The sequence below is a fragment of the Diadema antillarum genome, unplaced genomic scaffold (genome assembly GCF_040938485.1).
Source record: "Diadema antillarum isolate AM-2024a unplaced genomic scaffold, OU_Dant_1.0 seq00001432_RagTag, whole genome shotgun sequence".
In the NCBI taxonomy this organism is placed as follows: domain Eukaryota; kingdom Metazoa; phylum Echinodermata; class Echinoidea; order Diadematoida; family Diadematidae; genus Diadema; species Diadema antillarum.
The window spans coordinates 129235-182608 of record NW_027272183.1 but is presented as its reverse complement, the minus strand read 5'-3'; the positions used below and the strand labels follow the sequence as shown (position 1 = coordinate 182608).

Genomic DNA, 53374 nt, shown 5'->3' with positions numbered 1-53374 from the left:
TGTTGTTGTTGTTAAACTTTTGAGAAACTTTTCAATCCAACTCTTAACGGAACTATCCCCAAGATTGGCACATTTAACGTCATGCTTTTTTTTTTTTATATATGAAAAGCATGTAAGATCTGATTCGATCTTCTGTATAATCTATAATCAACGTAAACTTCAACTGAGTGAATATAGCACAATGCACTGTACCAGTTCAAATCTTATTTTACGTTGATATGACGGGATAAATTGGAATTTGTTTTAATTTCATGGGAATAGGTATTTGTTAAAGTATACATAATCCACATCTGGGTTCGATAATAGCTCAGGCCTGGTTGGTCGGGGCCACTATGGGTTCGATACTAGCTCAGGCCTGGTGGGCCGGGGCCACTAAAATTGATGTTGGGCCACCAAATTTCCAAAAGGCTCTTTTGGTGGCTCGATCGGGCAGCTTTTATTGAATTTCAAAATCAAATTTTATGCCACTGTACATTCCTTTTTCGGTCCACCAACATTTCAGATTCAAAGATCTCAGCAGCCCAAACGGACAACCAGAGATAACGACTAGTGTCGAGCCCTGCATACAATTTTATGATGTAAATACATTCTGTTACATTATATATTCAAGAGTTCTCTTCTGAAGTATATGATACCGAAAAAAAAATGCATGTATATCATCGACATTAATGATGTAAATGGTATGTTTTCAAGTCTTCAACAAAAGAATAAAGAGTGTATTGCAAAAGTGTGCATAATCGTAATCGAGACCACTTAAATTTCACTAACTTAACAAAAAGCATGTGGTTATGTACTTTCTATAATCATGATCAACTAAATAAATGTGGTTTAGAGTCTCACAAATTTTCTGCTCACTTTGATATGGACTCTATATCTTCATTTGTAATCCACATGTTGGTCAAATAATGTCATCGATAATAGAAAAGAACTAAAAAATAGGCACTAATTATGCTGTCAATACCAAAACTTTAGCAAAGGGCAAAGAGCCCGAAAATGTGTTATAAGATGTTCTTAAAATAAACTGGTGGTATTGACAGCATGATTCATGCTCATTTCTGGAGTTCTGTTTTATCATTGATTATATATATATATATATATATATATATATACATATATTATACATATATATATATCTAATCATATCTATGTATTCATATCACATATATATACATAATTATATATATATATATATATATATATACACATGTGTGTGTGTGTGTGTGTGTGTGTGTGTGTATGGGTCTAATATAATTTGGAGAAGAAATCGAGTTAGAAGATACTCTTCCCTCTAGTCAAGCTTTCGGCCTGTCATGATCTACCAAAAGAACACGTTACACTATTGTCTAGATGACATTATGTGGCATAATGTAATAAGTGCAATATTATATAGTGAAATATCGTATCACAAATACTCTGAAATATACCTTTCAACAATGAATCAATCATACTTTATCACAAAAATGCATCTAACATAACAACTCATTAACGGAAACGTATTGTGTATCAGACAAAATAGAAAATAGGTTCAATTCCTGTTTCATATTCCGAGATTATGATATACTTTGCCATCATTTTAAAAACATAAAATATGTGTGGTGGTTATTCACACACATGCATATATATATCATATATATATGTATATATATATATATATATATATATATATATATATACACATATATATTGAAACAAGGAAGGGAAAACTGACCAGAAACAATATTGTAATAATAAATAGCGAAAACTTTGAGCAAAGAAAATGGGTTTTCATCGGGATTTGAACCCGAGACCTCCGGATTACTAGACTGGTGCTCTACAGACTGAGCTATTGAAAGCCCTTATCCAGGTCTCGGGTTCGAATCCCGATGAAAACCCATTTTCTTTGCTCAAAGTTTTCGCTATACATCTTGGTACCTACATCAACACATACATATTCATTACGTATAGGCTTATTATGCATATATTATGCACGCTTATACATGCATAAGAAAATAATAAATTTAGCGCGTGTTTTTTTTTTTGGGGGGGATATGTATTTGTAAGTCCAATATTATCATGCAGACGTGGCTAATGCGTAAAAAAACAAAAACAAAACAAAACAAAACTTCTTCCACTGAAAATATTCCAAACGAAATGAATACGCACATTCAATAAAGGCACATTAAGGGCTGTGCAAGCATCTTTAAATGCCGTAGCAGGAGAACAAAAGGGGGGAATGTTTTCGTTCCTCCCTCCTTCGTTATTGTCCATGTTTTTGCTCGCTGCGGGAGTCCAAGTCTACAAGTTTCCGATTTTTTTTTCTTTTTTTTTGGGGGGGGGGTTTCTCAACATTATTGTAGTTTTCAGGGCGAATTCCACCCCATGACGTCATCAGAAAAAACACATTATCTCTGAACGATAGGGAGATGAGCGAATCACTGAAAATGGTACAAAAAACTTTTCTTCTTTTATTTTGTTTTATTATGGTCGAAGTGAAAGTGAGAACACAAAAACATTCACAGTCATCTAGAATCAATAATGTCGTGGAGATTAGAATTCCATTGGTGTGTCTTGTTTGTTAAAAATATGTGGTCTTTCCTCTAATTTTTGATCACTGTGACCGACGTTTGTAGCCCACAGAGTACAGTGTATAGAGCCTACCAGTGCCGTGTTTACGGCACTGGAGCCTAGTGTACTGAGTACTTTGTCCGTAGTGTTGCCAATCGAGACACGGAGATACGTTGCTAATTTACCATTATTTATCAAAACCCAATCGCTTAATCAAAATCAATGTCAAACTTCATAGAAATTCGTATCTGAAAAAAAAAAATCCTGATAGAAATATCTGAAGACAAGATGCCATGGATACCTCGAGTGTCACCAAAATGCTACAAGAACTTAATTGGACCACTCTGGAACAGCGCAGAGAAAATGACAGGCTAATTATGATGTACAAAATACACAATAATCTCACTCCTCTTTCAGCACAGGACTATATCATCAAACAGGCTACTCAGTTAACGAGAGCCTCGCAACCACACTCCTATCAGGTACCATATTCGAGAACTGAATCGCATCGCCATTCGTTCTTCCCAAGAACTGTAAGGAACTGGAATTCCCTGTCGTCAGAAATTGTTTCAGCGCCATCTGTGGGATCATTTCGAAACCGTCTAACGGTTGATCACAGTGGCTAGTATTTTCGTCAAATTTTCTATGTGCTTGTAAATATCTGTAAATAAATTGTATTATAATGTAAATAGCACCAGTCTGCAAGAATCTTCAGTCTATTGAAGGAGGCAGACTTAATCAGAAGAAGAAGAAGATAAAGAATGTTTTCTTTTATACACCGTCTAAATTCTGATTGGCAACTCCGCGCAGACGCATCTTACGCGCTCTTCTCTTATTGCGTCTATTAAATGCGCGTTAAACGTCAATGTGCAACGCAAGTTGTTCATTGCATTACGCGCATATGCGCAAGGTATACATCCTGTATGCGCGTTGACTTGCCAACATGTCCATTGCACCAAGGTAACGGCGGTCGGTACGATACGGTAAACACAAGTCAGCATTTCTGTGTGCTGATTTCGATCGGAAGTGTTTTGCCACGGAGTTTTCCGATAGTTTCCTACTTTATTGCGCTCAGAGAGACAATAAATCGTAGTTTGTCAGGTCAGTGATTATTTACACTCTATTTAGTGGGTGTGTGTAATTTAGAATTAATTTGTCAGACAAATTTTCATGATTTTCAAGTTTAAATGTAGTCGATGGTCTACTAACTATCAGTAATGTCATGCATAGTGAAGTAGTGCTACACAAAGTAATGTTGAAGCTCAAAGTCGATTGAAGGTCATGAATCAGTTTTAATACCGTGCTCACATAAGCCATGTCTACACCTATCCAAAAACTTGTAGTTATACTAACTACGAGCGCAAAAATGCGTTCCCCTAACCACGACAAAACTTCGATGCCGTTCACACCTACATGCAGTTAGCAATACCTCGAGGTAAAGATAACTACGATAGAAAATAAAGGGCGCCTAGTTTGCCCATAGGGTTGCGCACTATTGTGGAAAAAACTGAGCGTCGTGGTTAACAAAACTCCGTTCACATCTGTCATAGTTTAAGCGCGCTGCCACAGTGCGCTTAAACTACGCGCTTAAACCACGACAACACCCTAAGAAATCTTGTGGTGTTGTCGTGGTGTCTTCGCCTTAAGGTTTTGTCGTGGTTTTCTAAACTACATGCGTCTACATCTACGCTAACTTGGAGTTTAGTGCCTCGTGGTTTACAAAACCTCGAGGTTTAGAAAACCTTAAGGTAAAGGGACCTAGGTGTGAACCTCACTACTGAATCTAGTCATAGAGCATACAAAATCAATGACATGTAACATTACACCACGATCATTGACTCAAGGTAATCTTTAATCTTATTTGTGTAGATACTCAGATCTAGTCTGACAGAGGATAAATGGAGATGTTTTCCGTGTCCCAAATTCATGTTCCCGTGCCATGGGAGTTACAGCGGAGGGCACGATGTGAACCGTGGGTCGGGGCTGGCGCAGCGTCACCCGCGTACAGCCCGGCAGATGTAAGCACGACCAACCCCTGTGGCTGTAATTCACGTTAGGCTGTATTCAGTGTGACATTTTACGTCATCAAAAATACAGTATTTAAAACATTTATATTAAACTCAGGTTGAAATAAATAAATAAAAGTCGACTCTGGTAAGGCCATACACGGTTTGGGGGGGGGGGGGGGAATTGTGTCCCAAAACTTGGGTAGGCTGATTGCAATGCCATTTAAACACAGTTATAGGCGACATTATTGACAATTAAACCGTAGATTACTAGATCTATCGTATTTTGATTTTTTTTTTCAAATATGAAATTGTAGTGGAGTTAATTGAATACTGTATTTGGTAGGCAAAGGTTACCTACACTCTAACGTTACATGAATAATTCAAATAAGAATAAGATGAATACCATGGTAAGCTTATGACTCCGGTACAACGTCTCCATATGTGAACAAAATAGATTTTGATATAACTTTGTGTTTTTTTGATACTGAGTAGGCTATCTAGATTCTATATGATATTGGGTTTGGATATGGGAGAAATCAGCCGAATGTAAGTGTAAAGATTGCTAAATAAGCACATTACCGGTACTGGGGTGGTGTTTATAATGTTGAAAATTCTGTCACGTTTAGTTTCATCGGACGTTTGCAAACTTTGTAGTAATTGTACATAATACAATCCGGTTCCAACAGAATGTAGATCTATACGAGTCGAAAATTTCTCATCTTATTCTTATCTTGTATGTCAAGCTGGTTGAGACAGCCCGCCGCCAAGTTCCAGTGCCGCCATTGCATCTGGCAGGGAACCTCCTTCTGCAATGGTTGCAGGATTCCACCAAGACCAAGCAGCTGGAGGAACAGATTGGAGTACGTCTTGCGTCATATTTCCCCTTTTTTGTGAATTTAAATGAGTGTTATCAATTTGCATAATGAGCATAAAGGGATCGAGTAAACCTGTTCGCAAATTGAAAGTTTTAGAATCGCTGAAAACATGAAATACACTACAACATGAGAGTATGTTTGATTGATGTTCAATCGTATAGGGCCTACTGTTTGATTATCTTTCACATATTCTTGTCATGTTGATTTTATACAAAAAAATAGATACAAACACAAACATACAGGCCTAATTAAAAAAAAACAAGAATACCAGGTACACAGTTAAAACGTAGACAGATCGCTGTAAGGTCTATGTCGCCAATGTTATATATCCAAACTCAAAAAGTACGAGCATTCGTTGCCAACAAATGTTTGTCATGTCTCCTCAATTTTGACAGGCTTTAGTCAGCAAATTACATCAAGCTGAAAAGAAGGCGATGCGGGCCAAGCATACGGCAAGTCTCGTGGGAGGAATGGCTAGCCACTCCCTCCTGCAGGTGGCTCACGCCCAGGAGAAGTCTCGGCTTGCCGAGATTCGAGTAAGCCGGGAAGAAGAGAGGGCGCGACAGGCAGAAGATCGTGCTTGTCATGCCGAGGAATGGGCAAGGTTGGCTGAGGAACGGACAACAGCTATGAGGAAGGCTTGAGAGTTGCCGAGGAGCGAGCGAGACAAGCTGAAGAGGAGGTTAACATCGCCAAAGGGAAAGAGAAGCACGCCGAGGAGCGAGCGAGACAGGCTGAAGAGGAGGCTATCATCGCTAAAGGGAGAGAGAACAAGGCCGAGGAGAAGGCAAGGATGTTGAAGAACAAGTATCTTGACGCGGCATCAGAGATTCAGGTCTTGAAGATGGAGCTGGCTTTGGCCAAACGTAAGAAAGATGCTACGAGGAGCCGTCTTCAGGTGAGTGTAGTATCATACTACACTATGCATTGAGAAAACAAATCGAAGAACACAATAAATAATCAAAGTGGGTTGATTGCTGTTTTGATGAGTCTCTGTGAAATCCATTGAAGACTAGTCCTGATTATACTCGGACAGGTGTCTATGGGAAAGGCAATGTTACATTGAAATCAGCTCGTCCTCAACGGGTTAAATCAGCCACCTACCTGTATTTACTCAATAAAACAATATCAAACTACCATAAAGAAAATTATTAATATCTTATCTCTAAAGCATGACAATCCGAAATAATAAAAGAACAAGCAGGAAAAGAATAGATAGAGTTAAATAAGAGCACAACTCTCAAGGGAAAACTTGTTCAGAGAGAAATGAAATTAAAGAAGAATATTTTTTTCTTTCTTTCTTTTTTCGCCTACCAGGATCGTCAGGGTGTCGTCACTGCCTCCTCCTCGGGTATTTCTCCCTCTCCTAGTCTGCCTGGATGGTGAGAAGTCTTTTATTTTCGTCTTAATCCGTAATCAATGCATTGACAAAGAATTTTAGTGCAAAATCAAAGTCTGCAAATGTGAACATGCTTCATTTCATTTCATTTAGTTTCCACACAAATTACACAGTGTTGTATTTGCGACATCCATCCATGACAATGTAAAATAACACGTAAATTATAAATTCAGTATCTATATAAAGACTATAATAACATTTACATAACACAAAATCAATTGAAATCAATCTCAAGTACATTACATTCACGATGGATTAATAAAATTGTGTGAGATGTTAACGTACATAGAAGCAGCAGCTACTGCTTGTGAGAGTAAAAAAACACAGGCAGTTACACTCACACACACTCTGTATGCACTTGCGTGCGTGCAGAATGTTGACTCAACTGTGTAAAAGTGTTTAAAAAAGTGTTACAAAATCTGCATCAAAGTACAAATATGTTTCATGTTAATATGCTGAAATTGAGTTCTCCAATACCCTAGCGGGGTGACATGAGAATAAATTACTGTCATATCTGTCATTACACGCTATCAACTACGAACATGGTGTGATATAAACTGCAACAACACTAAAAGATGCAGAAGGGGCAAAGAAGTAATTCTTCCTGGTTTCTTTCAGTTCTTCTGTAAAGGCATCGTAAGAAAGTATATGATTTTAAGTTCTCACCGCTTCCGTGAACATTCCACGGCGAGATAGTGTTGGCAAACTCTCCCTCACGACTTCTTCCTTGATACTCTCTTTAATAACAGTACACCAAATCAGGCCGCAGCCTCGGCACCTCCTAACACCCCTCCACGCCCAACCTTACACGGTTCAGTCGGTATCGCTGGTTATCCGGCACCGAGCACCTCTCGCGTCTCAAACTCCCCATCCCTTGTGTAAGAATATACTCTAAATCTTAATGATTTTATTGGAGTTCTTACTTCTTTCTTAATGCAACACATTTCATCTGTACAATAACGAATAACTTCTCTGATAAATTGTTTAACATGACCGTTGTCAATTGTAGGCCGTCGATGAATCTATCTCACGAATGGGAAAGAAGAAAGGTCACATAAAACATGCAGGATGGGAAAAGATTGTAGCTTGGTACACTCGTGTTGATGATGGTAATGATGATAATGAGGAGGATGATGCTGATGATGATGACAGTAAACGTCAAGACTATTTTTTTCTCTCACTCTTCTTGCAGACATATGCCCCACACATCCAAACCACCATCTTCCAGCAAGACATCGGCAAGCCTCACTCCTCGGTAAGAACGATAACCATGTGCACTAATAATGTAATGATCACATACACTGTACTTGGTTTACGAACATTGTTATCATGGTTCGTTAGAGTTCAATTGATTCTGAAAGAGAAGCCTTCAATATGTTGTAAAACTCCAGGATCGTTTGAATACTTCTCTTTGGCAGGCCTACCATCACTCCATCTCCGGTGGGTGCGACTGGTGGGGCTGTCGCCCAACGCAGCACCGCGGTGAGAGCTCCAAGCCCCCGTGGTGCTGCTGCATCGTCATCCTGTACCAGCTCTTACGTGTGGACCATCTCGGACCTGAAGACCTTTGACCCCTCCAGAGGATCCATCGTCCTGGGTAAGGGGTCATACGGCACTGTCTATCTTTGCCGTCATCGTGTTACCAACCAACCGATTGCCGTCAAGACGTTCACGCTGCCCTCCTGCGTTCAGCAGATGACTAAGAAGGTAACCTTCCTCGTCTCAATCCTTATTTCAATCTTTCAGTACAGTATATTATGACAGTTTTTTTCGGATATCTTATTTTCTACTTTAAACCGCAAGCAATAAATTAAGCAATTTTGATTATTACAATGATAACATTAAGAATAAAAACTGCTCAAACCATCAACCAAAAATAAGGGGACAATGATACACGGTTAGACGTGAATATCATCGTTTACGTTCTCCATCTATTTTTAACTCGTTTCAAACTTTAGGTAGCTGAGATCCAAGAGGAGGCAGCCCTGCTAGACTTGTTTGGCAGGGAGGAGTGCTTCCCGACGTATCTTGGATGTCTTGAAGTCGGCACCGGTTGTGTTGGCCTTGCGATGGAGTTCATCGGTAAGTTATCTACAGGAAATGCACATTTTTCTAATACAGTAGTTGAGTATTGATGGATGATATTTACAAATGAGTACAAAGGAAACGACTGTCATGTATTCGCATTTTTAGATTATAAAACATCAAGGCGCCTCGTAAAAAAAAAGTAATAATAATACATTTAAGAATCCAGAATATCCATACATTCATCTTGCATTCATCTGCTATGATTGACGAGTATATGGGAGAAAATATTCCTATCATACTGTATTGTAAAAAATGACAAGACCGAATCACAATTCTCAATGATAGGAAAATTATGTTTATACTTTTTTCAATCTCGCATTTATCTAAAAATGCTATATTCTATGTATCTTTTCACACAATAGCAAATTGTCTTGATAACTGACATGCTGTATAAAGGACGAATGTGAAAACGAATAGTCTAAACCAGCATCGTGTATCATACTTACCAGGTGACGCGATAACGGGAGAGACCGTGACTCTCCACGAGGCCATCCGGGGCGCGGTCCCTGCCATCACCCGCTCCAACTGGCTCCATCTGGCATTGGACATCTGCCGAGGTCTTGAGCTCATTCATCAGAGAGGATATCTGATGAATGACTTAAAAGAGGACAATGTCTTGTTAGACAAGTCCTCTTCAGGTGAGTTCTATAATTCTTCAAAGCAAAATATACCTGCCAAACACACCCTCTTCCCTAGCCTTCGAGAAGAGTACGAAGAAATTTCATTTGAATTCTAGTGGCACACCCGACACCTCTGTGACGGACAGCTGATGATTCAAAGGGTAGGCGAGTCTTTAGATTGCTGGGAAAAAAACCACCGGAACTAGATTGTAAAAGTGTGGTTTTATTGGCATTGACGTCATTCATTTGATTAGGAAAATTTGTTTTCACAATCCATGCTAGTTTTGTGTTGTCGTTAAAGCATAATTAGCTTAATTTATCCATCTTTTCAACTGTATCTCTAACCATCATTAACAACCCTCAACACTCCTCTCTGCCCCCTTTTTTTTTCCGGCCCTCCTACGAATCGTCCATCAATTTCCTGTCATTTATTTCTTTTTTAAAACTCCAGGTCGTTGGCGGGCCAGAGTCATCGATCTAGGCATGGTCTCCCGTCAGTCGTCTTCTTCCCCCTATTATTTCACCTCCGAGGAGAAGGCACGATACCTTCGAGGGGAGTTATATCAGCATATCGCCCCTGAGGTCGCCCTTCAAGACCAGGCGACCGACGTCATCAGCGATGTCTATCAGGTGGGTCGACTGATGAACATGATGGGGCAAGCTGCAGGCGACGGGAGATTGACGCTCATCGGTACGCTCTGCGGAAATGTCTGCCGAGCTTCTCGGCCCGCTGTGAGAGATGTCGTCCACGAGCTGGAAAGGATGATATAGATGTGATGCACCGGAGTCCGAAAAGATCTCATAAGCTCTCTTTCAGGAAAATTAAAACTTGACTAAGTATGCATTGTGGTTCATCAATCGCAGCAATCAGATGCAAGCAAAGACAAATCCAAGTGGATTATGTAGCACCAATTTGAATCGCCAAATAAGGATAATAAATAATAAAAATAAACCCGTTTAAAAAACAAAAATAAACAAAACGTGAAATGATGATGGAATAGATGTGATTTTACGTCGAATTAATGTTTCAATATCAAGGGTTAGCATAACACGGGAAAAATAGGATGTTCTCAACACATAATCTAAATTCATAGTTTGCTGTTTTTAACATTTTAGTCATCGCTGAGGTTTCTCAGTCGAAATACTAGTAAATCATGACATCTTTTTGGACTTTGGTGCAGAGGTAAGTATGTCTGTACATATTTGTTATCATTGTTACACTCTTAGACTTGTAATATAGCTATATTTCAGCAACAATAGTGCCACCACAAACAAAAAGTGCACAAGGCATGGGATACAAATGGCTCGTAATATTTACTGGCTTGAATAGCCCATGATAATGCAGAGACAACCAGCTTCTTGGCTATTGCCAATGAATGGAAATTGTTTTGTTGTGGTATAGACCGGAACGCTGTATACTGTCCTATATAGTCTCAGTCTACAATGTCTCACTGACAAAGAATGGATTAAAAAACAAACAAATAAACAAACAAACAAACCGTTAACAAAACAAAGAAGGATTGGTTTTTCTTTAATGCCGTCCATTTACAAAAGCTCTGGGCGAAATGGTGATTCAGTGAAATCCAGTGACGATGACGTTACCTCAAGTTGACAAATATTTCGTCCTCGCCCTTTCTGGCGTATTATATGCACATCTTGCTGCAACCATGCATTCTGACATCCAATGCTTTAAATGAACGGAGATGGAACCTGATCCAACCTTGTACATCACAGTTAGAAAAAAGGTGGGGCTATTCGCAAAGCAAAAGGAGAAAAATCAGCAACAAAACAGCAGATAAGTTATAGGGAGATGGAATACTAGTAGGTTGTCCATCACAGTGTAGAGCGAGGTGGGGCTCTTCACAAAGAACAACAAATCGCAACAACTAAAACGTCAGGTAAGATGCATGAAGATGGACAGTTCAGAAGTTTTATCGATTGTCAAACAGTAAGACCCAGGAAACTTGGAGATGGCATTATTAGCAGGTTGTCAATCGGTGAAGACAAAACAACAAAAAACAAACCAAAGCAACAGGTAAGTTGTAAGGAAATGGAATACAAAGAGGTTGTCCATCACAGTGTCGAGCGAGGTGGGGCTCTTCACAAAACAACAATAACAACAAGAAAGCAGTTAAGTGTAAACGAGACGGAATACTAAAAGGTTGTCCATCGCATTTTCTAGAGCGAGGTGAGGTATCTTCGCAAACCGATAATAACAACAACATAACAACGGGTAAGTTGTGATTCGGAGATGGAATACTAAAGAAGGTTGTCCATCACGGTGTAGAGCGAGGTGGAGCTCTTCTCAAAAAACAACGTTCCGAAACTGTACAAGTAAGAGGATGTATGAAGCAACTAAATCAACCAAACAACAGGTCGGTCGTATGAAGGGTAGCTGATATTGAGAGCTTCTCCAGCAGTAAATCAACAGACAAGAAACTTTGAAGAAGATGGAATATTGATAGGAGCATATTTTTTACAGTGATGAGCAATTTGGGGCTCTTCATAAAACAACAGCAACGAAAACAACAAAACAGCAGATAAGTTATAGGGAGATGAAATATTAGTAGGTCGTCCATCACAGTGTAGAGCGAGGTGGGGCTCTTCACAAAGAACAACAAATTGCAACAACTAAAACTTCAGGTAAGTTGCATGGAAGATGGACAGTTCAGAAGTTTTATCGGTTGTCCAACAGTAAAACCCAGAAAACTTTGAAGGAGATAGCATTATTAGCAGGTTGTCAATCGGTGAAGAACGATCCAACTGGAGTTTGCACTCGACAAAACGAAATACAAACTAAGCAACAGGTAAGCTGTAAGGAGATGGAATACAATGAGGTTGTCCATCACAGTGTAGAGCGAGGTGGGGCTCTTCACACAGCAACAAACCGCAACGTTACAACTTTAAGAGGAAGGTTATTCATCACGGTGTAGAGCGAGGTGGGGCTCTTCACAAAGCAACAAACCGCAACAATTGTAAGATTGTAAGAAGCAACTATAACAACCAAACGACAGCTCAAATGTAAGAAGGTGACTGATACTGAGAGATTCTCCAGTAATATATCAAAAGACAACAAACTTCGAAGGAGATGGAATATTGATAGGAGGAAATCTTTTACAGTGGTGAGCAACTTGGGACTCCTCATAAAAAACAACAGCAACGACGACGACAACAAAAACTACAGAGACCTTTTGTACGGACTCCTATATGTCAAAAATTCCTTCTGGTTATGAAACACCCTGCCAGAAGAACTAGTCACCACCACCTATTTTTTTTTTTATTTATTGTCTTCTTTATAAAAGCAGGGTAGTCCCATTCAAGCCGAAAGGCCTGCTTTCCAAGGGAGCCCTGCTGTAACAAATCACATTTATGATACAATAAAATGTATACATAACAATCATATGCAAACATACACAATAATACATTTCATAAAAGTGGAGATCCTCTGTAGATAGATAAAGCGAGAGAGAGAGAGAGAGAGAGAGAAAGAAAGAGAGGGGGAGAGAGAGAGAAAGAAAGGTGACAGAAAGAATACATGTGTACAACTTTCAAAGAAACGAGAAATTAGCTACTGCTGGTAACCACCTGGATGTTGCGGACATTGCGTTTAAATAGGGGCAGTGAGGTGGAGGATTTGATAAACACAGGTAGTGAGTTAAATAGCTTCGTTGCTGTGTATGAAAAAGACTGTTTTTTATACTCGGTCTTAGGTTTAGCTAGATACAGTTAGTGCATGGAGACTGATCTTGTAGAGTATGGATTAGCTCGTTGTGGTAAAACTCGTCTTAGATATTCAGGAGCAAGGCCATTCAGAATTTTGTACATAAATACATTATAATTATATTCCAGTCTATGTTTAACGGATTGTAATTTCAATGAATCTAACATAATTTGAACAGGGGTATAATAAGGTGCATTTAAAACTAAACGACAATATTTGTTTTGACACCTCTGTAGCCTCATTAAGTTTTTCTTCGACAGTGAGCCCCACACAGTTGAACAATAATCAATATAAGGAAGTATCAAAGTGAAATATAAATGAAGGAGTACTGGTTTCGTCAGGCAGTGCTTAATTCTTCGCATACATGTAAGAGAGTTCATAATTTTCTTAACAATATCATTGATCTGAAAAGACCAATCTATATAGATTCTGATTTACAATAACACCTAGATACTTAAATTTGGTTACATTTTCTAACAATTTGTCTTCCATTCTAATTTGTAATTTAATTGGATTTTTCTTCCTTCTACCAAAAATTAACATAACTTTAGTTTTATCGGTATTAACAATTAATCCATTCTCATTCAACCATTTACATAAAACATTAATATCATTCTGTAACTGTGTTTGAACAGCCTGTACTCCATATCCTGAAGAAAAAACGGTTGTGTCGTCTGCGTACAATGAAATATTCGTACTCATATGAAAAGGTAAATTGCTTATGTCATTAATGTACATACAAAATAAAAGCGGGCCCAGTATTGAGCCCTGTGGTACACCGGAAGATACTGGAAGAAAATCACTTCTTACACCTTTGTATGACACCAATTGCTTTCTTCCCAATAAATATGATTCAAACCATGATAATTCAATACCGTCAATACAAAAAAAAAAAAAAAACTCAGTTTCTTAATAAGAAGATCATGTGGAATGATATCAAACGCTTTCCTCAGGTCTAAGAAGACAGCACCAGTAAATCGACCTTTGTCAAGGTTATCGTATAACATTTCACAAATTTCCATTAAACACGTTGAGGTGGAGTGTTTACTCCTGAAACCAGACTGCCGATCACTCAACAATTCTTCTTTATGTAGGTATCCCATCAGTTGAGAATGAACTGCTCTTTCTAACACTTTGGAAACAATTGACAAAAGGGAAATAAGACGAAAGTTATTTAGTTCTTGACTTGCTTTTGCTTTGGGAACAGGGACTACTTTAGCCATTTTAAAATCATCAGGGAGACGCCCAGATTCTAGTGATTGATTGAGAATGCGCACAATAGGAGTTGCAACCAATTCAGCACTAAGCTTCAGCAGTCGAGGGTGGAGGTCATCAAGCCCTGCAGATTTCGAACAATCTAGGTTAGCTAATTCTTTTTTAACAAATTCAAAGGTGATCTTGTCAAATACAAAGCATGATTGTGCTTTATTAAGTCGTTTAGTAGCATCCATGCTGTTGTGGTTGTGTCTCACTTCACCGGAGTCTTCTTTTCCATGAATTAACTCAGCGACTTTACTAAACATATCATTGAACTCCGTTGCTATTTTTAAAGGATCAGATACAATTTTCCCATCGATGACAACATGTGAAGATGCGTTACATTTACTATCAGGCAAACGCCCTTTTACTATATTCCAAGTTGTTTTCATATCATTACTTTCCTCGATCCTACTGCGGAAATAAGCCCTTTTCAACTTCTTGTTCAAAATATTAGCTTTGTTTCTCAATGAAATACATTTCTCCCACAAAACAACAATTTTTCTTTCATCACAAATATTCTCATGTTTCATCTTATCATATTGACGTTTATAATAATCCCTATTCCTTGCTACTTCTTTATAAGCTGAATTTATCCATGGGGAACCTTTAAGTTTCTTATACGCACTGATATACATAAGGTGCATGTTTGTCAGACAATATCAGAAAAACCTATGCAAACCTCTTCAAGCAGGAGGTGCAGAGCATTATGCTTCGTTAATAGAGGAATATTGTTTTTAGCTGCTCGTAGCATGATGTAGAAATGTTTGTAAAAGTCACCGAACTCTACATAACCACACCAGACCTGCCAAATAGTACGAGTATACCCCGTTGGTGGACTGTACTGTCTAAAAAGAAGAAGAAGGATCGTGGAGAAGAAGAAAGAAAGGACGATAGAAAGAAAAAGAACAACAACAACAACGACGACAACGACGACAACGACAAGAAACCAACGACAACAAGCAAGTAGCAAGGAGATTGAGGAAAAGTCCTACATTGTCAGTCACAGCAGTCTAGACCAAGGTGGGAATCTTTTGAAGCAACACTACCACAAGCAGAAAAGTTTCCGCCATTGGCTCATTCTTCTTCTGGTTGAATGTACAACGCCCTTGGACCAAAACTGATCTAAAAAAATGTAACAATGCCAAGACTCAGAACAGTTCACCTCTCCTTTTTGGTTTGAAAGAAGTGAAAGACAAATAGCAAAGGGAGAGAGTGGACTTCCAGTATCGGAGACAATGTGATTAACTGTAATCGGGCTTGGGACGCTTCTAGATTGTAGGATCATAAACTATACGGAAGCTACATGAGCCTCCTATAGAAGGCGAGATTTGAAATGTCGTCCTCTCAACTTCTCTTCGATCCGCAGAGGGGAGAAGACTCGGAGTCGTATACTAGTAGTCTTCTAGATATCTTAGGTCCGATATCTCGGGGCCGAGATGTTGAGAAGGCGCTATATCTATTGCAATCTCGTCTTCTTGTCTTCTCAAATCCAAGGATTCCTTTATTCATTTATTTCCATTTCAAAACATAACATTTGCAAAAATAAAAATACAACTGCCTTGCTACAATTTGTACACATTGAATGGAGGGATCATAAAAAGTACACAAGAGGCTTGTTTGAAATGATCCCCTATAAGCAATCATTATATTTCAACTGAGCAATATAATCAGACAAATTCAAATGATATAAAACAAAGGTGGAAAATGCAATGAAAAGAGAAACTAGAAATGTCCCTATGGCCACTGGTATGCCTCCGCCATAATGCATGATTCTCCTAATAGGTCTATAGTACATGTGGACAATGTGTGATTACATTTTCACAAAATTGGCAAAATATTAAAATGACATGTTTGTCACAAATGTATTGAATGTTTACCTTCCTTGACCTATGTTTAATTGGATGAATAGGAGAGCATGCATTTGGGGATTTAAGAAATTTAACTTGACTTTGACCCTTTCATAAGTTTATGCACTGAGTAATTTTCAAGGTATGTATAAAAAGTGCAATTTCTGTATTGAACGGTAAATTGTTATCATTTTCATCTGGCCTTTGATTTATAAGAGAATCACTGTCAGGCAGAACATACATAAATATGTACTAAGTTTCAAGATAACTTGAGCCACTTCCGAGATATGGAGAAAGAAGTAAGTTCAGCACTTTCGCTTGATCTTTGACCTTTTGACCTTTGACCTTCTTGGCGAAAAAAAAAATCCCAGAGAATCTCTATTGGGTTATACATGCACACATCAAGTTAAAAAAAAAATAATCCTGCTGGCATTGCATAAATATAAGGAAAATAGTAAAATTTTGAAGTATTGCCCTTGACCCTTGACCCTTGACCCTGACCTTTGACCCCATGAACCCTAAATTCCCTAGATAACCACTGCCAGTCAGTACATGCATATATACTATGTTCCATGAAGATAACTTGAACAATTTCCAAGATACAGAGAAAAAAGTGAAATTTTAACATTTTACTTGACCTTTTGACCTTTGACCTTTGACCTCATCACCCCAAACTTTCACCAGAGAATCTTAATTGGGTAATACATGTATACACTAAGTTTCAAGAAAATATCTTCTGGCATTGCATAGATATGGGGGAAATAGTGAAATTTTAAGCATTTGACCTTGACCTTTTTGACCTTTGACCTTGAGCATGTGCACCCAAAAGTTGATAGGCACAACTTCACCCCCTAATACACATACATGCCAAGTTTCATTAGGATACCTCAAAAGGTTTTGGTAGTTACCCTGTCCACAAAATTCATTACGGACGGACGGACGGACGGACGGACGGACGGACGGACGGACGGACGGACGGAAACCCGAAAACATAATGCCTCCGGCATCACTTCGTGGCGGAGGCATAAAAAAGAGGCAGAGGCGGAAAGAATTCATACTTACACATTGTATGAATCAAACATTTTGAAATAACAAATTGTCCTTATGTGCGGTGATGTATTTGCCAATAAATAGCCAACAGGATACTTTCTCTGAAACATCGAGTCAAAATACGTGGAGTGTATACGTGAAAGTGAATGGGAACGTGGGGTGAGTTTGCAAATGAATTTTATAACGCCTTCTTTTGTTTTTACACATTTGGATGGGCGTTTCCCCATGCTAAACTTCCCTAATTTACTATTAAGGTAAAACCAAGGAAGACCCGACAGTCAACAAAGAAGATGAAGGAATACGCCGCTTGAATTTGCTAATAATACCAATGTTGCGCGAAATTGTTTCACAAACGTTGAGTATAAGGCCTACAATGTATAGTCTGAAGATAATTTAGTTTTGAAAGTGACGCCATTTTTCATTGCAACAGCCAGCCTCCCACGCGAGTATAATAGTGATGTTTTATAATGATAATAATTGCAATATGCCAATCAAATAAGATAAGGAAAGTCTAGCCTACTATAGACCAGGGAGATGCCAATGGACAGAGTGATAGAGGAGCTTAGAGGGAGAGGGAGAGGAGGAGGAGGAGGTTTGAGGCCCTACGCGCAAGGGAATTTCCGCGTGTTTACTATTGTTAAATTTTCTCCCTTTTTTCAGACGGGGGGGGGGGGGGGGGGGGCACCGTGTTCGAGATTACAATCTATATTGATTGAATATATGACTCTGCCTGAATCTTTTCTTCATCAACTGGATTTAGAAAGTGAAATATATAAGAATGTGTATAGAGTTCTTTTTTATATATATCTTGGATTGTTCACCAAGCTTTGACGTGTGCGAATCTCACATAATCAGTTAGTCAACTTCGTGGTGAGACGGAAAAATCTGTCTGTTCGGAGGAGTATTGTTTCATTTCATTTTGTTCTATTTTTTTTTTCCATGGGGGGGGGGGGTGTTTTTGTTTCAGTTTTTTTTTCTTACTTCGACATTTCTTCCCACGAGACATAAGATTCCGTGAAGCCCAGACGTAGTCTCCCCGATGCACGACACCTCCGCGTAACATTTCCCCAACGATAAATATTAGAACAGATTGAATTTTCTGTTTACTTCTTGGTTTGAAAGTATTCTTGGCGAAGTACATGTATTCACGACGGAAACTTAAAGGGACTGTACAGTACTGGTTTAGGTATACATGGATTCATGTTTTGAACATTCCCAAGTGAGATAATGAGAAACCTCGTATGAAAGAGCATGCAATCTTAAGATGGATTCAATGTTTATTTGATGAAAATAGGTTGTCAAATGGCTGAGATATCCAACCAAAAAGAAAAAAAAAAAGTGATAATGGTAAGATTCGACATGCCACGCCTTTTATTTGGGTCTCTTTGTTTCACCTTTTTTTTTTTTTTTTTTTTTTTTTTGGATATCTCAGCCATTCCAAAACCGATTTTCATCAAGTTAACTTTGATACCCCTTGAAATGATATTGCATGCTCTTGGACAGCTCAGAGTGGTTTCTGAATATCTCACAAAAAGTTAAATGCTAAATCCTCACTTCGACCAGAACTGTCCACACCCTTGTTACCGAAGAAACTCCTCGCCATTTCACTTCCCTGATCATGACTCCGATTTGCGGTGGCAATACGCGGTGGCATTGTTGTGCTGTAGTACGCTTGTACCCGATTTCTGCTGCGCTCGGTGGTTTAGCCACTGACCATCAGTGCTAGTGCTGCGGTCTCTAAAGCTAACTCGCGCGTCACTCGCCGCGTCACTCGGATCGGCGAGATCGACTGTGGAGCTCCGAGCGAAGCGAAGCGAGGGTAAGAACTGCCGAAAGATTCCGTACAACTCGAAGCTTGCTGCATAAAAAGAAATCAGTTGAGGTGAGGCCTGATGAATACGCTGTACTATTATTTTTTTCATTTAGTATTCACTATTAATAATTGAAACATGTTTCCTCCCACCTGAGAAATAACAGAAAAATTACGCGAAAGTTTGCGCGCAACATGAAATATGCTGTATGGGACTAGGGTGACGTTGCTGCAAGTGCCAGATAGGTGTGGCAAGTGTCATTGTATTGCACAGATTGTGATTTTAGACGTTTGATTTGTTGCATCTTAATAGACGCAGTGTGTAACATCGTTATTCATAGCGAATTTCAAACAGTAAAGACGATACAGAATCTTTGCATGACGCGAATTCGCAACCTGCCTCGGTCGAGTGATTGTTCTGTTCTGCCCAATTGTTATCGCTGGTTATCAAAAAAATGTTATTTGCAAATGCATGCTGTACGTTGTACAAGCAATCTACTAGTACTAAGGTATTGGGCAACACCACGAATACATTAATTGCGGCTGTGGGAAATATGAGTCATCGCGTCGCTGCTAACGTTGACCGCAGCAAACGGAACGTCAGTGGTGGAAATGTACCGAACATCGAACATGTCAAACTATTATTATGATGAGGGGAAATTCCAAGCTCAGGGAAATGTCTGTCATTGTATTTAAAGATCAGCAGACCAACACGAGAAACCAGATACTGAAGTAGTCCCTGTCTGCTGTAAACACCAGCACAGCAGCCTGTACTGTACCTGTACTACCAGTCGTGATCATGAGCAGTTGCACCGAGTTGTGTAGTCTGCACTACTCAATTTACTGTCGAGAAAGGTTCCACCCACAACACTGTACTACTATTACTACTCTACAGTTGGAATATACATTGTGGTTTTCTTTGGTATATCTTATCCTTCTCACATATTTAAGAACTCACACAGAACAGGACCAAGATTCAGGGTGTGTTGCCAGCCTTTTCTTAGCAACAAATCATGGATTTTACTTTTTTAGCCTGGACCTGCTGTCTGTGAGCATACATTTACTAGCACCAGCAGTGTGTATCCAGCCATCAGTCGTCCTTTTCAATCACTATTTGCTTAGGAGAACGGGCATTCATCAGAATTTAAAGTAGTACTGCTGACATTCTATCAAGATAGGTTTTCAGTGCTTACTTATTTGTGTAATCCACACTACAGAGATTGACAGCCTTGAGACCATCCGACACATCAACATTTTGTGGTAGACCCTGTGCTCTGGATTTGGATTAAGATTTATATTTGAATTTGGATTTGGATTTATATTTGGATTTAAACAGTTTAAATCTTCCTTGGACTGGCAATAAGTGTACTTTTTCCTACATTTGATACCAACCAGGATTTGCATCTGACTGCGAAAGGATGCTTTGTACTGTAGTGCAATAAGCAAATGTATGTCTACTATGTCTACCTGTTTGACATATAAGATTTTGAATAACATTTTCAAATATATATATATATATATATATATATATACCAAAGTTGAAAAAAAAAAAGTAATTCACTATTAAGCAATCAGTTACTGACGAGTAACTTTAGCCTCAACAAGCACTGACTTGGTGGGGCTAGGGACACAGAACAATAAAAGAATGAATGAGGCTTGCATTACAAAGGAGCAACTGATGGGAGGAGAGCCATAAAAGTAAAAAAAAAAATGATAAAATACTCCTTCGGACAGACAAGTTTTTCCATCTACCGATGTTTGTAATTGAATTTCATGTTTATTTTGAAATGTATTCAGTTGAATAGTTTAAAAGAGCAGCTTCTCTTGAGGTCTTTAATCCGTTGAGGATATACTGATTTTGCTATGTACAACACACATTTCCCACATACACTTGCCTGAGTATTTTCGGGACTCGTCCTCGACAGGTTAAGGGAGGTAAAGAAGAAGAAAAGACAAACATAACTTTCATTCACCAGTAATTCGACCTGAAATCATTTAATCCTTCCTCTCCAGACCTGATTAGGGGGCGGGCTCCTGTCTGTACAAATAGAAGTACCGTTTGACGCGGGTGAGTCTGTCTGCCGGAGCGTCTGACATCACTCACAGGCAGCTGAGGAAGTTGTTCCCACTGAGGGTTTGGGCCAACAGAGGGGACCAGGAACAAGCCACAATGATGGCAGGTCCAGGGGACGTCAACTTCATGATGGATCCAGAACAAAGCATCCCAGCAACAAAAGTGGAGCTCACAGTATCAGCCAGGTAATTGCACTTACCACCAAATTAGTTTTCCTTTCATGTCCATTTTCATTGTATTTATCTCATGTAGAATCATTAAAAACAAACAAGCAAACACTTGCATCTTCATCAGATCGAGCAAAAATTAAAATACACAAATTTAAGAAGAGTGATGAACATCAAATGTTACGGTACCATTCAGCATGTCACAGGATAACCAGATCCATAAAAATTAAGAAAAGCAAATTATACCCTGTAACCTTGTAGAATCATAATGTATTTGCAGTTTCATCTGTTTAAACAAATACAAAACAGAGATTAACATTGTTTTAAAGGTTAGTGAGGGAACAAGATAACCTTTATCGTGCAGGAAAGTGACTGTTCATGGTGCATGATGATGCCAAATTTGATAAAGCTAAAGTTGGATATCCGAATTCAGTATCATTTCTTCTGCAGGCTAGTTTTATTGTTTGTTTGTTTGCTTGTTTGTTTGCCTCAAGATGCTGTTGTGCACAAGTTGGTCAGTAAAGCTTGTTCAATGTAAAGATTGAAACCTGTAAGCCACACAGCTGAACAAGACAGGAGATGCGTACCATTACATGTCTCATTACTTGTATTTAAGCGTGATGTCTGGCATAGATGGGTGCGAATGCACAGTAAGACAAACTTTGAGTTGCAGTGTAAAGGCAGAAGGGAAATTCCCTCCATGAGAATGGCACCCTCCCTTGATTGTTCAGGCTGTAAATAAAAGCAAACTTTTGTCCACCAAACCTTTCAATATCCATATTTCTGCCACAGTAAGCACACACCATGTATGTATTCAATCTTCTGTCCTTCTCCATGTCAATGTTGGGAAGAAAAAAAAATGTGGGTTTGTTCGTCTGATTGTTTTTTATTGCATGATCTGCTCTAAATCTTATGTCTTCTGTCATGCGTGAAAAGTATAGCTTTTCCTCTTTTAAAGAGTGTGCTGGTGTCACATAACGTGGAAAGTGGCTGCAAGATCACACTCATTGTCACGAAGGTTGTTATACTAATTTTACTATTGCATGATCTATTCCCGTCTCTGTCCATTTCCAAGTCCCCAAGTTTAAATGATATGCAGCAAAAATACAACACTTTGCTGAAAGTGTAAGCAAAATTGGCAGATTTTGAAGACTGTAGTACCCATTTCTGTGAGCATCAGTGAAATCACCTCATTTAGAGTGTGATACGCTCCTTAGAAAAGTTTTTGTGTTGGCATATATTTTATGCAATTACTAACGAAGCCTTTAAAGACTTAGTGAGCTACCACTTGATCAACAGCCTGAAATCCCTTCTGAAGGACCCAACAGTACATAGGGACCTACATAATGTTAAAGGACTCTGCCTAAAGGCACAGGTGCCCCTAGGGGCCTTGAACCTAGAACCTCATGATGTAGAGTCAATGGCCTTATCCACAGAGCCACGAGAGCTTAGTTGCCTCAGTTGTTCTTTAGTTAGTATGACCATAGTGTTTCTTGTGTAATGTTTTAGTGTTACTCTTACAGTAGATGTCAGCTGCATACTACTTTGCTGGGGTGTTATGTTCATTCTCTCTTTCAATTTCCTAGATGTAAATTTTGCATCAAAGCAATACAAAAGTTCAAATGATGAAAAAGAAGAGATGTAATATTTGTCACGCAAAGAAAGCAGACTTGTCTAGCAAGCTGCACCTTTTTATACATATAAGAACATACTTTGGATTTCTTGTAAAAGAGACAATGAAATATTAAATAAGAACATCCTTCGTGAAGTTACTGGATTCATTTGCCCAATGGCAATTTTCTCCATTTTGTAGATGGTGATTTGACGAATGCACACAAATGCACAGAATAGGTCACTTTTCCTTTTCACAACTGATTCTGTCCTGCAATAGAAGGCAGGGAAAGCGAAACTTGGGTTACTCTTCAATACACTGCGTGACATACAGAATGCAAATATTGCCTCAATGATCATGACAATTTGCTGAGCGTTTGTTTGAGCAGCAACGATGGTAGTCTGCCTCTACAATATTAGCCAGCCAGTCTAACCTAACACCAAGCAGACCTTCACTCTTATGGTCAAACATACAAGGTGCACATTGAAATACAGTCAGACCAGACCTGCATATAAGTGGGTGCTTGGGGGAAAAACATCAAAGATGGCTGTTATCTAGACAGCTCAATTCAGTACTCTGATTATTATGATTGTTGTGATAGTATCTAATGATATCAGCCACGACAGATTTCACATTCATGTCTCACAAACATTTACATAAACAATGCAAAGGTCATCAGGTTTTTTTTTATTTACTTATGTCAGATATAACAAGTCTACATTTTCTTATATTTTTGAGATATCAATCTGGTTCACCCTTAAAAAGAATGGTTACATTTTAGTTTGTGAGATGCAGATTTCTCAAAGCAGAAACAAAGATAACAACTATTATGCTAACAGACATGGTCTATTAATATAGGATTCTATGGCTGCTACAAAAATTTAGATAAGGACCGTAAATTGAAAGGAAGATTGAAAAGAAAACCACTAGCCACTAAAGTCAGTTGGATGCAACACCCAAGATGTATAGTGCATGATCATCCTTCGAGAGGTGGGTTTGTAGTGGCTGCAGTACAAAACTGACCACTCAAAACAGGTTTGACAGTATTTGTGTGGATTAGTCTTCGTTAGTAACGAAGATGCGTTGTCTCTGTCCCAATACATGTCACTGTATCTCTCTCCCAAACAGAAAGCTCATTGATACGGATGTAGTCTCCCAGTCAGATCCCGGTAAGACTGCTAAATGAAGCACTGCCTATCCCCTCTTCTAAACCACACATTAGTGGACATAACACCCATCTCCTTTCACTCCTCTCATGTTAATGTTGATGTCACTGCACTTTCTGCTCATTCGTTGGTGGCTTGAAACAATGTTGCTATCAGGGTAGTTCACAATTTGAAATTTCAGCATGTCGCTTTAAAAGATATTGCTTGCCGTGGGGTTGAGTTCTTGGGTGGTAGATATGCTGTAGGTGCTTTTTAAATCCAACTTTTTAATCATTTGACCATGCAGTGAAAGAGCTCTAGTCCATTGCTAAAATAAAAATGAAATAAAAAAATAAATAAAAAATGTGTGTAGCCAAATTTTAGAACAAGTTTTAGAACACCACAGACTTGCATGTTCTGGCAAGTATCTCAATCTAGAATGTTATGAATTCTCGGCATGGCGCTTAAATGTGGCACAAAAACTGCAGCATGTTGCCGCGACACGCTAGAAGCTTCATGTGGACCACCCTCTTAATGTGTTCAGCCACTGATAACAGTCACATTGGCCCTTTTTATGTGTGTGATTGTGTTTGTTTTCTCACAGCAAAGGTAGTGAGGTATCGTCTGCCACTATCTAAGAAAAAGAAAAGGCAGAAATGTAATCAAAAAGCAGAGAAAGGAGATGACAGCAAATTTATCCACGACCATGGAAACATTGCAAGTTCAGTGGGACATCATTGGGAGAAACTTGAAAGTGAGAGAGAAAGGGGAGAGAGAGGGGTAGTGACAAGGTCAGGAGGGTTGTAATATCATCTTGGTTATCTTAATTCTCTTTCAGAAAGCTTCTGGACATGGACACATTTTCAAAAAGTGATCCACGTAAGCTGAACCGAGTTAATGCAGTGCTTTCCTGATGAATGTAGTAGCTAGAAGAGCCATACCTTACTCCCAACCACATACAACATAGAACATACACAGCAGGAAATCAGAATATAAATACGCTTAACCCCTTCACTTCCAAAATATTCTTATTCTCACTTATTCAGTACATGACATGCCCAGGGTTCTGGAAACTGCGGGTTGACTAAACAAGCATGATATGATTACAATATAACATGGGTTTCCCTGCACATCCTCAGTACAGTACTGTGAACTTAGGTATTTTTGAACGGTCAATTTTACAAGCTGAGTGGTGCAAAAACACATTCCCATGTTCTTGAATTCCAGCAGCACAATTGCTTTATGCTCCTAGGTTTTCATGCAATTCACAGAAAAGACAGAATTTTAATCAATATTTCCCTGCAGGAGAATTGATGTGCTGTGCTATCATATGTCATGCACAGAACTTCAAACTACTGCACAAACGTGCTCCAATGAATACTGCTATGGCACATGGACAGACACACACTCGTACCAGGGAGACACCACTCACAAAGCCCCATGATTCCACCCATTCAAAATGTGCAGTGAAAATTGTGAAGACATTGTTGCAGGGTATAGAATGCCCACTCGCCAAAAGTAGCGTGAAATATGCATAAGATTAATGTAGCGCAAAAAGTCTGCGTTTACAGTATTAATTTCTACATGTACCTGACCTGTGGTTATCCTAGCGTTATTGAAAATGTGATTTGAATCAGCAGAACAAATATGATGTGTGATCAGTTTCCTCTTTCGTCAGTAAACGCAGTGCAGAGTTCCTTGCAAAGTTGGCACGTGTTGACCCTGATGTTCATCATATAATGCCGGCTTCAGATGTGCATTTATATGAAATCTTGCAAGAAATGTCTTTTAATTGCTGTCATTTTTTTTTTTTATTGTCGTTCTTAAAGATGTGACCAAATAATGGCAATTCTATGCAGGATTCCCAGTGTTTGATCAGAGTTTACATATATGCAGGCAGATTACTGCTTCATTGCATGTCTCCCTAAATCCTCTTTGCTATTTTAAAGACACCCCCCCCCCAAAAAAAAAAAAAAAAAAATGGAACAAACAGCCAATATGGTTGTCTGCCTCCGTCTGAAGAAAAAGAAGAAAAAAAAAATAACAGTGACCCAGTAGCCGTACACATGAGCAATGAAAGCATGACACTTCTAATAGTATGCATGCATGCGTTTGAGGAGTGATTTGAAGAGTTTAAAAAACAATGAAATTAATACATGACTAAAATGGAGTGTTGCAAGACTGGTCCCCAATCTACACATGTAACTTCTCTGCCCCCAACCAGCCACCCATCCTTCCTGATCCATGACCCCCTAACCTACCCTGTCTGTCTTTTCTCAGTCATCTTGTTTCCAAACAAAGTGTGTGATTGTCAGCCGTAGTTTTAATCAAAGCAGAAATGCTACTGGAATGGTAAGCTCTATCATCCGTTGTCATAAATCTTCTGGCACACTCTAATCACCTCACTAAAGTAAAAAAAAGGCAACATAAAAGAGGAAATTTGAAACCAAACTTTTATCATTTGCCAGTCTTAAATTTTGTATGACTTTTTTTTAGTATTCTTATTACTTTTTTTCATTTGATTATTATTATATTGTTATTTTGTTTTATTTTATTATCATTATTATTATTATTCTTTTTTTTTTGCTGGTAGTAATGGCCCTCTAGGTCTGTGCACTTTTCATATGCCAATGTTTGTAGTTTGGCTTCAACTGGCTATTTTTGTGAACTTAGCTGTATCCTACATTCCAGCTTATCTGCACAGCATATCCAGTGATCACTGGTTATATGTTCGGTAGAATATGTCATATGTCGCGTCTCAAGTTCAAATGTGTCAAATTTGTCAAATGTTCAGTTCTTGTTGCTCTTGCTGAGACAGTAAAAGTAAAAATAAAAGAGTATACCTGCAACAAGTTTCTTCTCAAAATGATGCAGTTTATAATGCCCCCCCCCCCCCCCCTCCCTTGGTGGCCTATGAACTTGCAATGTTGGGTTGTGGTGCTTATATTACAAAGTTCATTGTATGACTTACCAGTTTTATCCTCGAGTAAAAAGCATACAATGTTTGCATCACTTGTGGCTAAATCACCACAATTTTTTAATCCTACCCTGCCTTTTTTTTTTTTTAAAGCATTTCAACACCTGCATGATATCTTATGATCTCCATGTACACATGCAAACTTTGATATTTTCATCTTGAAAATCTATTCTGGTTTTTGTTGTTCATTTGTTGAGTGTGGGCTATTTGCTTCTGTGTGTGTAAAAGTTTGTTTAAAGCCAAAACATAGCTCTCAGAAGGGCTCCAAATTCATCTGCCATGATATGGAATTTGCTCTTGATACATCAAAAAGGGAGTACCGAGAAACTTACCTGGCTGACGTGACTTGCCAGGATGAGAAGTTGCTTTAGAGTGTTTTGATATAAAAAGTGTGGAATAATTTCGATGGTAGTACACAACTTTAATTCCAGAAGAGCCCTCCGGTGTTCAGCATTGTGGGATGGTGGAACATAACATGATGATCGATTGTGCCCTTGCAATCGTTTTTTCCAACAAGCTGCATGCTAGCACGGAAGATCGATGGAAATTATCATTGTGGCTCAATTTGTTGATTACCGATAATCAATTATGAAAAGTTATAGCAACCACAATTGGGTAAGCTCCGAGATTATTGGCTTCCAGAAAACCATTTTGCCTAACATTTCACATCTTTGTCGTTACCCAACTGAAATTGTGTTATTACCGCATTATTTCATGCATTTCTTATGCATGATATACACATATATTTCAGAGCAATAATGGACAGTTCTGCTGGCATATATGAACTATGTTTTGGCTTTAACATGGTTGTTTCTTTCAGAATGTGTGTCATGGTAGATGCCTCAGAAGTTCGCATTCTTAGCAACATTTATGTTCCAGTCAGAGGGCAAGGAAGTCACATGCAATATGTTCATTTACAATTCTCATTTCATTTCCCTGCAGATTCATGCTATGATTTCTCATGTTTTCTCTTTCATAATTTGTTCCCAAGTGAGTTTTGTGGAGTCTGTGATGATATTAAAATGTCAATCATTTCTTGTCCTCCATTTGCAGAAATATTGTACCGAAAATTGGGGGGGGGGGGGGGGGGGGATCGAAGAAAGCATAACATAGAAAGTCCCAAGCCAGTACAAGCATGTAATGCAGGGGAAGCATTCATAGACTTGTTATTGTTTTACAAAGATCTGTGATTATTTGACTGTACTTTATCTGTTTTGTTTTCCTGTTGAGGAAGGGGATGGAGAAAGAAAAGTTGATCTGTAGCATTGGCACTTGTGTCCCAGATGATATGTAGAAATCCATATTTGGGCAAATCACTGTTAGCCAACACAGCAAAGTACAAAACGTGCCAGGCTGTGCAGTTCTGTGAGTTGAAAAGAGTCTGTGATCTGCATTGATACATTTGAATGCCCATTTGACATCATAGGGAAAATTTCCAAGGTTGTTTGGATTGAGGCATGAGATTCAAGCCATGACTTAATTTGAGGAAATATGTATTGGGGAGTAAATTATGATATTGCTGTATGTTTCAAATAACCTGTGACAGAGAAATGCAAGCTAGGCAGCATTTTATGTAATAAGCATAACTTCGAAACAAAGCAGACCAAGGTTAATATTTTGTGTCTTTTGTGAGATGACATGTAAGGATGGAGTTGAGGGAATTTTTGCATAAGATGACAGCCTAACTTCATGTCGGGAATGAGCAATAAAGATAAAAGGAGATGCAGTGTGTAAACAAAACAATAGAGATCATGCTGGCACAATGATAAGTATCAAGTACAAGTCGTTTGGAGTGTTCCCCTTGTGCTAGTTGCCGTAGTGTGCCCTCTACTAACAGTTTCTGTCCGTTCTCACCTGTTTTCAACCTATTCAGAGTCTGGGTTTACATGTGGTGTGTATCGCTTGCTTCAATTGTTTGCATGACGAACAAAGGAAAGAACGTTGCCACTTGAGGGGAAAAGCATCCTTTTTGTGTTTTTGGAGCAGATGCTTGAGAATGCATGGAGTTTTTACTTTAAATCCCCTATCAATGTTTTGATGCGTTTGAACTGATATCTTGTTATTTTTTTCAATGGTTGAACTGTTTCTTTTTGTACTGTTTGGAATTTTACGAAGCACCGTACATGGCACATGAAAACTCAGCTTCAATCTTTACCCAGCTCACATCATATGTGCATGCAATGAGAACACTAAACCATACCACAACTAAATCTCTAGAATTGGGATCAAACACCATGATCATTCATGTTGCTTGTCCTCTCCTACCCCTCCCTCCTTCCCACCACCACCACCACCACCACCCAACCATATCCAGGGATAAACATCTAACTTGCGTCATCTCATAGATTAAGTTGGAATCAAGGAAAAAATCCTCATGAAAACAAAACATTACGGCATTTGCACCATAAGCATTGTGTGGGTTGGAGTTGCACATCGTGGGAATGTCAGTGATATTCAGCACATGTGTTAAAATGTCTAAATTTGGTTTCTGAATTTCAATTATACTACCTGTGAAAAGAAAACAACAATGTGCAATAGTTATGCTTAAGTCTTAATCCTCTATTTCCCCTCATTTTTCTTGTGTAGTACCATTATTATCATTTTTGGACAAGGTTGCTCTGAACCACATTCTTTATATAAGAACAGTTTGGGTCAAAAGTTTTGTCGGGTCGTTTCGTTGTTGTTTTTTTTTTTTTTTTTTTTTTTTTAGGCTGTCTTTATTTTTGCAACCGATTGACAAATTGCCCTACATTGACATAAATAAGCACTGAATTGATCAGTGTTTTAGCAGTAGCCATGGTTAAAAAAAATGACTCTTTTATTTTTTTCTACCAGTAAGTTAGAAGTGAGAAACCCTCTTTAATTCAAGCCAACAAATAGTGATTACATTAGGATGTGTCCAAATGTGGATTAAGGTATGAAGGATTTTGGTTGTGTAAAACTTTAAAAACAAAGAAAAATCTTCATTCGATGTTCAAAGTTCTGAAACTCAGATGTGATGACAAATTTGAAATAGTGGAAGTTTTTTTACAGTGGGACAAAGTCAGTGGTCACGAATAAGGGCTAATGCCTGAAATGCCATGTTCATGGAGCTTGACTCAGTTTCATTGCTTGCCAAGGTCCCATTGGTTTTTTTTTAGCCAAACACAATTGGGCATTTGACAATGGAAGATAAGTTCTCAGGGTTTTGCACTAAAACGCTAATCCTCCTATTCATTGTGCCTGTGGTGTGTGGCGTAACTGCTGGCAGGAAAGGCGTACTTCCAGAAATCTTCTGCAGTGTAGGATTTCCGTCATTAATATACCTACAGGGATTCTATACAAAGGGGTTCTGTGGGATAGGTGGCACACACATACACGCACTCACATAGGTCATAGTTCATACAATGTCAACAAAAGCTAGCAAAAATCAAATAAAAGGAGAGAGAGAGAGAGAGAGAGAGAAGAAAAGAAGACTGGAAGAAGCCATTTCAAAAGGATAAGTTTGGGAATAACGGAATTTAATGCCGACAGGGCCTGAGTGGCGTGTGCTTGAAATGGGGATTTCTAAGTCACATCGGGAAGAGTCTCTGTCTATTTAAAATAAAGTAGCCTACACCACTCATCAAAGCTAATATGTGATTCCTGGTGTAAAGACTGACTTGACATTCCTGCTGGTTTTGTTGTTGTTGTTGTTGCTGTTTTGGCCTTTGTTTGTGTATTCATTAGCCCAGACCTGTAGATTTTCTTCGATAATGATCCTGTCCTATATTCCTTTCACCATGAATGTGAACATTTCTTTCGAACCATGGCTTCAGCTGAACTTCCTCCTGCCCTGTTTAAAACAGAAATTCATCCAACAATGCATCAATCAATTTAAGGCCCATATGTGCAGGATTAAAAAAGACAGGATTCAGAAAACATATCATTCAAAATCATAACATTAAACAAAAACAACCAGAAAATGAATGTTTCATGAAGAAAAAAGAAAAGATGTAATTTTTGTTGGAATATATATTATATCAAATATTCATTAAGGGAGACAAAATGTATAAACTCTGAGTAATCATAGCATCAGTAAACTTTTTTATGTGAAGTCTAACCATTGGTTTGCATGGAATGTGCCTGCTGAATATGAATTACTGATATCTTGGTGCTAACACCTTAACCTCATAAATGTGGTATTAGACTCATAAATGCGGTACTAACACATTGAACCTTTAATCCTTGAATTTTGCCTTCATTCTGTAAGAGTATCCTAATCTTATTTATTGTTATTTTAATATTTAATGAGCATCTACATCAATGTTACGTGTATGTGCTTACTTTTGAATCTTGCTTTTTTATTGATATATCAACTGATATTTTCTCAATTTCTTTTGTATTTTGGGCATTAATACATATTAGTTAACCTTCCCCAATGCCTGATTTAATGTTTGGTGTGAAGAAATTTTGATATACCCAGAAATAAACCTGCCAAATGTGATGTCTACTGCAGTCTAAAAATTCATTGTACCATGCTAACAATTCTGTGGAAGTCACAGGAATGATGCAAGTTAGCTTCATCGCTTCACTCATGACCCTTCATTTTATGTTGGTTGAATGTGCTGTCATCACTATAAGTTACATTCAGACGGTGATCCTTAACTTCAGTTAAGCTTACTTTGAGAATAAGGTCTTGCCCCCTTAACTTTGACACGTGTCCACATGACGAAACTTATCATCGACGAGTAAGTTCCACTCGATGATGCGATGACCCCAGCATGAAGGGCACTGTATTCATATATTTGGAAGGTTGATCTGGAAGCTAAACGGAATGGGGAGTTCACAAAGAGGTCATTCATACTTTTGAATTCGTTGATTATCATGCCCACATGGTTCTTGTCATCAAGTTAACTTCGAGTTCTAGATTAACTTCAAGTACATACTACATGGTACTTAACTACTAGCTTATCCTCAAAGTTAGCTCAACTTGAATTGAAGGATCAGCATCTGAATGTAACTAATGACTCATGCAAAGCATGCTTCGTGAGACATCGTGTTGGATAAATGAGGGAATGTGCATTACATACATCATGGCATTATTATCCACATGCCCCATTTTCACCCAAGAGCAATGTACAGAGTATTGACTTCATGCACAAATCAGTATTAAAGCTGAATGTCTTTTTGCCCCTTAGCTTGAGAGATGCACCATTATCATTGCTGAAGAATCATTCCTTTTTTGGGGGGAGGGGGGATATTTTGAAATCAAGGGGAAAAATATGGTGAATGCTCCTAGATTGGCGTGAGAATGACTGTTTTGGTTTTCTCTATCATTTCCCCCTGCACAGTGTGTGTTCTCTTTATGAAGTCACTCGGATCGGACAAGTATGTCGAGGTTGGTGTTGTTGTTTTTTTTTTCATCCAATAAGCTTTTTGAATTCTGTGTGCTGTTTTCAGTGGTCAGAGTACATGCATAGCTCAAGCTGATGGTGTTTTGAAATGTCTTGATTTGAGTGCATGATCATTTAAATGACTTCAGCATATTTCGTTTTGAATGTTTAGCTTTCTGAGAGTTGTCCTTGTCTTAAGATCTGCTTTCTTTGTCTCTCAAAGTCTTTGTCTTCATAATATAGAAATGAAATCTTCATTTAATAAATTTTGAAGCTTTTGTCCAGTAAACAAAAAGAAGTTTCTAATTGCAAGACAGAGCAGGTCTGACTATTTACTCAATTTTTCAAAGAACCTTGATTTTGGATGAAGTCTTCAGAAAAAGAAATTTTGTTCTCATATTTCGGTGCCAAGAATACCTTTCAGTTTCTTGGATTGAAAATCTAGTTGCCATTTTCAGATTATCAATATTTAGGTGAAAACCAAGAAGTCATATATGTAATTTTAAAACAAAAGCAATCTTAGGATAGCTGATCTTTGTTCTAGGTGTCCATAATTCTATTCAAATAATCATATGAAAAAGAATTGAACCTGGGAGATTGATAGGATACTAAATTTTTTTGATAAATCAACCTTTAGTCATATTTGCTACCAAAGGATAGATCTCATCATTTTATTGAAAAGGAGATTTCATTGCTGTCCTACTAGTTCCCCAACTTTTCTTGATTGTACATATTCTCAGGTCACAACATTTTACATGTGTCACATGACATCCCAGAACAATTAACAGTAATGATTTATGATTTACCAGCTTTTAAATACGCATCTATTAATATTTCTTGCTGTACCTTTTACCTCTTTTTTGTTTTCAGTATGGCCGGACTGAGGTTATCATGAACACTCTGAATCCAAACTTTGTCAAGAAGTTTGTACTCGACTACTTCTTTGAGGAGGTCCAGCACCTGAAATTTGAGTTGTAAGTCCATGGGTCATTGTTTTTCCAGAAGCATCAAACAGCAACTTAATGGATTAAGAGTTGACCTATGAAGGTGTTTCTTTTTTAACTTCAGATGGTCTCAGATTTGTCATTTTAATTTGTCCTCATCGTTTTCTCCAAATCAGTGATTTTGTAATTCATCTTTAACTCAGTTATTTACCAGCATTCTGGTGAAAAAAAAAGAAGGGACCAATGTTTGATAACTAATATTTCAAAGAGTACGGATCAATTACCATTGCTGAACATTGAAGATTTTCGATACTGTCTTTAGATGTGAGCAATGTTTTTGCCAAATAAGGGGTAGTATATTCGTACATTGTATATCACACCAACATCATCCACATGGTATATTAGTTTTGGAGTTTTGATGGTGATAAGAGTGGTGATGATATTGTTGTTATTATCATGCTAGTTTAACAGCAACAGAGGATGTTCTTTAGTCATTATTACTATATCATCATCATCATTGATATTGTGAATTTTGTTGTTTGTATTTTTATTGTTGATATCATCATAAAAAGTATATGTCATTCAATATGTATTCATTAATGTCAGTATTTTATTTTTTTTATTTGTATTGTTGCCTTTTTTATGTGCAGAGGCTGGGAAGAAATTCCTTCTGTTCACACCCATTTTCTTCCTGACAGATCTCTCATAGTCATACAACTGTATGTTTACTCACTAGAGTACCCAATGCTGGCAGTAAAACATTTTCTTTATTTTCCATTTCACTCTGGTTCCCCTCTAACATTTGCGCTTGTCTGACCCTTGTTTTGTCATCCAGGTATGATGTTGACTCAAAAAGCCCAGACCTCAGTAAACATGTAAGTCATATGGGTTTGTTCATTTAGGATGCTCCTTATTTAAAGATCTATGTCAATGGATGGATGAAACAGGCACTATGAACAAAGACTTTGCTGTTTACAGACTGTTGATGAGAATGTATATGACCATGCATCACAAATCCTGCATAAAAAGTCACGTGGGTTGATTTCTAAATGGCCTAAAAATACGAGGTTTGGGTCAAGCAGGCCCATTATTAGCCTTTCAAATTAATGAAATCGGCATGAAATTGTTTTTATTTCAACTGACTGACAAAAATTGCCCTTCATTGACGTATTGAAATATTAAAGCGCTGAGTTGATCAATGTTCTGTAGAAGCCATGATGAAATGGGCAAACGTACTCGCGTAGGATTCGAACATATGACCGCCTGATTACCATCTTAACTTTGTTGTGTGTTCAGAAAAAGTGAACTTTTTTTTTTCATTTTTTTTTCTCTCTGTAGATTTGAATTGTAAATGTAAGTACAAAAAGGGGTTTTTCTGAAGTTGTCTTTTTTCTACTTATCTTACAAGAATATTGTATTGTTTTTACCTTCTTCTTTTTTGGCCCATTTTCTACCCATGTGATGTAGGATATTGTGTGCATAAAACCTTCCAGAAGCGAGGCAAAGCTGTAGCACTGATACTTTGCTATGGCTCATGAATGAATTGTGCTGACTGAGTATGCCAATTTTAAGGATAATCTGATAATCCTGTTGCAGGGGTTGCCAGAGATTTAAATTCATTCTTTGTGCACAGCAAGTAGTGAATCAGCACAGTTCGATAGACCCTTACCTCTAAGTCCCTCTTTTCAGAGTAAAATTTGGAATGGGTGGAATCCAGATTGTGTATTAAAGTGTTTAAGGATGTGTGCTGGGAATTCCCAATTTGCCCGAGTCAGATATCACTTTAAAGTTTAGTATATCACCCTTTGATACTAAACCTTATCTACAAAATCTGTTTGTTTGTTTGTTTGTTTGTTTGTTTGTTTGTTTGTTTGTTTTTCTGGTGGCTTTTTGATGATTGTGTGATGCAAGGTCATTTGTAAACAGTATTTGCCTCACTTTCATGGAAAGCACAATATGCTGCCTTGGCGCTGCCTTGAAAGTAAATCCAGTGACACAGGACAACAGAGGGAGATGTATAGAACTCATTGAAATAATGTGTTTGAATGCCACAGAAATGCAGCAAATTATCCTTATACAATATTGTCAAATAGTGATATCATGAGGTAGGTATTTACTGGGAGAGTGAAAACTTATGCTCAGTTGGTTTGCAGTGCTGGGCCAATTTCAGTGACCTTTACCCTTTATGCAGGGCTCGACACTAACGGTGGCCCGGTGGCCCGGAGCCACCAAAAATGAAAGTCGGGCCACCAAAATTTTTTGAAAAGTATGTCAATAAATTCGTAACTTTTTGCGCCGGAAATTAGCAGTTAAATTTGTTCAAAGGATGGATGAAAAGGACTGAATGAGTGCCTGAGAGTGATTGTTGCAAGTTTGTTGAAGTTTATTTATGAGTAGATATGTCCAACTTCTAATTCTTACTATCATAAATCTTAAATATTTGACTCATTAAAAAAAAAGGACTTTTAATGTTTTTTATTGTTTTTTTTCGGGACACCAAATTTTTCTCTCGGGCCACCAAAAAATTGAAATTTAGGATTTTGGTGGCCCCATCGGGCCACCAAACAAAAAAGTTAGTGTCGAGCCATGCTTTATGATTTTATGATCAAGTGTGCATTCATTTTCTGATGTCTCAAATATATATTTGAATGTTTTTAGTTTTGTGGAGCGCATGACATTTGTGAAAATATCCAACACCATTAAATACTCCATGTTTACTACATGTATCATCCTTTTGTTTCATTCCTACATGCCGTCATTTGATTTGCTGATAGTACTTTAAAGGATGTCCAACATACCTCCCATTCTGTACAGATCATCCCAATTTCTAAGTTTATCAGTCAAGGACAATATATTTCGGAAAGGACAATAATAGACATTGGTAGAATTCCTATTCCTAATATGACCTTTGGAAAGATAATGTCATTTTAATGTGCAATTAGGACTTACGAAAGGATATTTGCTCTTAGACCAAGATTTAAACAGTCTCATTTCTCTTTTCTTCTACCAGGATTTCCTTGGCAGTCTGGAATGTACCATGGGTAATATTATGGGAGCAGGAGGGAGATATGTTCAACCTCTGAAGTAAGTTGTATGAAATTATTCATGATCATGTTTGTGTGTTTTTGTTTGTTTTGTTCAAATATGGCCATGTAATTTTAATTTCATAAAATCAAATGATGTGTACATATGTTTTTCATTTCATATGTGGCTAAGCTAGATTAATTTCATATGATCGAATGATGTGTACATGTATATGTTTTCTATTTCATATCTGACCAAGTAAAAGTAATTTCATGTGATCAAATGATACACTATGCATTTTAATTTTGATTCCAGTTCCATGCTGCAAAAGCGTTTTCCACTCGATTTGTTGTAACGTCTTGCATGGAATTTCAATATTCTTGTGTGAAAAGCATAGCTGAAATATGTTGACAAGCACAGATTATTACATTGCAGTGCTGATTTCAACATGATTAATCTATACCCGTTTTCACTAATGAAATATGATAATATAAACTCAGAAATATTGCTGACTGTGTCAGACAGCTGAAGGAACATCAGTGATAATAAAGTGTGGTCGTAATGGTGAAAAAAATGAACCATTTAAAGAAAAACCTTTACCTTGATAAGAAAGCCTTTAGAGGATTTTTAGACTTTGAATTCAATAACATTTTCCCCATCATTATTGTTGCACTCAATTTATTTGTCTCAGTTATAAAGGTAAAAAGAAAGACTGTGGCAAGATCATCATCAGAGGAGAAGAGATGAGTCAATGCAAAGTGAGTATTTAACCCTTTGAGGATGTGTCCCCAGTATACTTGGGCAAGTGTCTTTGGGAAATGCGTGTTTTAGCAAAATCATCTCATCCTCAACGGGTTAAGGAAGAGATCTTTCTTTCTCTGTACCCAGCATCTCTTTCGTACAGTATACGCTATAATTTTCGTGTTTTAATCTTCGTGCCAAGTTGACTGCTTTTCATGTGCAAAAAAAGAAAAGAAAATAAGATGACGAAATTTAATTTTTCTGCTATGTCTACGGCCTCAAATTGAAAAATTCTGCTTCACAAGGGACCACCACTGTTCCTCATACATACAGTGGACACTACATTTGCACACTTTCAAGTTGATACTGTATTTAGCATTTACAAATTTTATATGAACTAACATAAACATCCATAAACAGTTGTCAAATTGTGTCATAATTGAGTATTTTTCTTGTCTTTTCCCTGCACAGGACTTGATGACACTACAGTTTAAGGGAGAAAATCTAGACAAGAAAGATTTCTTTGGAAAATCAGACCCTTTCCTCGTCTTCTCCAGGCAGAACGAGGATGGCACGTAAGAATCAAAATCAAGCGCTCTGTCCATGTACATAAAACATATGGCTTATCTTGGTAATGGGCATATATTTCATTGTAAATGGATAAACTTTCTTGGTTTCTTCACACAGCTACATACCACAGTCTCTTTCTGTTCACAATAAAGTTGGAGAAACCTGTTCCTCTTTAAAAATATTTTCTTGCATTTAAAACAATTTTGCTTAATGTGGTGAGAACTGAGCTACAGCCAAATTGGCCATTTGACATGTCGGCAATATTTGTATAATTATTTCATTTTACTTTTTAAATTTGTGTGTCCCTTTCACAACCCTAAAATTAGATTCCTTTCATTAAGCTGGTATCTCTTAGAGGTAAGTAATGCAGACCTTTCCTTGGAATGATAAAACTGGAGACTTCTTTATAACGGAGTGCAAACAATACTATGGATTTCCGATGAATTTCTTTGGACCTCAAAATAATTCCGACTGTTATCCTCAGTACAAAAGGGGAGCATATGTTTTTGAATGATGTGGGATTACTTGTTCACATTTTTTTTTTAAACTCTGAGGTGTATTACCTTAAGATTTCAAGAACCATGTAGGAGACATTACTCTTCAACCATTTACAAAAGGGTTACACACCCTTTAAGTTGAACTTTTACGTATAGACTTTTTAATGCACTTGTGTGACAGATTCACAATTTGCCACAAGACGGAGGTCATCAAGAACACACTGAACCCAAACTGGAAGTGTTTCAGCATCATGCTGCGGTCTTTCTGCAACGGTGACTACGACAGAAAGATACAAGTTGAATGCTACGACTGGAACAGAGACGGAAGGTAGGCGCAGGCACATCCACTGCATCCCAGCCAGCTGCTGATGTTGCCAATTTGCATCCACTTGTAATCTAGCATATGAAAAACGAGACTCTTCAGTTCTGGCTACCTGTTGTACATCGCCGAGTGTTGTTGGCTATAGAGCAAAAATGTCCTGAAGCAATGTATTTCTTTGTTTTTGTGGGGGGGGGGGGGGAGGGAGGGAGTGATATTTAACTCATTAACCAGACAACAGATATTCCATAGTTTAAGAAAAAAAAGTGTTTGCCATTTTATGGCAAAGAATTTTGTTTCTTTTCCCTATCATTATCTGCAGAGCACAATAGTCCATAGATATTTGCAATGTGGTTGTTCAGTAGTCCATATTATATTCCACATACTAAGAATCTTACTATAGGATTGGTCAAGAGCTGATCACGTGATAAAGCGTAGTTTTGCCCATCACATCACCTGAGAATAAAAGTTCGTTACTCTCTATGATGATAGTCATTTTGTTTCGCTGATCTCTTAGACCACACAGTCCTAACGCGTGATATAACTTACAATTTTGAGTATGCGCGAAATAAAAGTGCGTGCACTGTGGTCTATCATTTGACCTGGGTCAAGTGATAGACCACAGTGCAATGCACTTTTATTTCGGTACCACGCGCGGGGCGCGGAGCAAATTCGTTGTTTTGTCATCTACGCGCATACATCTAAATTAAACTACGTAGCCTAAGCCCTGACGATACCCTAAGACAGCTAAAACGGTTTCATATGTGGAATAAAATGGGAATATCTAGGACCCTAGATGTGGAATATGAAGCAAATAATCAACTTTCAGTTTCAGGCAGTGAGACAAACTATCACTTCCTCGGCGATCTGAATGTGCACGCTATCTTTCCTCAGCTACGCTTCGGAAAGATAGCTACTTCCAGATCGCCTCAGAAGTGATAGTTTGTCCCATCACCTTTACCAACGTTGATTATTTGCTTAATATCATCCTTATCCATGATGATCTTTCCTAGTAGTTGTGTATTCCTGATTTTGTATTTTGCAGTCACAGTATGATTGGAGTCTTTGAGACAACTGTGAGGGAGCTGTCACGAGGGCCTGGCCATTCAAACGTCTATCATGTGAGTGTCGTCCAATCCAAATATTTGTACTTAAGTATGAGAGGAGTAATAGTTGTAGCAATTGTTTTAGTACTATGAAATACAAGTTGTTATAGCAGACAAATAATAAAAGGAGCTTTGTCAATGCTTCTAAGCACTCTAAGTTTTGACTGTCATTTTGAGGATTTAATATGATTAAAAGGATGGTATAGTTCTGATTGAGATGGGGATTCAGTTTTTAACACTTTGTTAGGTATTAGAAACCACTTATATGAAGTATTAAAGAGCATAAATTCTAAGAGGAATTAAAAGTATATTTGATTAAAATTGATTTTGAAATGGCTGAGATATCCTAAAACAAAGTAGTCTGAATAAAAGGTGGGACCCACCTTTTGTAGGACCACTTTGTTTTACTTTATTTTTCGATATCAGTCATTTCAAAACAGATTTTAATCAAATATACTTTTAATTCCTCTTATAATTGTATTATCTTCGATATTTCATGTAAGAGGTTTGTAATTATATCGCGAAAAGTTAAAATCTGAATACTTATCTCAACTTAAACTATGCCATCCCTTTAAACTCTGTCTTCATATCCTACTGATTCATTACACAAGCACTTGATTCGCATGGTATTGAATTATGCTGATGTGTAGTTGGCACTTTACTGAAATTGCTGAATTTAATCGATCTATACTGCCCTTTTTATCTGTTGTGAATCAGTTGATTCATCCAAAGAAGAAGGCAAAAAAGAAGAACTCTGGGCTGATCTTCCTGACAGCAGCATCCATAGAGCCTCAGCACACCTTCTTGGATTACATCCAGGGAGGATGCCAACTCAATTTCACCGTTGCCATCGACTTCACAGCATCCAACGGTGAGCAGTAAGATGTTTTGGGCCTATGGAGGAGAGATTGCTATATCTTGGGGAGAGAGTCATCTTAGAGTGAAAGAGAAAAAAGAAACAAATGAAAATCTATGAAGATTTTTTTTTTCCCATTGAAATTGGACAGAACTTCCAATGTGTTGTTGATAGAGCTTCATGTATTCTTATCAGTATTGAGAATGTTGAAACAAACAAACAAGCAAACTCCTAGGGTTATGTGACAACAGTGTCACAGGTGTAGTTATTTCTTAAGACTTGCCTTTGAAATTTCTGCAATAATTTGTTATAGTTTGTCCAAAATTTTGCAGAATTGTCACTTTTGTACCACCCTCTTTACCTTGTGTCTTCTGTTGACAATTTTGTCTTCAGATTTTTTGCAACTCGTCTTTTATTTTTAAAAGAATAATAGGCTTTACTGATTGATGATGTGCCCACTCAGCAGTATTTTATGGAAACCCACACGCAAATATAGCATTAAAATGGAAGCAGTCAAATACATGCAGAAAAGAAGGTAGAATTTCAAATCCAAGGCCTGGTGCCAACTTTCATCCACAGAACTTGAAATGCAAAGTGAGGATGTATTATGTATTTGCACATGATGCAAGTGATAGTTGTAGTGGTAGTGGGAGTGGAAGTAGTATAGTTACAGTAATGATGGCAGTGATATTAACAGAGGGAGAAGTAGTATTAGCAGAAGTGACAGTAGTAGTGGTTATTGACAGTGTAAGTGTTATCTGTTGCTGTAACATTGATATTTGCACAAGTATTACTCTTTCATATGGTGTTAATGATAGCATTAATACTCTTGGTGATACAATGTAGTAGACCTGGTAGTGGGAGCAGCAATGTTTGTATGATGCACTGATTCCTGCCTGCCACTCCCATCAAAAGGTGACCTTTATAACCCCACCTCCCTCCACTATTGTAGTAGTAGTGGTGGTAGTAGTGGTAGTAATAATTTCATGATGACTGTACTCTATCTACCTCACCACCAAACAGGCGACCCACGCCAACCCACCTCGCTGCACTACATGAACCCCTACCAGCCCAACCACTACCTCCGGGCCCTCAGGGCAGTGGGCCAGGTTATACAGGACTATGATTCAGACAAGCTTTTCCCTGCCTTTGGCTTTGGTGCCAGGCTGCCCCCGACTGGAGTTGTCTCTCACGAATTCTACCTGGTGAGGGCCGAGATCGGCAACCAGTTTTCTATTCTTCAAGGGGGGGGTTGGCTTTATCAAAGAAACAACATTGAAGGGGTTATCCCAGAATCTTTAGAACTTCTCTGTTTGTTTTGATGTGTGTATATCCATATTTGGATTGTGGCAAGTTTCTTCCTACACAAAATCACTCCCTTCAGTGTGTTGCAGTAGGGGAATATTTTCTCCATTACATGTAATTAACTTTTTTTATGCCACTTAAAACTCTTTGCTTGTAAATGAACTTTTGATGTTGGACAAAACGAAAACCCTGTCTAGTTAAACGTGTACAAACAAAACAAATTGCCCATGATATTTTGTAAAAGCATATGGAATATTCAGTGTTCGTAATGAAAATTGTATATCAAAAGCATGGTTATGAAACTTGTATTTCAGATTCAAATTAAATTTTGATATCATCTCTCAATTAGAAACAAGTGCTTGAAAAGATGACATACCAAACAATGGATACAAAGATGTACATAATAAGAAAAATGATACATAGTGACACTGATGTATCCATTAATGAGAAAGAGTGGAAACAGCACTATGGATATCACATAGAAAAACAAAGAACATTGACCTTTCAAGTCTACATTCGCATTTAATTACTTTCACTTTAAAATGATTTATTAACATAGCATCAAATATGAAACAGCAACTTCTAATAAAACAGTACAATAGGATGAGACTTGCATTTTGTAGTATCTCTCAAATCAGATTACCAACTCTCTTGGAGGAGTCTGCACCTTTGAATGCTTCGTAAAAACAAATATATGGCACCATACAAATGTCGTGAATCATCATCATCACCACTACCACCATCATCATCATCATCATCATCATCATCACTATATTATACAGTATGATCTCTTGTTCGTCCCTGGTAGAATGGAAGGAATGATAACCCATACTGCAACGGCATCGATGGCGTCGTGGACGCCTACCAGAGGGCACTTCACACGGTACAACTCTACGGCCCTACCAACTTTGCTCCCATCATCAACCATGTGGCGAGGTGAGGCAGGATGTATAAAGACACATGAAAAATGGGGAAAAAAAGACACAAAGTAGCCCTTCTTAAACTTCATCAAGTTTCTTATGTCAGTGGGGGACATGAGAGATGTGTGTGGACATTTGCAGAAGTTGAACTCGGGTTTTAATTTTATTAGACTGTAGAAGCTCTGAAACAGAATTAGGCATTAAAGAGTGGAGTGACTTAAAGGACAAGTCCACCTTCATATACATAAGGATTGAGAGAATGCAGCAATATTAGTAGAACACATCAGTGAAAGTTTGAGGAAAATCGGACAATCCGTTCAAAAGTTACGAATATTTCAAGTATCTGCGCAGTCACTGCTGGAAGAGAAGGCTACTACAGTGTATGATGTCACATGCGTACAACTATATAAGGAAAATAAAAAGAGAGTTTCACAAAACTTTATTTTTTGAATAAAGTGCACAGTTCTTCGATTTGCTACTGATGTGTGTATAAGGGTAATATTATTCCCCCTGCCTTGTGAAAGAGAGAAGTCGAGTGTTCTCTTGTTATGCAAGAAAAATGGAAATATGTTGAATTTTCTTTATTCTTTCTTTATATCGTTGTACTCATGTGACATCACAAGCTATAGTAGTCTTTTCATCCAGCCGTGACTGAGCAGAAACTTCAAAAATTCATAACTTTTGAACGGATTGTCCGATTTTGCTCAAACTCTCACTGATGTGTTCTACTAATATTGCTGCAGTCACTCAACCCACATGTCTATAAAGGTGAACTTATCCTTTAAACAGAACAGCAGATACAATTTGTGTCTCATGTGAGATAGTAGGAATGGTATACAAGTAATTGATGATCTAAGATTCCACTTGTTTTACAAAACAGTGAGATCATGAATTCATCACCTCATCCAAAGTGGCAGTGAATGTGGTCATGACCTACGCCACTGTTCTTGTAACACATGTACCACCTGAGATCTAAAATTTTCTTATTTTACAACCAATTTCAGTATTTCATTAGAACTTTCACAGTTCTGTATATCTAATTCTGCTGTTTTTACTAAATCAATCTGGTAAAGTACTTTTACAAGTGTTAGTGCAAGCGAATTAGCAGTAGTAAAGACATAATGATTAAAAATTTTCTCTTGCAGAATGTTCTATCATTTTCAGTCAATTTTCCCATTATTTCTATTTTTTAATCTATGCATCAAACTATAACTTGTTCACTAATTTGTAGTCTGAGAAAAATAAGTTCGAAGACGGCTGTAATTCCATTTCATGTAATGCTGTATATCATGATACATGTATATATTATGCAGTATTGTAGTATATGATAGTATATATTATACATTATTATGCTGTCATTCTAATCATTACAGTAATCAAACAATGGTTTATTAGCCTTCCTCTTTCGAAAGCCTTGTCTTTCAGACATTCTCCCATAAACAGAAATGTCTTGCGATGTGCCCTACTTATTAAAATATCTTTGTATCTCCTCTCATTTCCATTTTCTTCCTTTTGTGCACAGTGGTTTGCAAACTTTCATTTTTCCTACCTTGGTTTATATCATCATATTTTAGTTTCCACAATTTCATCTTTGGCTTCCCTCATTTATACCGTAAACATGAAACCCCTTACGATGCCACATTGTTGTACCTTTTACAACTCTCTTCATTGTTTTTGTTCCCTCATTCTCTTTATAGTCACTTCACATTAGTTCTATTGTAAAATAATTCTACCAAATTAAAACCCTCTCCATCATGAATCCTCCCATCCATACCTTTCCGATTCCTCGAACAATCCTTTCAAGGTCTTACTACCTCATGGTACATGTGTAGAATACCATCGTCAGTTAGTGGGCACCATGGAATGTTTCTATAGTGATCTCCCATTTAGTAGCATTTATTGCTTCAAAATGCTTCCTAGTTCATTGTGATAGGATTGTCTTTGAATTGTTCATACTCTTGTCTCTTGTTTTAAGTCCACGATGGCTTCATCTATCATCTTGTCTTTCATGCTCTCTTTCTATCTAGAGATAGGTCTCCCCCACCCCCAGCCCCATTCCATGTTTGCAGGACTTGACATTAACAGTAGTCTGGTGGCCTGGGACCACTAAGAATTGGTGTCAGGCCACTAAATTCATATTTTAATGGCCTGATCAGGCAACTATGATTCATAATGGCTTGCTACTTTTGCTCTCTTTTTTTTTTTTTTTTTTTTTTCAGGCCACTACATAACTTTTGGGGGCCACCAAAATTTCAGATATCAAGATTTTAGTGGCCCGAACAGGCCACCATACAAAATGGTTAGTGTCAAGTCCTACCGTTTGTCATCATATGGTGTGAGGAATTCATTTCATGATCCAATCACTTCTTCTCTCAGGTTTGCATCGGCCAAGCGTGATGGATCTGAGTACTTCGTCCTCCTCATCATCACTGACGGCATTATCACAGACATGGCACGGACCAAGGAAGCTATCGTCAATGTAAGAACAACCAGACTCAAAGAGTTGCCCCTGTAAAACTATAAACATTTGCAAATAAACTTTTGCAAATGGCCTTTCTCACGGCATAAAACCTTAATGAATTTGTGACTGGCATTTAGTGCATTGTGTTGACAAAAACTTTTGAATCCATTTTACTTTTGCAAATCTGCAATGCGCATGAAGATTTCTGGTGTTACATTATATCTCATGATGTAATTTTATTCATAGTGCCACAATGTGCCTGTTTTTATCATCTGTCTTTCTTCATACTCTCTGAGTAGAAGCTGGAAATAGGAAAACTGGAAAAACTGTCTCATTTTGAAAATTTCAGTTTTTGAAAATGGATCACCACGGCAAATTACAAATTGGTTCTGTGTAAGGATTTTTACCCACTTAGGGCAGACTGATTTTGCTACAACACGCATTTCCCATAGACACCCGCCCAAGTATACTTGGGACTTGTCCTCAACGAGTTAAAGAAATAACTCTGATGCTTTTGGAACTGGAGCTGAAGGAGTGAGCTATTGCCTACCTTGTAGATAAGATTCTGACACTAACCTTTTCCCCTCTATACTGGTTTCAGGCTGCTGTACTACCACTGTCCATCATCATTGTGGGCGTAGGCAAGGAGAATTTTGCAAGTGAGTAGCTTCTCTTGGATTCTTTTCATTCTTATCTCAGAGCACAGATCTCTACAATGTAAAATCTATGATTCATCGTTCATTTTGTTAATTAATTTATCTATTTCTTAAGTTGTTGATATCTCACATAAATTGATAGTGTTAGATCAGTACTGTGAATTGGTAAGATAATAGCTTCTGGACTTGAATAACAGGAGAAATCCCTTACCTCGGGCAATCAAATTGCAGGAGAGAGCAAGGGGTACCATTTTAACAGACACACACCGAAAACTTTCTCCGAGTAAGTTTGCACGAAGGGGGTAGTCCACTGATGTGACTACCCCGCCCATCGGCCAGGGCCACCTATTGCTCTAGATTGTGCTCATAGAAATCATGGTGCAATCACTGATCTCAACTACAGTCAAACCTGTCTTAGCGGCCACCTGTCTATAGCGGCCACCTGCTTATAGCAGCCACTGAAAAATCCCCTGCACGAAATTGCTGTATTACAGACCCTTTATATAGCGGCCACCTGCCTAACGCCGCCAGCGGCCACTCATTTTGTATCCCGTGGTGAATATCTACCTGCTTATAGCAGCCACAAAACTTTAGCTGAACCGTTATTAAGAATCGGCCATGAATAACAAAGCTTTTACATTCATTGCGTGAATTCTATTGAGTCCTAGCTCAGTCACATTCACACAGACATTGGCAAAATTAATGCAGCTTTTTGCCATGAAAAGCCGTCTTACCACTAACTTGATTAGATTAGATCTAAGCTTCAGTAATGCTGCCCTGAATAGATGCTACACAGGCAAAAACAACTCCTAATAACATCTTAGCATTTTACCAAATGCCAACTAATTAGTGTTAAAATCCCTTTGAATAAGGACAATAGGGTACTTGTCTGGGTATTGTTTGTTGTTTACATCAGCTTCACACAATTATCAACCCCCTCAAACTCACTTGTGAACCCCATTCATGCAAACTGGTACGAATCAGAGTAGTTCCTCAGGCCCGAAAAGCTATATTTTAAAATCAAAAGAACAGAACTATGCAACAACAACAAAAAAGATATAAAATAAAATGAAGTAAATTGCACAACAAAAATCCCCAATGTATTGCTGCACATGCAAACTTATTTGCTGGTTGTTGTTTTTAAGGAATTACATGCGGTATGTTCTGCTGTTACAAAATGCATGTATTGAAATTCAGAATGGCTACCAACCTGTCTATAGCGGCCACCTGTCTATAATGGCCATTTTTGTTGTTTCCCTTGGGTGGCGGCTATAGACAGGTTTGACTGTACATAGACATCGATGGTTACAATCCAAGCACTTGATCTGTGTGTGATGTGTCAATCATTCTCTGTCTGCACTTTTTCACATGTGTGTTGAGTGTATCAAAGGAATGGTGGCATGGTTGCAGTCTAATGGAAAGGTTGTTGGGGTAATGTCACAGTAATGTCAGAGAGAGTCATGGCATGGTAATTACCCTAGCTGACTAGGGTAGAATTTGGCAAAAGTTACGGCAACAACGTCCAAGCAACATTTTGTGGGAACTGTTTTAACAGGCAGGGTAAAAAAAAAAAGATTACCCAAAAGTTAACCGCATGTTTTCTTGGTAACTCTAGTTTGAAAGGCTCTGTTGAAACGGGGCTTTACTGTTTCATGTCCCAACAAGAATTCTCTGATACAAGCATTCCATTGGTCAGTGTTACCAATACTGTGGTCATCTTTTCCCATCGGCAGACATGGAGGAACTGGACGGAGATGAGGTCAGACTCTCGTATCAGGGACGAACAGCGGCTCGGGACATCGTCCAGGTCAGTGGGAGCTTCTCTCTCTTATCAAGGGTTGCTGCAGTCACTTTTCCAATCACAAGGATGATAAGGATTTTGATAATTGTGATATTTGTAACAGTAATATACTAGTAATACTAATGCTATTTTTGTAGTAGCAGTAGTTGTAATACATGTATAAGTATAGTGGACTCCCATTTTAACGAAGTCCTTGTTACCGGTAGTTTTCTTTCGTTATATCGAAATGTTGTTAGAACTGAACAAATAAACAATAAAAAACACAGAGTTAATAATCTTGCAGTCTGAATTATTACTTTGTTGTAAGCAGAATGATGTTATAACCATGTTCCTTATAATGGGAGTGCACTGTAGTACTAGTAGTAGTGGTAGTAGTAGTGGTAGCACTAGTAGTAGTAATGATAGTGGTAGTCCAACTGCTACCACTAGTATTGGCACTAGCAGTAGTGCTAATATGAGTAGTAATATGGCTGATAATGTTTGCCATGATAGGTTCAATCATGCGTAATATGAACCATCTACCAAGTATACTTATTGGTAGACTGATGAAAAGATTGTTGTACTTGTATTTAATAATAATGCATGCACAAAATATTTTGAGGGGAAGTAATCGGATCTCCCAAAATTGCTGTGGTCCACAGTTTGATGTCAAAAGAAATCTGCCTGAAGTTGTACTGATAGGTTTTCCGTGTATCCCCATAGGTACAAGTGTATGTAGGCAGTTACTACGTATTATGAGTGCTGTACAAAATCAGTTGCGAGACTGTGTTTGCGATGTTATTTTTTAAAGTGCAGATCAGTGTGGATATGAAGGAATGGTTTCAATTTATTTGTCCCCGCCGAACAAGTTCGAGCAGGGGACTATGAAACGGGCTCCGTACGTGTGTGTGTCCGTCCGTCCGTGTGTCCGTCCGTCCGTCCGTGTGTCCGTGTGTCCGTGTGTGCGTCTGTGTGTGATCAAAATCTTCAATTTGCTACTTCTCTGTCATTTATGAGCCAATTTTGATTCTGTTTGCTTTATATGATAGCACTACATGGGAGCTTTGAAACTTCTACACAGAATTTCAGTCGTGACCTTTGACCTTGACCTTTGACCTATATTGTACATTTTGCTACAAAATGCTACTCCTTCGCCATTTCTAACCCGATTTCGATTCCGTTTGCTTTATGTGATGGCACTAGGTGAGGGCTTCAAAACTTCTACACAGAATTTTGACCTTTGACTTCTTTGACCTTTGACCTTGATTTTTTGACCTATATTGTACATTTTGCTACAAAATGCTACTCCTTCGCCATTTCTAACCCGATTTCGATTCCGTTTGCTTTATGTGATGGCACTAGGTGAGGGCTTCAAAACTTCTACACAGAATTTTGACCTTTGACTTCTTTGACCTTTGACCTTGATTTTTGACCTATATTGTACATTTTGCTACGAAATGCTACTCCTTCGCCATTTTTAACCCGATTTCGATTCCGTTTGCTTTATATGATGGCACTAGTTGAGGGCTTCAAAACTTCTACACAGAATTTTGACCTTTGACTTCTTTGACCTTTGACCTTGATTTTTGACCTATATTGTGCATTTTGCTACAGAATGCTACTCCTGCGCCATTTCTAACCCGATTTCGATTCCGTTTGCTTTATGTGATAGCACTAGGTGAGGGCTTCAAAACTTCTACACAGAATTTTGACCTTTGACCTTGATTTTTGACCTATATTGTACATTGGCTACAAAATGCTACTCCTTCGCCATTTCTAACCCAATTTCGATTCCATTTGCTTTATGTGATGGCACTAGGTGAGGGCTTCAAAACTTCTACACAGAATTTTGACCTTTGACTTCTTTGACCTTTGACCTTGATTTTTTACCTATATTGCACATTTTGTTACAAAATGCTACTTCCGGCGGGGACATATGTTACGCACCGCGTAATTTCTACTTTTCCTTGTTATGAGTTATTCCAGTGTCAATTGTCATTGTCTGCTTGCTGGTATTTGAAAGATTTTGCCGTACTTTATGTACACACTTGTCATCTTTCTTCTTGCACTCCCTTGAGTTCTTCTCTCTGTCTTATTATATATCTTTCTCTCCTGTTTGTGCACCATGCCATATACTCCCTTTGGATGGCCCAGATGATGCCTTAAAGAGGAAATCCACCCGCAAAATAATTAGACTTCAAAAGAGAACAAAAAAATATTCCCTACAGACTGATACAGAAATGGGGGGGGGGGGGGGGGGGGGAGAAGAAATAGGCAAAGAAATTAGGAAGATCTTACATTTTGAAATTGCACACTTTTTCGCAAAAATATTTCTTGACCAGTCCTTATGAATGTTCAAATGAGCGAGGTGATGATGTCATACCCACACAATTTTTCATGTATGTTATGTATGAATAAGCTAGTTCGGAGTTAGCTCATGGGCGCATTGGTACGAATGACCTTTCTCTTTTCTCAGTCAGTTAGGGGCACTTAACTTGTTTTAGAGCGACATAATGCATAAGATTTACATAACAATTTATGGGATTCACAATCCTGTTCAAACAAAGAATAGAGTTGCGTAGACGAAATGAGCAGAACGATCAGTCAATTTACACTTGGGAAAGCATCCATTTCATTATTTTGCATTAAATGTATTGACAATCTCGTTCTATTGATATTGCCAAATTCCACTTTTGCTGTCAGGTGGATGTGCTGGCAAGCAGCATTTACAAGTATCTCATGAATAATCATTACATTACAGATGCTTATCCCAGTGAATTCAAAAACCATTATGCCTGTTGGTCCGAATGACCTTGTTTCTGCTCATGCACAAAGTGGAACTACGAACTGGCTTATTAGAAAAATTGTTATTTTTAGCTAATACAAGTAAAAACATGTTTCAATACAAAGATGTATCAGAGTTAACATATCTTCTTTTTTAGGGGGTGGTTTTAAGGCAAGTTTGATATTTATATAGCTGAAATATGAGATTTTTTCACTTCTGTATACTGAATGAATAACAAAATTGTGAGAGTGTGACATTGTCAACTTGCTAATTTGAATATTCATAACGACTGGTGGAGAAGTGTCTTTTGAAAAATTGTGAAATTTCAGAATGTCATAACATCCTTATTTCTTATCTGATTTTGATCATTTTTACACTGTCCTTTAGGGATTATTTCCTCTCTTTCTTACAAAATGGATAAAATTTTGGGGTGGCTTTTGAAGAAGAGTAGAATATGCCAAAGTCATATGTTTCTCTCTTTCCGTCTCTGTCTATCTCACCAGTTTGTTCCATTCCGGGACTTTGAGAACTCGGACAACGTTGTGGTGAGTCAGGCCCGGCTAGCCAAGGAGGTCCTAGCTGAGATCCCAGACCAGCTGGTGTCCTACATGAAGTCTGCCAAGATCCACCCGAGACCCAGGCGAGCGTCCATCACCTCCACCATCTCCACCATGTCGGCCATGTCGGTGGCCTCAGCGCCTCCGCAGCCGGGCTACAGCACCCCCATCTGATGGTACCCACGCAGCTCCGCCCTGCCGGGCCTGGGTGATGCAAAGAGAACAAAGATACCCTTTGGCACGTAGACATATGAGAGGTCTGTGAGTGTGTGTTTGTGCACTCCACTCTTGATGTATAACATTGGAGACATGTTTGCTTTCAAGCAATGTGAGTGTCTTTCAATAACTGATGCATTGAACACTTTGATTAGTTACTTTCTCTCTCTCTCTGTCAATGTATCAACCTAAATATCTATCTCTCTACATTTATTTCATTAGATGAGTAGAGGGATGTGGAGTCACATGTAGTTCATATGCTACAAGTTAATGGAACAGATGTCATGGTAGAAAATCAGAGATTTATGCAAGAAGATTTGACTGTCTTGAGTCCAGCGTGAAGGTCAGGCATACTTCTCTGATGTTCCCTTCGAATTAAGTCATTGTTGAGTAGATGGTATTAGATTTCGCAAAGAAACCATGACCGCTTTAAATCTAGCGTGGGAAAATATCTGAAGCTACTTTTTTTCTGATGATGAAAGTTGAAAGTCGCTGTAGAAGAGATGTATAGTATTTGTGTGTGTGAACTAGAAAGTAGGTCTGCGTAGATGTGTATTTCTAACCGTGTACAAATGCTCAGTTATTGAAATGTCTTGTGTCACATGTATCAGCTGGTGAAGACCTAATGGTTGAAAAGTAGTGACTACTTCGTGGTCTGAATGATGACAGAAATGGACGAAGTTGAGCGAAATCATGCATATGAGGCAAACCTGCCACTTCCCTATTTCTTCTTCTCTTTGTGCCTTCCAAAATCATTTCAGCTGCTTGAACTGTAGAAGTGTGATGAGTGACGAAATTTAATGATTTTGCTGAGCATAAGCTGTCTATTCAAAACATTGAAAGTGTATGCAATTTTAAATCACTGCTCGTACCTCACTTAGTCAATGCATCACTTTTTTTTTTCATTCTCTGACATATACATACCACCATGTTTGTTATCATATTCTGTATCTTAATTCAACGTTTTCACTTCTTTGTAAATGTGTGTAGAAATGCCCATATTAAGCACTATATAAATGATATCTATTGTTATTATTATCATCATTATTATTATCATCAAGATAAGTTTTGCAAATTTGCAAACAGTACATGGCAAAAAAAAAGAAGAAAAAATCGAACAAACAAACAAACCCAAACCAAAGTTTTGCCCTTGAACCAGTCCTTTAATCATAAGAATAAGATGATATGCAAGTATGAGGAAGGACTGAAAGAGCAGTGGCACTGTTCTAAATGTAGCCATTGAATATACTAGGCTACATATTATTATTCTATTTTTGGATGGCCATCAACTGTGTTATTTTACTAGGATTCCTTGTATAATTTTCCAGATTACTTTTCCAGATTTCACTTTGGCGGCATTTATCAAATTTCCCACTTATTGTAAGTGCAGTGACATTCATAGTCTGTTCCAAGAAACAGTGTTTGTTTGAATTGTCCCTTATTGAAAAGAAAGAAAAACAGAAAATAGGAGGGAAAATGTGTAACTAATTACATGTGACACACATACACACAAGAGGAAGTGAAGAATATTACTTGTATCACATTGATTTAAACCATATACACATACCATGATTTATTTACCATCATTCATCATTTATATTTCTTGCCGATTTGTCACATCATGTTTCACACAATAACAATGAAATACACTCCCTACTTATTCTGAAATATCCAAACAATGTGTATTCTGCGCATTTCCTCTCTGAGTGATGTTCATTAAATCTTTGTGTGCTTTGAAAGCCAAATGGCACAGAAAACCTCATAGCATTGCACACACTGTCCAATGTACCTGGCACTGAAAGGGTTAAATCAAAGCTGCCAATTGGAGTATTTTTAGAATATTTGGTATGTTGTTGTTGCTTTTTTTTCATATGAAATGAAAAAAGATGGTTTTGAAATGAAAATCATATTTTTCTTAATTGAATCAGCATGCCTGATATGTACAGTTTTCACATCTGATTTTTTTAACCGGAATAAGATCTTAATTTGCAAATGTTTTTACTGTGTATCACAATGTTTTCATTCTTCTTAAAGGGATGGTGTAATTTGGTATGAGATGGGGGATTCAGATTTTAACCTTTTGCG

General features: G+C 38.0%; 1 protein-coding gene across 2 annotated transcripts; it reads left to right on the top strand.

The window, feature by feature from the left end:
* Positions 1–19188: 19188 nt before the first annotated feature.
* LOC139709406 (copine-8-like) lies at positions 19189–52331 on the top strand. Of its 2 annotated transcripts, none has more exons than XM_071621373.1 (18): positions 19189–19295; positions 21237–21482; positions 25060–25100; positions 32511–32557; positions 33423–33526; positions 34332–34371; positions 36507–36580; positions 37212–37278; positions 37733–37836; positions 38510–38656; positions 39693–39768; positions 40471–40624; positions 41633–41814; positions 42723–42850; positions 45211–45313; positions 45897–45954; positions 47685–47758; positions 51020–52331. In XM_071621373.1, the coding sequence occupies exons 2-18, from the start codon at positions 21394–21396 to the stop codon at positions 51245–51247; spliced, it is 1716 nt and encodes a 571-aa protein (XP_071477474.1). In that variant the 5' UTR covers positions 19189–19295; positions 21237–21393; the 3' UTR covers positions 51248–52331. The 2 variants fall into 2 exon arrangements, with proteins under 2 accessions (XP_071477474.1, XP_071477475.1); XM_071621374.1 differs by lacking the exon at positions 25060–25100 and adding an exon at positions 24205–24245.
* The last annotated feature ends 1043 nt before the right edge of the window (positions 52332–53374 follow it).

Coding starts and splice junctions, on each gene's coding strand:
- LOC139709406 (XM_071621373.1), top strand. CDS start 21,394: ATGATGGCAGGTCCAGGGGACGTCAACTTCATGATGGATCCAGAACAA. Junction 25,101..32,510: donor ATTTTCAAAAAGTGATCCAC/GTAAGCTGAACC, acceptor CCCCCTGCACAG/TGTGTGTTCTCTTTATGAAG. Junction 36,581..37,211: donor AGATATGTTCAACCTCTGAA/GTAAGTTGTATG, acceptor TATTTGTCTCAG/TTATAAAGGTAAAAAGAAAG.